The sequence below is a fragment of the Indicator indicator genome, chromosome 15 (genome assembly GCF_027791375.1).
Source record: "Indicator indicator isolate 239-I01 chromosome 15, UM_Iind_1.1, whole genome shotgun sequence".
NCBI classification, from domain to species: Eukaryota; Metazoa; Chordata; class Aves; order Piciformes; family Indicatoridae; genus Indicator; species Indicator indicator.
Genome location: NC_072024.1, coordinates 21329719 through 21401807, shown reverse-complemented (window position 1 = coordinate 21401807; position 72089 = coordinate 21329719). Strand labels below are relative to the sequence as shown.

Below are 72089 nucleotides of genomic sequence, written 5' to 3'. Positions count from 1 at the left end.
CTGTTCATGAGATAAAATCAGAAAGTGTCCTTTGGTAACTAAGATCTTAATTCTGCTCTCTTTGAAGTCAATTAGAATTTTGGCATTTATTTAAACGATGAAGGATCAGATCCCAAAGTGTTTGTGCAGCAGTTCTGGAAAAGTGCCAGTCTTAATAAAATCAATTGAAATGCATTTTAAAGACATGGCCAATCAAAATATTTATTTTCAGACTCACAGACTCATCTCAGTATCTGGCCTGTCTTTTCAGCTGAACTGCACAATGATGCTCCTTGGCAGAGACAACGCAGTGTTGCAACATGTTCTACCGGTTTCATTATACAAGATTCTTGTTAATGCAAGCATCTGAAGCAGAAGCTTGCAAAGACTTAGCACTACTGAAATACTATTCACATTTTCTTTCTCATCTTCACTAATGGAATAATGTCTTTGATAGATCTTGCACATCAAGATCTTAATCCTGCTCTTGGAAGAAGTTCATGAACTTAGCCAGGTTTTCCCCCTTAGAAAAGAATCCCTTTTAAGATAAGCTATAACATCTCTTTTTCAGAAACTAATTCTGCTACTTCAATGAAAATCAAGGAGCCAAAAAAATAAATTACTGAGGGTATTATCACTACTTTCTAAAAGTACTACGTAATAATTAAAGTGGAAAATAAGACTTTTTTCCCCCCCGTGGCTTGTTATCACTGTGTTCTTATATTTTCAGTACACAACATACTATGATAATTTGCTATTTTCCAATTATTTTGGAAGCACAGATAGAATTAAAGTTGAGGTGCAAGGATAACAAAGGCTTCCAGGAAGAAGAGAAAAGGAAAGAGTCTTTTCCAGTAAAGAAAAGAAAGAGTCATTGCTCATTGTGTATATATGTGACACATTTGCAGAATGCATAAGTGAAGAGATCACCTGAACACAGATCTTTAGTGCAACCATTTCATAGCTCTTAGAAGTCTTGGATGAAGGTGTTTGTAGAAGCCTAATGAAAGTCCAGCATTCCATGTAATCCTGTTTATGTCTTGCTGCATTATTCACAAACACAAATTCTCCAGAATGTCAATTTCTACTGTCTTTTGAAAGCTATTCTGTAAATACCCACTTCCACATCTTGCCGTCTTCATTACATGGACAAAGACCAGCACCTGTTCTCTACCCTTAATATTGAATTCATCTCCTTTCTGTTATGACAATGCTTTTTATTTGAGAATTATCCATTCCCAGTTTTTTACTTAACATGCATAATTAAAGATAAGTTCTTAGAGGTGTAAACTGCTCTGACAAAAAAAAAAACAAAACAAAAAACTAGCCTTCTGTAAAGCATTGTTTAGTAAGAAATCAATGAATAACAATATTCCAGAATCTGAAAAGCTTCAGGGATGCTCTCACATAAGGAACTGCTAACTTAAAACTACAACATTCTGTTTATCCCATCTAAAAATACTTAAGTGTGAATAGCTACTCACATAATAAGAACAACCAAAATGTTCTGTGTTGAGATATCAATAGTATATGTATGCTCAAATGAATCATAGAACTGTCAGCGTTGGAAGGGACCTCAAGGATCAGCCAGTTCTAACACCCCTGCCATGGGCAGGGACACCTCCCACTAGAGCAGGTTGCTCAGAGCCACATTCAGCCTGGCCTTAAAAACTTGCAGGGATAGGGCTTCTACCACTGCCCTGGGCAACCTGTTCCAGTGTCTCACCACCCTCATGGTGAAGAACTTCTTCCTAATATCCAATATGAACCTACCCATTTCTTGTTTTGCTCCATTCCCCCTAGTCCTATGTTTCTATCATTTCTAAACATTATTTTTGTATCAGCTTCTAACAATGCTATGTCACAATTAAATTACCTAATGTACATAAGATCTGCAAAGTCCTGGAAACAATAGTGGGTGGTGTTTCCTGGAATAGGGAGATATGTCTTAGGTCTGGGAAGGAACACACACCACCTCACTTCAATGTCAAGCCACACAGCCAGGCAAGTATTAAACACAGGAAACAGAGAGACTTCTTGTCAGGAGAGCTATTCAGAAATGGAAAAGTTAACTATTAGCCACAAGCTACTAAATTAAAAGTAACTGAATTCAATTCTATTTATCTCTACAAACCAGCATATCTATTGCTAGGTTAAGCAAGAAAACAAAAAGTTAAATAACTGATCCCAACAGTGATTTTAAAAACTGTGTGTTTCAAGAGTACACCACAAAATACATGCAATACATTCTGAAAACTGGTTCAAAGAAGAATCTTTCACCAGTTTACTAAGTGATAAAAAGAGTAAACTGATGTACGGCTGTGTAGTGGATTTTGATACCCCTACTGAGTGTTGAATACAAGCCTTCCAAACTGAAAACCATGTCATACGGAGACACAAAAAATCTAATGTGCCTTTTTTTACTACTTTGTGTATAATTTTTAAACCTACAGCTTAAACAAGTCTCGAATAGTTCACACTCAACTGTAGTTTTTAACCTTCGCTCCCACTTAATCAAGAAAAAGCAACCCACCTCACACATTCCACTTCCAGCAGGCGTAGCTAGAACTAGTTTTCAATTAGTCATGATGTGAGACTCTGAAAGGAAAACTCCAAATAATTTCTAAATTTCTTTGATTGTTCAACATCATATTCATCTTCTAGATAATGATGTGCATTAATCACTTGGAGGAAAAATGTAAATTGTGCACCAGTCAGCACTGTTAATTCAAAAGGGCACAGCCTGAAATGTGCTCTACAGGACACAGTGCATTAGAACCAGCCCCTTTCACAACAGTAAAGTCCAGAAGGGTAAACTATGAATTGCTTTTACTGTAGCTGTAGACACTAAATTATAGAATCACAGAATCATAGAATTGTTTTGGTTGGAAAAGACCTTTAAGATTATTGAGTGCAACCATCAACCTAACACCACCATGGCCAGGTCCCAAAGTGCCATGTCCATAAGGTTCTTGAACACCTCCAGGGATGGTGACTCCACTGCCTCCCTGGGCAGCCATGTCTGACCACTCTTGCAGCAAAGAAATTGTTCCTAATATCCAACCTAAACCTCCCCTGGCACAATTTCAGGCCACTTCTTCTTGTTCTATCACCTGACAGTATGTAGAAGAGAGAGACCCACACCTAACTACTACCTCCTTTCAGGTAGTTGTAGAAAGCAGTGACATCTCCCTTCAGCCTCCTCTTCTCCAAAGAAGAACTCAGAAATTTTGTTTCCCAACATAGCTTAATATTTGTTTTGAAGTATAGAACTTCTCTTGCACAGGATTTGCATGAAAAGCAGGTTATGTAGATCACAACAGAGCTTGTGAAATTATGCAACTACTGAATTCACTAAAACTAGTACCGGTCAGTCAAAATATTCTGCTCAGTATATATTAAATATCACAAGAGTTGAATCAGTTTTCAAACTGATCAAAGAAGACTTGAACCTTATTACTCTCAATAGCAAAACCTCCTTTGGCTTCTCTGTAAGACCTTCAACTAGTTAAAAACTGGGTCTGTATGTTTATTACTAAAGATGGTTTCAACATGGCTTGGACTTATTCAAGACAGTTACAAGCTACACTGTCAGGACAGAGAGCAGCAACACGTGAAAAAGCTGTCAAAACCCAACAAGAATGTGGGCTAGCATGATAACTTCAAGCAGAGTTTTGCAAATGCTAGGTAACTGCTTATTAGCTTACATAAAAAAAATGTTAACAGGCATGAATAACATGAGAGCTACGGTCAGCTGTGCTTCCAGGCATTGGGCAGTCCTACCATGCCCAAACAGATGCCTCAGCCTGATAGATAATACATTCTGTTAATGAGCAAATGCAAGAATGATAAACATTCTTGGTTTCTTCCTAGCAGTAGAAACCACTAGAATTGTGAGCATAAATTACTTCTTCAAACAATAAGAGAGATGGGAACAATGCTGTCCAGCAGGAATTTTTTATTTATTACATTTGGAACGGCAATTATTTTCCAAAACTGTTTGTCCTGACAAAAGAGAAACAGCAGCTTTGCTAGAGGGGAAAAGATTAGGTCTGTCAGACCAGAGACAGCTCTGATAATAAAGCTGAAATTTAGTAAAAAGTGAGGTTGTTTTTTTTTTTAGCATGTGCCAACACAGTTCCCAATGTTAGAAGTAGTATTCATGAATAACTGATGTGGATAACAATATTTATCTTCTAATGTCATCTGCTATATTTAAAAACAACCAAGTTAGAACCTCTCTGAATGTTTAGCCATCTGCAAAGTAGTGCATTTCTGCTGTAGCAAAACTATTCACTCTTCTACACCATCAACTTCATTCAGATCCATGAATCAAAAGAGTTTTCAACTGATTTCTATACAAATGAATTAAAAAAAAAAAAGCAATAAAATCAAGGGCAACTCTTCTTTCTGCTAACTACAGTGTCGCTGAACCCTGAAGTTTGACACGATTTCAGTCTAGTTCAAATACTGTGACTAAAACTTTGAGAAGAGTGAGCTTAGTGAAATGCAACCACTGCATGAGGTGTGTTCCTTTCTAAGAATTCATTACTATACTTTTGCTTAGAATTGTAGAAAAAATTAAGTTAAGGTCACCTAGGGGTCATTTACTGGATGCCCTGCACCAAGCTGGGTCAAGGAGACTAAGCTCAGGCCTTACACAGTTAAATTCTGGGTATCTCAGCATGAAGATCCCTCAACCTCTCTGTCCCTGGTTCAGTATTTGACAATTCTTGTGATTAAAAAAGAACCAACTAAAAAGCAAACGACCTTTTCCCTTTGATCTAATCCTAGTTTCCCATGCTACAACTGTCCTGTCACCACTTGCTTCGAGGAACAAGCTGGCTCTGTTTTACCTGAACACTCCCCTCAGGTACCTACTTGAAGAGAGCAGGAAGATCTTGAAAACTTTCTCCTCCAGGTGAGGAATACCCTGAACTGGAAGAAGACATCTCTGAAGCACTTCTGCTAGAGTAACAGAGCAGATAAATGGCTCTGCTTTAATCAGTCCTAAACAGCTCTAGGTCTCTTGAGCACTCTATTGGTGTCTGCTGGAATCAGATCCTGTCTTATGGTCTCTTTTAGTCAGGTGTCACAGAAATAGTTTGTATGCAACTGCAAAGGAAACTCACCCCATTTACACCTTCTCCTCAGCCTGGACTAATGTCACTGTCTTCACTCTCTAAAAAAAAAAAAACACTCAGAAGAAATCACTTGCAAGTTCTGCATCTTCTGGCACATCAAGAACCAGATCAAGTCTAAAAGTGTCCCCTCAATGTCAATCACACTCTCAGTAGACATGTCAAACCTTACTACACTGCAGTGAAATACTGCTGTGTAAATTAACAGTAAGAAACTAAGGAATTTGTGTCCCACTGCTTAAACTTACCCTTTTGCTTTTCTCCCTTTGTCAGCATTGCATGGTCAGAAAGACAGAAAGAATTCTATGTGTTCCAAGTGCAGTGCTTTAAGTCTGGAAGTTGATTAAAAAACTAGCTTTTCAAACAGATATGAAAAGAAAGTATGGAATGTGATCACTTCTAAACCAAACCTACTCCTTAGGATTCTATGAAGAGCTCTTTCAGAATGAAGATTAATTTAAAGTAAAAACCTGGATCCAAGGAGACCTTATAGCAGCATTCCAGCACCTAAAGGGAGCCTACAAGAAAGCTGAGGAGGAACTTTTTACAAAGGCTTGTAGTGATAGGAAGAGGGGGAATGGATTGAAGCTTGAGGAGGGAAGATTTAAACTGGGTATTGGAAGAAATTCCTTACAGTGAGGGTGGTGAGACACTGGCACAGGTTGCCCAGGGAGGTCATGGATGCCCCCTCCCTGGAGGTATTCAAGGCCAGGTTTGATAAGGCCTTGAACAACCTGGGCTGTGTGAAGAACCCCCCAGGGCAGGGCAGTTGGAACTAGAAGATCTTTAAGGTTCCTTCCAATGCAAACCATTGGTCCCTTCCAACCCTGACTGATTCTATGATTTTTCACATTCTTGTGGAACAGATGACAATCAAGACTATTGCTCTGTAAAATTACAGACGCTTAAGGAGAATGGTTTTCTCTTCACAATAACAGAATAATTTTTGTTCAGGCTCAGATAAATGCAGCCTTTATCGCTTATAATCAGAGCTGCTTTGCAAAGTGCCCCTTTTCTTTAAGTTAACTTTGATCCTATTTAGAAACCAGCTTTCAATACCTATTCAAAGCTGTGACTTCCCAATAAACAATACCATAACAAATACTATAGTGAAGGAACAATGGGCAGGTATAATCCTACTGGTTTTGACTACAAGGAACAATTCAGTCAAAACAAACAGTTGGGAGGTTGTTATATTTAGTTAAGACTAACAAGTCCAAACAGGGCAAGAGACATTCTCAATTTAAGATTATTTTCCTCCAAGCAGGAAAAAGAATATCTTTCAAGTCAAATGACATTTGGGTTTGTGTTCCAAATATTAAAATATCCAAGGCACTTAAATAGAAAGATCCCCCAAAAGACAACACACACAGAGTAAACAACTGTTCTCTGATTGCTAAATATTTTTCTATTTAAGACAACTAAGACAGCATGAAAGCATAAATGCTTCCAACATCCAGCACTTACTAAGCCTTTTCACAGAGGTTTTACCTCTTAATTTTCAAACCACCACATAGAAAGAAGGCTTAATTTTCTATGTGCAAATACACTCTAACATACTTGACACTGGTCAGCATCTTGTCTAACTTGGAGGTCTGCACTTGCATGCAGCCAGGGAAGTGTCTCTACAGCTGTCCAAGTGCAAAATGAAAACAACCTTTCCAACACAGAACTCCATCTTCCCATCACATTCACCAGTGCCATGCTACCCCAGCTGCAGTTCTGCAGCACAAGTAGTTAATCAATTAACTAAAAAGCCTAAACGAACCAGAACAAGCCTTGATCATGTCCTGGCAGTCCAGAATTGCACACCTAGGAACCACAGTGGAGAACAGAAGAGAGAAGGAAGCATTGGTTTCACGCTCACTGAGGTGCCTGTCCAACACCATGGCTTCTCTAGGAACACAAGCCAGATACAAAAACTTTTCATAGCTTAACTGCAAGGCTTGCAAGCAAGTTCACTTTCCAGTTGTGTGTCCTTACTTGGTTAATTTTTAAAAATTACTTTCTTGTGACTCTTAGGCACCCATGGCAACAAAGACAAGCAAGGGCTACTGTTTTGTTGAAGAGCTGGAAGACAGCTGTGAAGATAAGCCAAATCCCTCCTTTTTTTTTCCCTTATTCAAATATTTGATGAATAATAACATCAGTACTCAGAAAATGCTAAGTCCCTTATATCAACTAACCACTCAGAGGGCAAGATAACCTGCTTCTTTCAGGTTCAGTTTATTTGCCTGACATTTCTAAAGCCTCACAATACATTGTTTGAGTCATGATATGGCACTCTACAAACATGAAGCCCTATCAGTTTGGCTGAAGCATCAGCAACAAAAACCTCCCTTTGAATAATGGCAGCAAAAATGCCAGACACGGCCCTACAGCATGGTTTAGGAGCTAAGTGCATACAGAAGCCACTGTCCAAATTTGCACTTAGTGTCATTTTCATCCCACGGCTCAAATATCTGAAGACAAGCATTTTAATACATTGGAAAGAAATTCAACTGTTGAATGGAGAAAAATAGATTTAATCCACTTCCAGTACCACTTTAATATTTTGATCTTTTAAATCCCTTCCATGGCAACAAAACACAGCAAAGCAGAAATACATAGAATTTATTACCTACCTCCTCACTGCTTAAGTATCTTCTCTGCTAGTCAGCTAAATGTGACAGAGAATTCTCCACAAGAATCTCCCCAACAGTGAGTGGCTGTATCAGTCAGTACAGGGATCCTGTTTGCTGAAGGTAAATCTTATTTATTTCTTGCTCTGATAGTGAGAACAGTGCGAAATCAATTATACTCGAGACATGATAACTGATGATGTGCCAAGTGTAAGGCAACATAATTAGCAATCAAGCTTTGTAATTCCTGCAGACTTGTTTATTAAATTGGAACATCTCATTTTCCCAAGAGAAGCTAGTGAGGAGAGCTGGGAGAAGTCTGCTACACAAGCAAGAGCCTTCAAGAAGTGTATAGGTGAATTTCTGTCATAATTCAGTCACGCTAATTGTGAATTAATTTATAAACCAAAGATGTTGACTGGCATTGAGTAACTTCATGGAGTTTAAGATCTCAGAGAAAACCACAGCATGTGAAAATTCTGATAGATATTGAGAAATACCCCAGAGGCTTCACTGCTCAAATTAATCCATCTCCAAAAATACACAATAGCACTGTAAGCAGCATAAAAGTACTCCAGAAGTAATTCACTCTAATTCCCTTCCCATTTCAACAGAGCAAATCATACAAAGTTGCATTCTGTAAAGATACCTGAAAAAAAATATAATTATTTTGAATTATTACAAAGACAGCCCCTAAAATGGGACAATGACTGCACAATGACTGCACTGACTAATGACATAAAAGAGGAGTACCTCTAAATACTGTGGAATTCTAATTGAAGCATTTGAATGTCAATACTAATGCCTAAATGAAGCACAGCTAACGGGAACAGGGAGACCCTATCTGCACTGCAGAAAGAAATGCAGGAACAAATTAGCATTACAGTCACAGTCATGAAGACCATGCCTAAAACCTGACTTTATTATCAATGAACCACAACAGTGAAGCTTGAATGAACATTCTTCAGAGAGACACAATCCCTCAGAAATTCTGTTCAAGAAAAAAAAAAAAAAAAAAAGACTTGTGGAAGAAGGCTTTGGACTAAAGACCCCCCAAAACACAGAATATTTGCAGAGGAGTGACCTTAACATCATTTGATTAGCACCTAGATCCTGTATGTTAGCATGAAAACATTCCAGCTATTTGCTAAGACTATAGATTGAACTAAAAAAATTAAAAGAAACTAAAATGAACCAAAATATCCTCTAATTCACCATGGATATTTTGTTACGTTATTGTCAGAGTATAAGTGCCCATGTCAAATCGAGTACATATGCATTTATAATCAGTCACAGAAAACAGAGCAATGCTGAAAGAGATGGCAAATAAGCTCACTGGAAAAATACATTTCTTTTTGTTGGACTAGAAATTGTAAACCAATGCATGCCCAGCTAAAAATATGCAGTTACAGAAAGCTTTCTCTTATGCAACTAGAACTAGCAGAGAAGAAATAAAAATCAGTATTTAGTTTTGCCTTTTGGGGTTTAGGGGGGATTTGGGTTTCTTTGGTTGGTTTTGTTTGTTTAAAACTAGATTATGCTTGCTTTCTAGCCTTTCCCTTCCCCCCCTGCAATTATCTAATATTATCAGATAACTTGGTATCTACAGCAATGTGTCTTAGTTGTGCTGTGAAAGCAGTCAGGCAAACACATGATTACAATATCTTTAACTGTATCTTTAGCTGTAATCACTGGGGGGGGGGGAGGGGAGTAAAGAGTAGTTGATGTAATCTTTGCCACAGTACAGTGGTACCCTAGGAAACCACAGCACCGAATCAATGACCACTCTGCATGAGAGCAAAGCATCAGATCAACAACATGAAGAGCTGTGAGCTGTACTTTACTTCTTCACTTCAAACTGCCCTGCAATTATGTCATAACGCATCTATTAATTAGTAAGAATACAGCTTTGGTACATGCTATATTAAAATTACATGGTACAAGCTATGCTAAAATTACTTGTAATGCAAAAATCCACCCACAGACAAGGCACAGAGAACACTGCTGTAACCTTAATGAAATTGAGCCAAGAAAAGTGATGCAGCTGCACTTAAACTGATGGTAAATATCATGTTGCTGGACATATATACCAATTATACCCAGACCTCCTGTAATGTGTATCACCTGAGAATGGCTCTGGGTATCAGAAAAATAGTTTGGGGACACTTGTGATTTGATTCAGTTTATATTCAATACGATAGGAAAGCAGGAATGAATTTTCAGACAGAGGTTCAAATTCTTAGCGAGGTGCAAAGACAAAACCTCATCACACAAGTGAAGTTCACACATACAGTCATCAATCACACTAACTAGGTGAAACAAGAAAAATACGTTGGTTTTCAATTCATCATCTAGTGAAAAGCTGAGAGATATAAAAGACAGAAAACAAGAGTTCAAATGCAACCTGAACATACATATACCAAAGACACGGATCCTTATTCACTAGGAGTATAGCATCCCACTAGCAAGGCAAATGTTAACCACCCTGTAAAAAGTAAAATAAACCACCCTGTAGAAAGTGCTCTTCAAAGAAAAGCAAAGGCACTGAATTAAAACATTTGTTTGCCTTATTGCCTGTAAGTAGCGCCTACAGAATAATGTCTACAGACAGAAACAAAGAAAAAATGAAATTAACGTGAACTAATTTTTGCAGACGATTGGCCAAAATTATATAAATTAATAATTACAGAATAAATTAATAATTATAGAAAATTGTTTAAAATTATTAAATATTGTGACTGGTTAAACGTACATCAAGAAGTGGTAGTTGAGATTCAGTGCCTTTGTATTTATGAATAGCATTCAATTGTATCCCAAGCCACAAATAAAGGTCAGCAATTGATACAGCACTCACTAATAACAGCTATTTGGAGAAAAACCAGAGCTGATTAAAGAAATATTTGTTCACTTGGGTACAAGAGCTTGCATTAACAAAACATTCTGGCTGAGATCACTGGCTGGCTTGGAGAAGCATTAGAGTTTTGCATGCTAAAGAGTTTCTTTCCAAATTAATTGCTTCTGCATGAGTTTGTGAGTTCTGCAGCCAGGAGTGACTCCCTCTGCCCCACATCTGTGGCGGTGGTACCAAGCGGTAAAGTCAGGGGGTTTGCGTGCAGCTCTCAGGACACCCAGCTTTGCTACCTCCCAGTTAGGCAGAAGGGATTATGTATGACAAGAACATTGGAACAATTCAGCATAGCACTGTAAGATGGCTCAGTTGTTTCTAACAGCTTTTTCACCTCACTTTGGGAATTGCTGGTGTCCGTTCTACTCTGAGTTGCCTTGGGTATTAGTTAAAATGTAAAAACTGTGGGATTCATCAAATGAGCCATCACTGCCTATGCTTAGGCAGTCCAATTTAGTCAATACCTACCTGTTTAAAACTGTGCATGCTTCAGACAAAGCACCATCATTAAAGGAACTCCTGGTGAGAGGATATCCACAGCAATCCCCACTTTATGCAGATGTGTTTGCAGAGCTGTGCCAGCTGGTGCTCCTATCTGAACCTGGCTTCCTTCCACAACAACAGCCCTTTTAACACAGGTTGAGTAAGAGACTTCCTTGTCTCTTTCTCTTCTTAGAAGGTTTAACTCTAGGAAATATATATTGAGAAGAGTTCTGGGGGGTTGATTTTAATCAATTTGGCTGTATCACAAATCTGACTTTGGAAAGACCAGAATCCCACTCTGCCTTGGACAGAGCAATATTGATATTAGACTGAACATCTGCTCTAAAGAACTTAGGTAAGAGACATACAGACAAAAATTATGAAGACATGAGAAAGCAAAGTAATTTGCACAGCGTCATAGTACAGACTTAAGCACTGGGCCCACTGCCTACACTGTTCTCAGAAAAGATTCATTCATATGTCTTGACTGCGTGCTTTAATTACTGCCTTACACAAGGAATCTCCCTGTACTCTACCCCTAATACCAATTTAAAATAGGGCAAAGTGAAGAGGGTTAGCAAAGAGGGGAGAGGAATGCTTGCTGCTGTCACTTTGCATATGAATGGTGTGCTAATTCTCAGTCTCTAAGAGTTAAAGCAGTCCTTGCACCGGCCACAGCGAACCAAAGCCATGCCAAATATTTACTGAAACAGAAATACCTTGGGCAAGTTTTCTTCACAGTTGTAAGAGGTAATGCTCTGGTTAGTGACTCTGTAGTTGTCTAAGCAATTTTCCTTTTAAAAGTAAATCCTTTATGGGTCATACACGAGTACTCAGTCACTCTGTATGACAGCCTACTGTGAAGTTAAACTGGATATACAGCTGACAACCTTTAAACAAGAACCTTTCTGCTCTCCTCCATGAGAGGGAACTGATAAACATCTTGTCTTTGGAAATTACTTTGTGATGTTTGGATTTTGTACCAGCAAACCACACTCACACACTGTGGTGTATCATCACATGATACTGTACTTCTCCAAGAAAAACCCTAGTAAAATGAAAATACTTCATTACCACGAACCCTTGTTTCTTGAAAGTTACATAATTACTGTGCAATCTCTTATAAGATCTTATTTACTTTAGCTTTAATTATTCATTTCAATGAAAGGATTCTTTCATAAAATAAATATTTTCACTTTAAAAAAAAAAGCACAAAGCTTCTTTTCTTCACTGCATGTATTTTGTTTACCACTTGCCAAATTGTTATTTCACATATGTGAAAAGAAAACTGGACTGGATACATATGAAATAAACTATTGGCAGAGGAAGCACAACGACTTGCCATGGAGAAGATTAGTTTCACAAGAAATGCCTTTTACTTTTTCCAAGGTCAACAAATGTATGAAAAAAACCCCAACCCTCATAAAAAGGAACAGATCCCTATTAAAGGAGAAGGGATTTTTCAGGTAACTCTGAATTTCCAACTTATTTACGTTATCCTCAAAAGACTTGCACATTTCAGTTGGATGTTCACTACACCACCAGGGTTTACTACCCCAAATTCAGGCAGAAAATTACGAAGTCCCGGTTTTATTCAAGCCCATATTCCCCACTTATTTAGCAAAACTGAAAATTCCTGATTACATCATCACCAACTCCAATTAGATTTTATGGAAAGAGCACTTAAATGCTGCAGCTTTCATTAATTTGTATTCCATATTGCTCAGTCCACAGCGTACAATATATTCACAGTCCACATGCTTCAGTTCACAAGACAAGCAGCATTTCCTTAAACTGAGAGATGAAGAGAAAGAATTTAGTAAAATGTAAAAGTTATGACATACTATGTGCATGATTACTGCAGATTAAGAGTTCATTTCAAGACAGGAATTTGTTGCACACCCAGTTTTTACATCTCTAGTTCTCAGCTGTGGTAGAAAATATTTTCAGCCAGATACAGGCTTGTAAAATTTTAAATGCAATTATTTCACTGTGCAGCTCCAGTCTCACCAAAATTCCAAACATTCATGTCCCAGAAAAGTTTTCTTGGTACGGATTTGCTAGAAGGAATCTTGAAGATGGAGTATTAGCAGGTAGGGAAGGCATAAGGTTGGGTAAATAAAGTATTTCAAAGTTCCCACATAACTTCGCTCTTCTCAAGGAATAGTTTGGGAGTTTCTTACAGTTATCATGTAAATAGATTATCAGCAACGTACTGCTAAGAATGAGATTAAATTACATAAGCAGCTATTTCATGCTATTTCTTGTCTGCAACAGTTCAACCATGCAGCTAAGACAAGCTGACAGTTCTTTCAACTCCCCACCAGCAAAACTGCAAACTTAAATGACATGTACACCTATGAAATACTCATTTCTAAAACCATTTTAGAGCTAGCAATTTTTTCACATTTTTTTTCAAAACTCCACAGGTGACAAAACATTGAAAGTGATATTGAACTCCTTGAGAAAGAAACATGTAAGAGCAGAAACAAAACTTGGACAGGATTCAATTGCTGCTTTTCTGCTAGAAATCTGCTAGAAATGTACCTTTCTAGCCCCCAAACAACAATAAAGGCTGTGACAAGATTTATGACAGATGAAACTGTCCTTTAATTCCTGTCACAACCACAAATTTTGGTTCAAACGTAATTATTATTCAGAAAGTCACACTTCCACAACATCATACCAAGTACTGTCAGATTAGAATGCTTAAATGTCTTATTAGCAGAAATTGTTGCCTTTCAACTCTGTTTTCCCCTCCCCCTTAGCAGCTCTCAGAAGACTGTAGCAGGTATAAGCGTGCTCTCTTTTAATTACAGAACTGGATTACTGCTGTAACTGATTCCCTGTTTCAGCAAATTATAATCAAGTGCCCATTGTGCATAACAATCATTTAATGGCCAAAAAAAAAAAAACCCAACATCATAAAGCAAGCTTTAATGAAGAAAGCTGGAAACTCGCCAGGACTTTATGGCAGTGCACTCCAAAAGAAAGACTTACAATCTGTATTTAAGATTAAGAGAACCTTTTAATCCAGATGGCCAGAATTAAATGAGGCAGCACAGGGAAATTTTGATCAAAAGCTGGTGCAACATGAAAGTACTAAAATTCCCCCAGCAAACCACTGCTAATTATTTCAGAGGCTGCATGTTCATCCTCTGCTGTGAAGAAGTTTGAGGAAAACATATTGTGAATGCTTTCTCTGTGGTAATGCACCTACCCCCTAACTTTTCTGACAAAACAGTTTAGCAACAAGAAATCTATTTGCTGGCATTTGTTTGGGGAAATATTTGGACAGTTACATAATAAAGTTTTAAGAGAGTTTGCAACATTAATTACAAATTATTTCAAGTTAGTATACTACCTGGAGTTTTAAGATGCAGCTGAATAAGCTACAGCTGCTGCACCAGAATCTTAAAAAGGTCCTTAGTTTCAGTATTGTATTATTAATCTAGATGACATCCAAGTTTCAATTTGCTTTCCTCTCCATTAATTCACTTGGTACTGCTGACACAGTCTTTACTAATGTTAGCTTTCCCCAATTCACCTCCCAGTCAGCAGAGAGGATGTGAGATGTCCTATTTAGCATAAGCCCCACTATAAAGAACTGCTCATCATTACAAACCTCTTCCTGGATGTGTGTGAACAGGATCCTGACAGTATCACACTTGATGAGTTGGAACAGAATCACCTGGTATCAAGGACATTTATAGAGTCACAGAATTGTTTTGGTTTTAAAAGCCCTCTTAAGATCATCAAGTCCAAGCTTCAACCTAATATCACCATGGTCATTAAACCATGCCCCAAAGCACCATGTCCACAGGTTTCTTGAATGCCTCCAGGGACGGTGACTCCACCACCTCCCTGGGCAGCCTGTTCCAATGCCTGACCACTCTGGAAATAGATGATCTCTAAGGTCCCTTCCAACCTAAACCTTTCTATAATTCTATGATTTGTCAGCTCCTCCAAAACCAAAACTATTGCAAAAGGTAAGAAATTTTATGTTGATTAAATAAAACCTCTGTAAAACGTGTTAATGAGTCAGAAATCACAAAGCACAGTCAAGTCTGAACTTACACAAAACTTGAAACATTTCACCCTCCCATGACACCTAACTAGAACCCATTCTCTACACCTGCTTACTCTCATTGTGAGGCCTACAACATTTCTTTGATCTTTTTACTGAGGCTAAGCCAGTGCTGAACCATGATGTAAATCACTGTCACAGGGATGAGTTACGAATACTGATTCAGACAAAGCAGGGAGGATCCTTGTAACAGAGACAGTAGGTGAATCCCAGTGTTTAGAGAGTTCTGTTGATTCACAGCACAGAATCAGAGAATGGTTTGGGTTGGAAAGGACCTTTAAAGGTCATCTAGTTCAGCTGACCTGCAGTCAGAAGGGCCATCTTCAACCAGAGCAGGTTGCTCAGAGTTCCAAACAACCTGACCTGAAACGTTTCCAAGGGATGGGGCAACTACCACCAATATGGGCAACCTGGGCCAGCATGTCACCACCCTCAGGGTAAAAAAATTTCTTTTTTATGCCTAATCTGTATCTACCTAATTTGAATATCTTGCTCCCTTCTTCAGCCCTGTGAACATCAGAGCATAACCTGTCATTTCTGAATCTTGATGCTATTCCTGTGCTGTTCTGAAGCACCAAGAAGTGTTCCAAGATTGGACAGAGTGACTTTTTGCTCCTGCTTAAGACAGTCTTAGTTGGAAGGAGATCACTGTATGTTTGATTTGCATTTTTCCATTTTTTAAAATTTTCTGACAGTAACCTTTGAAAGTCTGCCAGACTCCCTTAAATGAAAAAGGACCTGCAAGATCTGATCTGTGTCTCTGTAGTGATGTCCATATTTGTGTGTAATACTTCTGTTATTCATGTGCAGATACAGAAGGTGGCTTTAGCTATCTCTCTTAAACCATCTCTGGCTCCCAGCCACAGAGCAAGATTTGATTGTGTGCCCAGGGCAGCACAGTACTACAAACAGGATCACAGGCAAAACATTTCTGTAGTTTTCAGTTCCACCTAACAGACTGAAGGTGTTGAGATAAACTTGCTGAGAACATAAGCAACACACAGAGGGGTTTGACAAAGAAAGAGAACTGCAGCTGAAACATTTGTCTGAAACCCCAGGCAACAGGTTCATACTGGCTGCATCACATTTTTTCATTTCTGGTATTAGCATTTTCTCTGTGGGCTCAACTTGGGGGTAAAGAAATATTACTGACATGAATCAAAAATCAGAAAAACCGTTGCAGCAACTGATCATGATCTGAATGAAAAGTTGTACTTCAGGTGAAAACAGGATCTCCTGGATTATCTTCAGATTGAGCACTGAGAAAGTACATCTTGTCCAAATGCAACAGTGGGAGATCTCATGGGCATACAATTGCTAACCCCTCAGGCAATTCAGTGATGTTAATTCCCCTTTACCCCTACTTTTCTCAACAAAACTCTTCTGCAATATTGACAACACCAGGCTTTCTGCTGTTCCAAGAGCAGCTGCTGTCACATTAATGGTGCACTGTTTTGTTGTGACAGCAAAATATGAAGGGTCACTTGCAATAGTTTACATACACAGCAGGGAAAGCCAATACCAATGTAACTAGTATTATGGGAACTGTTCATCAGAACTAGTCCTAAAAGAAACAAGAAAACCAAAACAAAGCAAAATGTGAAAGTTAATAATGAAAAATACAGAAGAAAAAAAAAAGTTGAGGAAAAACAGACCAAATTGCCAACATAATTGCAAAATGCAAGAAGAGGAAAACCTGCAGCTGGCCTAAGTAACTGACTTCTGCTGGCTCTTTTGTCAGGACCTATGGAAATCAATGAAATAATGTCATACTTGGTGCTCGATGCACTTGCTAATAGGAACAGCACTGACTGGTCCTCCAAAGCTCTCCTCTCTCTGCTGCTACAAGAGAATTCTTCGTGTTCAGTTAAAAAAATCTCAAAATACCATACTGAAATAAACACCGGAGAACAAACTGTTATAAAATCCTCATTAAAACATCCCGTGCGTCCCCCCCCAATTGACGTGTTGTTTATTTGTGGAATGCTCGCAATTGTGTTTTAAGGGAGTCATAAAAATTCCTCACTCGCCAGGAGCCCATTCATGAGGGCAATGCATTTCCAGAGGGTCTGAGTTTTTAATATAACTCAAGAGAAATATTTTTGGATACACATTAAGGAAAAAAAAATTAAAAAATTAAAAAAATGTTTTCTAAAGTAATAGTTTCATTCCTTAGCATGAGCAAAAGATGTAAACAATGAAAATTAAAAAAAAAAAAACCAACAAAGAAAGAACACAAGTCTTGTAACCTAAACACAATACCCATTGTCTGGACTTCCCAACTTCCATGAAGAACATCTGATTTTCATTTTGGGTTAGAACACTCTTCTAAAATTACTAATATGCTAAGACTTAATTTCATTTACTCGCAAAACTTCAAGATGAACAACTTCAGCTATGATCTGCTCAGTGTTCCATAACATTCTCACTCTGGAAACAGCAGTTCTGATCTAATGCGGAATCCTAGTCGAAGCTGTGATGATCTCAGTGAACAGTAGTTCTCATCAGAAAAAAACAGCACATAAAATTCAGACCAACTGGCAGCTTCTCTCACTGTTCAGCCAGGGAAAATTTGGCTCGAGACTCTATATCTTTGTAATTCCAAGAACTTCCAGTATTTTTCTGTGAAGAGATACTTCATTGCCAGAGATAAAAACTAGACTTAAAACATGCTTAAGTCAACAGTGAGAACAATAATGACAAGCTTCTCTCTGCTATTTCCCTTCCTTGGCTATTCTGTTCAGTGTATAAAGATGCAGAGATCTGCCACAATTCTAAGCACATGAACAGTCAGTAATGGAAAGGGCTCCTTTTCCTTTGTGTGCGGGGGAGTGAAAATCTATATGGGAATTGTTTTTAATGTCAGCATGCTCTGACTTGTAACAAAAGAACAAAACATGTGACCCAAGAGGCCGACAACCACTTCAACACAAAAGACTCCATAACTGCAACACAACAGATTTAGTCCAGCTTTTTCATGGGCTCCACTCTTCTCATGGAAGTCCAGTGAAATAACAGCATTATTAAAAATAATATAAAATAGTAGATTAAAAAAAAACAAGTTAAATGAAAAATACAGAAAACCCAAATACAAAAATGACAGAAGATGTATGGGCCAGAAACAGATGGACTACCTCTTGTCTGAGCTCACTACTAGTGAAGGCAGATATCTATTTTGGATGATGCTTACAGAGCTTTACAAAGTCAGAGGTTGCTGCAGACCTAAGGCAGCAAGCATCATCATGGGGATAGCCTTAATTTTCCTTAGAAAGCCGTGAAATGACATTAGATCAAATACTAGTCTATTTGATCTAAACCTATTTTGGGGCAGGAAGAAGTAAGATAAGAGAAAAAAAAAAACCCAAAACATTTCTATGTAAGTGCAGGTGTTCAAAACATATCTTTTGATGTTTAATTGTCAAATCCAGAAAGAAGCAGGACTTGGCAACAGATGTACTTTAAAATAACACTCAAATAATACCTGTGGGACAGCACATGCTGAGAGGAGGGCTGCTGACAAGGAGCAATGGACTGGAAGAATATTGCTCCAAAGCAACTTGTAAATTACACTTGATACTTAACAGTCAAGAAAAACAGGTACTGGCAATATCTTGCTGCTCAATGGGAATACAGCTATTGGAAGATGCATGTTGGTACAAGAAGAATGGGAAATCAACCAGAGTGCTAAATTGATTTTATAGGTAACAAAGGATCAATGCTGAGGCAAAGCAATTGCTTTGAGTGCTCAGAAAGCAGCACACATGCCATCTCACGCAGAGTGACTAAAGAAAGCAGCCAATATGCCAATTCAAGACTTGATCCTAAATCCTAAGTCTTTGGAAAGGGCAAATTTAAATATTTAAATACAAACCAAAATAAATTTAAATGGAAACTAGTTAACAGCTTCACTGTAACTACTCATGTGATTCATTTAAGTTGTCAAGCAGCTGTTGAAAATGAAAGCACTTGCCAAGCACAAACAGAATTAATGCCACAACACACACTCACCCAGATTATTGTGAAAGAAAAAGAAGACAGAAGAAAAAGTTCGACTTTGTTGTTTCTTTGGTTTTTTTGTGGTTGTTTTTGGTTTTTTTCTTTTTTTTCTAAACATGACAATCTGCTCAGTGAAAGTGCATGAAAACCATTTTAAACAGCACTTTTGTAAGGCATTCTGATAGAAAGCCAAATCCATTATCGAACAGGAAATTGTATAGAATCACAGAAATGTTCAGGCTGGAAAAGACCCTCAGGATCACCACGTCCAAGCCACAACCCTACTCTACTAGGTTCACCCCTAAACCATATCCCCAAGCACGACATCCAAACCACCTTTAAACACATCGAGGGTTGGTGACTCCACCACCTCCCTGGGCAGCACATTCCAATGCCTGACCACTCTTGCTGTGAAAAAGAGAGTTTCCTAATGTCCAGTCTAAACCTATCCAGTCGCAGCTTAAGGTCATTCCCTCTTGTTCTATCACTAATGACCTGGGAGAAGAGACCAGCACCAGCTTCTCCACAGCATGCTTTCAGGTAGTTTTAGACAGCAATGAGGTCTCCCCTCGGCCTCTTCAACTAAACAGCCCCAGCTCCTTCAGTTGCTTTTCATAAGATTTATTCTCCAGGCCCTTCGCAAGCTTCGTTGCCTTCCTCTGCACTCACTCCAACACCTCAACATTTCTCCCCAATACAGGGGTGCCCAAAACTGGACACAACACTTGAGTTGTGGACTCACCAGCGCCAAGTACAAGAGACAACCACCACCCTACTCCTGCTGGACACAGCATTTCTAATACAAGCCAGGATGCCATTGGCTTTCTTGGCCATCAGTGCACACTGCTTGCTCATATTCAGCTGCTTATTGATTAGACCCCTCAAGTCCCTTTCTGCTAGACAGCTTTCCAGTCACACTTCCCCAAGCAAACATTCTTATGCCAATTTACTACTATGATAATAATTTAATCCAAATATAACAGGAATCTAGAACTGTTTGTTCCATAAGTTTACCATTAAGTAACATGAAGTAAGCTTGTAAATCTGGAAGTTTAAAAGGTGAACATTTGTATTTCAAATCAGGCAGATGCAATCTCAAAGTAAGACAAACTGACACAAAGTAGACATTCAAGGCTAAGCCAATCAGGTGAGAAACAAATAGGGAAATGATGACACAGGACACGAAAGGAAGTGTTAGGATACATTAAAGTAAACTACAAATAGAAGTAAATAAAAGAATTTCATCATTAAAATTACAATGATGAGTTCTTAGACAACTAAAGAAATACTGAGAAAATGCTAAAAATAACAGGAAGGGGAGGTTTAAAAAAAAAAAAACTACATTGGAACAGGACTGGGGCATTTTATAGTAAGCTGGAAAAGCACAATAGGAGGATGAGAGGTTTTGAATACTTAAAAGAAAACATTTGTGGCCCATCGATGAAACAGCTCCATCTCCCAACAACAATGAAAAAAATCCTCACAGCAGAAGGGAGATCAGCAAAGTATTTAAGGGAGAAAAAAATACAACTAGTGGTTTGCACAGTAGCAATGTCTGTGACTATGTCAATATAAGCACAAGGGACAGAACAAGAGCTGCCTCCATCCAGTTTTAAGCATACCTTTGGGTAGGATAGAGTGCAGAAAATTAGCTGAGAGCTTGCAAGACAAGATAATTGCAGCTGTGATTTCTTGTGCACTAACAGATTTTTCCTAATTGCCATTAAGATACAATATTGGTATCGGATCATTTCCATTCTTCCCTCCTGGCCTGCATCTCTAAAGACACACAGAACAAAGGGACCACAGGCAGTTTAAGGTCTGGGTTCTGTGTGGAACAAGAAATGAGAAGTTAAGGTGCAGTTTGAAACATAGGTTTGGCAAGTGGACATGGAATGCTTCAGACCAGAAAACACTTTACACACGGTTGGCTCTGCAACCCCCCTTTCTTTACTCTCCCACTGGCAAGGCACAAGCATTTGGGGAAATCTATGTTGGACATTAGAAAAAAAGTCTCTTTCAGTAGAGCGGGGAGGTGTTGGAACAGGCTGCCCAGGGAGGTGGTGCAGTCACTGTCCTTAGAAGTGTTCAAGAAGCATGTAGGTATGGTGCTTCAGAATACAGTTTAGTGGTCATGGTAGTTGGGTTATGGTTGGCCTTGATAATCCTAAAGGTCTTTTTCAGCCTTAATAATTTTATGATTCTTATTGCTCTCTAAAGGAGGTTGTAGTGAAGTAGGGGTAGGTCTCTTCTTCAAGGTTCTATCAGGTGACAGAACAAAAGGAAATGGCCTCAAGTTGCCCCAGGGGAGATTTAGGTTGGACATTAGGAAAAATTTCTTTGCTGCGGGAGTGGTCAGGCATTGGAACAGGCTGCCCAGGGAGGTGGTGGAGTCACTATCCCTGGAGGTGTTCAAGAAACCTGTGGCCATGGCACGTTGGGACCTGGTTTAACAGCCATGGTGGTGTTAGGTTGATGCTTGGACTCTACCTTATAGGGCCTTTCCAACTGAAATAATTCCATAATTCTATGATTTCCAACACAAAGTGCTGGGGCAAGCCAGGTGAGTTGGTTTGGTTTTCAAACAGGGCTCATGCAGTTGTGAATGATCCTCCTCCGTACTCCCCTATCTACTGACATTAATGTGAGCATAAATACACCTGCTGGGTCTCAAAGGCATTACACCACAGGGTCTGTTAGGCTGCTGAAAATCCCAGTCTTTGGGGCAGGCTGTGACAGAAACCACACTTGACTTCTCATTAGGTATAAAAATAACCCAAATAGCAAACTGTTAACAGGAGTTAATAGATCACTTTCAAACACTCTGGCCCATGTTAAGCGTGTCACCCTACACTCCACAGTGTACACCTGGATTCTTTTTCACTCTTGCTCTCTGCTGTATCTACCCAGGGATTCACTCAACAGCCATAAGAGCTATAATTCAAAAGATACAAAAGACAACATATATGAAAAATGATAGGTTCTGCTTTTCAGAGGAATGATTTATTAATGCTGAGAGCCTAATTTAACAATCAGACACTATCTGAAGAGGAAAAAAAACCTATCTGATCACAGAATAGTTAGATGAAGAATCTATTCTTGCTTTTTGATGTCATTTCATCCCAAATTCAAAGTTAAAAATACAGGGAAAGAACTTTTCTAATTTACTGAAATTCAATCTTATGCTGGATTTTACCCAGGTCTATACCTCAGAGGCAAAATGGACTTAGTCATTTTAACACAACTAAATTCCTGAGTCACATTACAGGGAGAGAGTCAAATGAAATTCCAGAACCATTTCTGCTATTACATATTTTCTTTTTATGGTATTGCTCATAAGAAATGAATGTTGTAAGACTATGTCAAAGGCTGAAAGTCTTTCATCATTGGTTATTGCTCCTTTCTCAGTCAGATTTACTAAGGCATTAACACACATCATACTGATTCTGGTAACAAGAGCAAACCACGGCTGCTCAGCTAACTCAAACAACCCAATAAATAATTTGCAATTAACCAGCTGTTAAAATAATAATCGTTCTGAAATATCTCTGCAGTACTCCAGACCTCACAGAATGGAATGGAATGCAGCTGTCTACCAAAGTGACTGGATGTCACACTAGACTCTGTGCTGGGTTAATGAAGCAATGTTAAAATGCAGCCAGTTTCATACAGCTGAGATTAATGGACTGATCAAACTGACGTGATATGCATTCACTGAGCTCTTGATTCATGCACAGAAAAGAGCCCTTGCATCAGCCCAGCAGGCCACACTGCTGTTATGAATTTATATGCCATCGTCCCTTCTAATTACACTAACCATAACTAAATTTTGGAGATGCTGCAGAAAAAAAAAGCCAAATTTAAATACTTTGTTCCTAAAGCCACATTTTCCCACTTCCTCTTTGCTTGAGGCTTGCAATTTCTCCTCCCCTAAATTCCTCTATGCCTCTTAAACTCCGAACACTGGAAACGAACTCACTCAGCCTGCTTGGCGTTTTCACAAGCTACAGACCTCTTTCAATCTACAACAGGTACCAACCCCTTTGTCCCCAGGACAGCACATACTGGATTTTAGACAGTACTCAACTCTTGCCTTGCTAACAGGCTGCCCAGGCAGGTGGCGGAGTCACCATCCCTGGACGTGTTCAAGAAGCATTTAGATGTGGCACTTTAGAATACAGTTGACTGGTCATGGCTAGTTGGGTTATGGTTGAACTCAGTGATCTTAAAGCTCTTTTTTCAGTCTCAGTGATTCTATGATCAGTGCTCTGGCATTGCTGTCACTCATCCTTGTGCTTCCTCCTTAGACCTTTGCTGGTGTTGACTACCCTCACCATCTATTGCCTCAAAGATCCAAGCCACAGAAACCTCCTCGACAAACACAATGGACCATTTCCTCTCTCACATGCATACAGGCAATAACTGATTTATGAAAGATATTTAAACTGATGTTTTTGAGCGTGTAAATTCTCACACACATCACTCCAGTTATAAAGAATACTAGTGTCATTCCTCTGTGCAAATGCTCAATTTATCACTTTCTCTAAATCATCTAGCAATTTGGGGACTTAGAGAACACTACACAAAATTCATCATTCACTCAGCATCAGTTGAAGGCTGATTCATTTCATCATTATTGTGCCTCATTACTTCTAGATCTGAATGTTTTCAACAAAATAATGAAGTTATATATAACTCAAAAAGGCAGCACCTATAAATCCCTCAAGCCTTTGGCAACTTTAATCCAAAATAATCATGTTTCCTTGTATAACACGCCTTGTGATGTCTGTAATAGTATTTCACTATAGAAACAAGAATCTTGCTGAAGTCAGAGCTCTTTTGCATGCCTGAAGTGTTCATCAGATCCCATATTTAAATATGGAATTAGACTACTCTTGATACTCGTCTTGAAACAGATTTGCTAATCAGAGCCCACCCTGTCATGTTTCTAACAAGCACAAAACAGACTGTGACATTTGATACTGGAGTCAAATACTGCAGCTTACTGATTATGGCTTTATTACCTCATCCTTCACATGAAAATATCCTTTCTAAATACACAGTCTATTCTACAGCCAATTTTTCCTGCCACGAGTTCTTTCTTTTCCTTCTAATCAAAGAAAGTAAAGAAAAATCCCACTTCACAATCAGAATGAAGGACAGCAGAAGAATGCTAGAGCTGGGAACATCACTATCCTTTGAAAGCAAGAGGCTCAATAATCACAGTGTTCATTCTTCAATTTAGAAATGTCTTTGAAAACAAAATTTTTCTTTCCCAAGAAAGTTTACATTCTAAAGGTTTTCAAACTGCACTGACCTTTTTCTAACTGTCCTGAAAACTCCTGTAGCATCCTCCACCAGCTGTTACTTCTGAAATAAGGACATGACTAATACTACATTATAAAAGATGACCTTTTTTTTTTTTAAATCAACTTTGCTTGACTTTAACCCCACTTGGCCAAAAAATCATGTTTGGGACCTTCATGCCTCAATTTAACTAAAAATATATTTAACAGCAATTATAACTTGTCCCCAAACCTCTCATAACCATCTCTAATTTCCACCATATGGAAAAAAATAATTTGCTCAGCTCCCTTGAATTTTATCAACATGTTTCAGCTGCAATCAAGATTTTGCTTTGTGAAGGAATCCAAATATAAACTGCAAGTATAAACCTGCAGATTAAACAATATTGAATTACATATTCAATGCATTAAATAATTAGATCCAAATTCTCAACTCAAGCAGAAATACAAAAAAAAAAAAAAAAAGTAGCACCAGCCAACAAAAAACCTTTAACTCTAAGAAAGGCAGAGTTTAAAGTATTTCATTACCCATCAAAAGCATGAGCTCGGGTTTTACAGTTTGGACTCAATCCAAAAGCTGTCCTCCGTTAATCCACCCCTCTCCTTGGGGAGCCAAAGACAGCTGGGGAGGATGATGACCATATCAACATCCATGCATGCTGCTGTCATGAATGTGTGCTAGCACAGTTGGACAAACTCCGAGTATATAGATCATTCACAGCAGAGACTTCTCTCCTAGGAGCTTGCCTGTTTCACTCTGCCATTAGAGAAAACGTGAGGCACTGTGGAAGCAGCAAGGAAGTCTACAACTGTGCTGCCATCAATGCCTATCAAGGGAAAGCTAAACCAGGCTGCCCAGCAGTCATTGATGTATGAAGCCTACAACAGATGCTCTCATTCTTTATTTGAATGAGCCTCAGTCATCTAACTTCCTCAGCTCTTTTTAGTATTTCTTACAGCGAGCCAAACTCATGCAAAGAGGTTGGAAAGAGGCTTTTGGAGGCTGGAAATAACATCTTATTTTGCATTCTCCTCTTCTTTGTTATCTTTTTAAATTCTATTAAGTATCAAAATCAAGTCTCAATTTCATGACTGACTGTCCCTAAAAACAGGTACAAGATATCAGAATTAATTATATATAATCTCTTTCTCCACAGGCAATACTAGCCTGTGGAGGAAAACTAGCTTCAGAGATTGATACACTCTACTAGCCAACTCCATCCTTGCAAAAACATGAGTGCAGTAATTATCAGTAGGGCAGCACAGGGCAATATTACCACTAGTTTGGTATGTGCCATGTGTGGCAGAGGCAGATCCACAGATTAGGACATAAATGTCCTAGGAAGAAGAAAAGTCTCCACAATTGCCAGCTAAGACAACTAATATGAAATGCATGTTTTCACAAGGGCTATTCAAAGAAATAGCATTTGTGGGAAAAATGAGTCATAGGAGAGTGAACTTCATATACTACAGTTACTCAAAGTGAGAAGACAAAGGGAATGAGAACTTAGATGATTATTTTAAATAACCAAGAAACATTAGCAAAACCAGCTGTTGCACTGTAAGGACTCTGAATAGCTTTGTTACGCCTTCGTATTCCCTTCCAGTAGTAGTTTTGTCTTTTTCACTTGCATTTTGGGTTTGCTGTTGTTGGCACATGGTCTCAGTAGACACTAAATAAACAAACTTTTCAGCAACATAAACCCTTTTAGAATTGTATCTCTTAACCTCTATCCCCTTGAGAGGTTGGAAACTAATGGTATAATTCTTTACAGGTTTACTTCTGCATCTCTTCTCTAGTTCAGTGACTTTTCTTTCTACTTAGTTACAACAAAATAAACAAGCAACTTCATACTGTTATCTACAGCTAAGTCACAGTTTGTACCTTTTCCTTAACCATGTACTTTTTGTATTTATTGATTAACCTACATAATTTCACACAACTCATGGGGGATCCAACTCATTGTCAGTGCTTCAAAATTGAAGTACAGTAAGTACTTAAACAGAATCCATACTTCAAAATGACAAAGCACTAATGTGTTTCCACACATAGACTAGTTTTTCCAGGATTATTCTTATAACCTCACTGCTTTAAGTTCATTGCACATAGACTAGTTTTAGCATGTTTAAATGTTGTGTTTTACCTGGGATAAAGTCAATTGACACTAGAAAGAAATTCTTCCCCTTGGGGGTGGTGAGACACTGGAGCAGGTTGTCAAGAGAAGTCGTGGAGGCTCCAAGCCTGGAAGTGTTCAAGGGCAGGACGGATGGGGCCTTGAGCAAGCTGGTCTAGTAGGAGGTGTCCCTGACCATGGCAAGAGGGCTGGAAATGAGTGACCTTTAAGGTTCCTCCCAACCCAAATAGTTCTTTGATTCTATGATTTCAAGACATAATGTTTTCCTCTCATCAAAGCCACTCATATTTATCCAGTAAAACTACATTATTTTAAGGTTGCTGTGTAACAATTAAATTACTTTAAAACCTTTCATCACACCTGTGGAAGGACAAACGTTTTCTTGTAGATGAAAACAACAGAAAAAACTCAGTAACTCACAAGCTGCTCTTGCTTCATGACATCTTACCTGTGAAGCATAGTTTCAGTGTCCTGGACTCAATATCTACAGAATGCAGCAACTGAACACTAATTTGATGCAGGTTAATTAATACATTAATAATTAAATAAGGATTTTAAAGGTTGAAAGACCAAGAAAACAGAAAATTATTTTTTCTGGGCAAAATTTTTCTTGTATGCATAACAACACAGATTTTTTTGATGTCTCTTCAGGAGGTCAGACAACTTTCATTTACAAGGAGATGACTTTCCATCTGTTTGCCCTTAAGTCAACTAAGAGAAGCCACTGCTAAGGAAAAAATATTGTTGAAGTGATAAGATAGGCAATCCTTATCTTCTTAGGCACAAACAGGCTAATCTTGGAATCACATCTGGGTTTTAACTATGGAATTGGTCATTAATTTTTATCACTCCTAAGCTATCAGGTGGTCTTCTCCAGGACTGCAGCCAATTCCATAAAAACAACTATGCTGCAGAGTAGATTTCAGCTGAAAGCCAAGTTATAATGTGCTCAAGAAAAAGATGATGTAAAAACAGAAACTTCAGGAGAACCTGAAACAGAGTAAGGCAAAAGAAACAGCAACACTTTGTAGGGATGTTTGTTGCAGTGTAAACACCAGGAAAATATTCAGAATTGGAGAAAGAAAACTCAGGCTAATAAAAGCTAAGTTAGTACTGATTTGAAAGGCTATTCAAATTTGCCTGCTTTGTAAATCTCTCCAAAATTTGTGTTAGCTTTAGCCAACCACATTTACGCTGTAGTAGCAATATGAATGGAATTTTTTTTTTTTTTTTTTACAATGGTTACAATCATTCCACACTTCATAAAGAAAAAGCCCTGAGACATTGTGACAGCAGAGAAATCGTTTATCAAATGGTTTTCCATCAGATTTACACATAGGAGTAGGTCTTCATGTTTTGTTATTAAAATTTGCAATGCTTAATTTCCTCTGACTGTCACATGAATGTCAATTAGCAACCACTGGTATTAAAGAGAAGTTGTGGTGAATCTGCATGGTTTCTTTTTGCATCTCTATCAACTGTACAATTGACAGGCTGAGAGAGTTGGGGTTGTTCAGCCTGGAAAAGAGAAGGCTCCATGGACACCTTAGGGCATCCTTCCAGAATTTGAAAAAGGTTACAAGAAAGCTGGAGAAAAATTTTGTACAAAAGCATAGAGCAAGGGGATAAGGTGTAATGGCTTCAAACTGGAAGAAGCTAAACTCAGAATAATCATTAGGAAGAAATTCTTCCCTATGAGGGTGGTGAGGCACTGGAAAAGGTTGCTCAGAAAAGTTGTGGAGACTCCAATCCTGGAGGTGTTCAAAGGCAGGCTGGATGGGGCCTTGAGCAAGCTGGTCTAGTAGGAGGTGTCCCCATCCATGGCAGGGGGGTAGAAATCGATGATCCCTTCCAATGCACACCATTGAACGATTCTATGATTTACCACCACTTACTAGTTTCACCTCTATTTACAAGAAAATCAGTAGTTTATAAGGTTGGAAAAAAGCTACTGCTGTTTGTAGAGAAAGGTCTTGCATTGCCAAACTTAGAAGTCTGCAATAACAAAATACCAACGCAGTTGGCACATGTGATAATTGACAGCACAAACTCTCTGCACAACGCTTCCGTGAATGCCTGAGGAGAATTTTGTGAGACATTTCCAGAGGAAACAGAGACTGGCAGAAGAATGCAACATGGTTAACAATGAAATACTCTGGCAGACATTTAATGGGCTACAAGCTGAAGAGAGTACATTAAGAACTGGGGGGATGGAGCGTGCTCATACATAATACAGTAACTCAATTAACAGTCAAACATTCAGCAGTTCAGTGCCTGCAGAGGCAGACTTGCCTCAAGAAATTCATAGCACCTTTGGGTAAGGCTACAACAGTATGTGTTTATTGAAATCTGCATCTGGTAGTAATTTGTCCAGCAGCAAACTTCCCCCCCCCCCCCCCCCCCCACTTCTTTCACTGGAATGATCTACAGGGGCCCATATACACTGCAACTGGTCACTTGTGCTAAGATGTACACTGTATAATTCATGTTCTTAATTACAAACCAAAGTTTATCAGCATGTTTGTCTGCCTTGTGTAATTTCTTATTCTTCACAAGAGAATAATAGAATGCATCTTGAACAGCCTATTCATTCTTCATGGTTAAGAAAAATATATTGGAATGGAAGAGATTTAATCCCTAAATTATTTTAGTTCTCCCTTTTGCACTGGAGATTTTTCCTTCAGAGAAAAAGGAGTCAACACAGTTTAAACATCTTTCTAGAAGAGAATTACCCTTGGAAAATGCAACTCTTGTTCTCACCACCTATCTAATCCCAAATTCCACAGGAAGGAAAACTGATTAGAGGAAGGGCGAGGAGAAAGTTAGTATCCTAGGAAGGGAAAGAAAGGAGGCTGAAATCTCTACTCTAGGAGAACCACAGTTTCATCTCCAGATGTGTGCTTGCTCCCTCTCCATATTTTAAGCATTAATGAATTAATGAATTTTAGTTTCTTGCTTACTGACTATCTTGGTTTTGCTAGAATTCCAGTACAGGGACTGTGTTCTCAAGACAGTTTTCTGAAGTTACTTCAGGAGCTATGAACATTGTTTCTCCTGTTATTACTCAAAATTATACAGTTCTGGATTTCCTTACAGCAAGGCATCAAAAAGTTGGCAGGCAGAAACAAAGAGTTCAAATACACAGTAAGTTTTCAGAACTCTTATCATTGTAAGGTGTGACACATCCAACTGTATCATTTGGCTGGGTCTCAAATGTAACAGAGACCTGGGAACCTTCTAGCAGGCCTTGTGCTAAAAGAGACAGGGAGAGCTGACTGTCTCATCATCTCTGTTTCCACAAAGGCTAAGTGCAAGAAGATTCAGGAGAATCTAATATTGGGCACAAAGAGGTTCATCATTGAGCTGCCTTAACTTCCCCTACATTCCCCTTTACACAACCTGAATTTTTAGAAGCATCTGTCTCATTACTTTTTCATTTGAGATCATAAAAATGCCCTGTTTCAGTAACACCAGCATGTGGAAGAGCAAAGAAGCTGAGAGCAGAGGGACACATTGAGACATTCTTTCTACAGAAACAAGATCATAATCACTTGATACTTCTCCTGTTTATCACATACCAATAGTCAGTGCTGTAGTTACAGAGAAGATCAAATCCTAATTACAGTTAAACAATTACTGTTCTTTCATGGCAGAACCACAAAATGACCTCTGATCAGTGCAAATTGCTAACATGTTAGAAAGTTATTCCCCAAAACTTTAATCCAGGGGTTTTTTAACCTAATTGCCATGAGACAGTATTTTGACAAGGTTTTATTTTTTATCTACAGGTCATTGTTACTCTCTTTACTAAACTACATGGTATCAGTGGCACCTAATTATGTTACATTTTATCAGGCTTACAGTCAGGTCTTGCTTATCCACCTTGCAAAGCAGGCATTGACAAGAATCAGGGACTACCAGAATCCATGGGAGCAGAACACAAAAGGACTAGGTACAGTGAGTCCTGTGCACTTCTAGCAGCTTTCTGCTGCCTAAACCCCTGGAGCCAGGGCAATCTCAAATCTATCAAAAATACCAATTATTATGGTATTCAAAAGAGAAATACACGATCTCTTGATTTACTGTAACAGGGATGTGAGGATTTGACAGCAGCACTACTGAAAGGCTGTTTGAACCAGCTAAAATATTCTCTTTTAAATGCAGAGATAATAAGGGCAGGGGATGAGAAAAGAAGTTTGAGCGAACATTTAAATACAACAAAACCAAACCCAAAATCTGCAAATAATGACTGAAGATATCAGGGGAATGACAAAGAGATCATGTTTTGGTACAAGCTAGACAAAATACTTCACAGATGTTTCTGGATTCTTTAAAGAGAAGCACAAGGTATCAGCATAAAGATCACTCTTGGGATTGCTCAAGATGCAAAACCCAGTTTGAACTTTGTTGATATAACAATTACCTCTCCCTGGCAAAATTCCAGCAGCAGAAATACCAAGGATTCAGCAGAGCACTGTGTGGAGGACAGACTGACTAACTATTTTAGGCATGGAACAGCAAAACACAATAACCAGAATGCACTGGAAGTTTACACGTTTTCAAAACTACCATATCCAAGACTCACTTCTCATCTGGACTGTGGTCAACAGGCATTTTGGGGTAGGAAAAAGTCACCATTATTTGACAATCTTGGAAATACTGCTCAATGAATAAAGAAAAATGAGGACACTAATTCACATCAAGAAAACTCAAAAAGAAAAAAACAATCCACCTCCCAAAAGGAAACAGATTAATCTCAAACTCTTAAGGAAGAGATTCCAGGGCAGGCCTGTCAAAGTGAATTTATCCTGAAATACACCAGATTCAAAACACAAAGAAAAAAGAGCCCACAGAAGAGACTCTAATATTAATTTTTGATCTACACATCAGTAGCTGTTTTTGCAGGAAATATTTATAACACCAAGTAAATCTGAAGTAAAATAACAGACATCATGACCTGCTAGCACCAATACCTGACCTTTATAATCACATTCAGTAATATTAACTCTGGCCTAGATTTGATTTTCCCCCAAATTCTTTCATGATCCTTTAAGACTACAGGAGTTCCACCACTTCTTGTGCTTGATTCAGTCATAAAATAAAGGGGAAAAAATATTTTGTTTCATGCATTTTATGATTTTCTTTCATCCTGATAAAAGAAGAAAGTACAGTAAAGCTTCCTAAAGATTCCCAGCTATTTAGGAATTGAAATCCAAAGGAAGAAGGTATGCTTACACTTGGGCTTTGTTAGGGACACACAGAAATTAAGTATCTATATTCCTGGAAATAGCTGAAAAACCTTGTACAGAAACTCAGCTATACATACTAGAGTGAATTCATGCAGAAACTTCACTTGACCACTAGTTTTGCTCCTTCTATCAATGCCTTTCAATAGCTGCTCCTCTCCCAGTGGATTCAAGAGCACTTACACACGTTCAAGTAAGGCTAAGACTTAATCAGGCCCTGAAGAAGAGTGGCAGTTGTTTCTGCAGAGGAAGGGCAACAAGAAAGCAAGTAGCCTTAAAGAAGTTTCTTAGAAAAAAATCTTACAAATGGAAATGGTTCTTCCACAACTGCTGAATAACCTTGTCTAGGGGTTTCATTAATGTGTCACTTTTCAGTCCCAGAAGTGTGCCACACCAGTAAAAACTGATCTTTAACACACAGTAGTGAAATGCGGATCAGGAAAGCTGGGATTTTTAGATGAGATTAAACACTCTAGCAAAACCTGAGACAGTTTGCAGGGTTAGATCTGTTTGTGTGGCAAGCAAACCAGCTGCTTGTAGAGATGGATGGTGATCTGCAACCAGCAGTCACAGCCCAGCCCAGTTCTGAACAGGGAGTCATTCAGTTGGTTGTTCTGCCTCCAAATCAACACCTCCAGCTTCTGATGAATAATTCAGGAGATGTAGAGGCTCTCTTTATTTTAAGCCTAGCTACTGACTACACATTGAATGAGTGTCAAATTAAAAAGTTTAGGTAAGGGGTAAGGAGGCAAAATGATCTGGAAAATAGAAGTGCAGATTTGACAGGAGCCTAGGCAGCTCCCAAAGTGATCTGTATCCAGTGAGAACAAGGTCTAAGTACTGATGTGGGAGTTTCCCACAGCTTCTATTGGCCTTCAAAGCCATGCATGTCATCAGAGTTTCTCACTGATGCTGTACATAAATATCTTACCAGTATTAAAAACAAAAAATATTCCACAGAACCCAAATTGAAGCCAGATGTGGGGAAAGCAGATGCCTGAACTCTACTGTCAGTTCAAGACAAAATACAAACACTTGCTAATTTTATTATTTACTGAGTAAATTGTCATGCTAAGGGAGTAATGGGGCACATTTCTCATAGAAGACAATTTGGGTTAGACACTAGGAAGAAATTCCTCCCCAGGAGAGTACTGAAGCACTGGAAAAGGTTGTCCAGAGAAGATGTGGAGACTCCAAGCTTGGCAGTGTCCAAAACCAGGTTGGATGGGGCCTTGAGCAACCCAGTCTAGAGGAAGGTGCCCTCACCCATGGCAGGGGGGATTTGAATTAGATGATCTTTAAGGTCCCTTCCAAGCCAAACCATTTTATGACTATGATTTTCCTGACACATCTCATGTTAAATAAATAGGCGCTATATTGACTAAAAATCTGGCAATTAGTAACAAATTTGAACCACCAGCTACATCTGTGTGATGATTCTTATATTGAATTATGATTATATTCTTACCAATCATTTAAAAAGTATGTCAAGATGGCATTAATACTTAGGTCAACAGCACAGCCGTAGATACTTTACAGGTATTTTCTTTAGAGTGGAGCAATAGCACTGGTCAAATTTTACTAAACAGGAGAAAAGGAAACTCTTTGAGGAGTTTGACTGTAGAACAGCTAGAAACTTCTCAACAGAATCACCAAATATTCTAATTACCTAAGTAGGCCACAGACATCTTATGAAACTTCTCTCAACACTTTAGCTGCAGTTTTTAGAATGCCACGTTGCAGGAATATCTTAAATCAACCTAAAGAGCACCAATCTTAACAAATCTAATGCCTCCATTTTAGAGAACACATTCTGCCAACAAGAGCTCAAAAGTAGCCAGAAACCCAAGAAACCATTTTGCACTCTTCAAACTCAGCAATATAAATTGCACCAGCTGCACTGCACGTGAAAAAATGACCTGAACATAAAACATCTCAGCAGAAAATATATTAAAAGCACACTCTCATTCACCTACAAACTGCCCCAGATTATACACTGAGGGGGTAGTGGAGGACAACAGAACCACCTCTAATTTTCAGTCAACAGTGGCCAAACATAACAAAAAGAAGAGTTGATTTTTTTTGTTTGAAGAAAGCAAGCATGCTCCCAAATCTGCAAATTACAAGCCTGTTAGATCTTGCCATTCATAAACACAAACTTTATTGCTAACCCTGATGAAACAGATGAGTTTCTACAAAAATACAGCAATGCTACAGGATGCAATCAAGAAGTCACCGGATTTATGACAGCTGGGCTAAACTGAAGGCATTAGCTTTGCAAATCTTTTCTATGTCAGTTTTTGCACCTATGAGCAAGGATTTCACTGCAGAAACCTCTGAGTGGAACCAAAAGAGGTTTGAAAGCACAGTCATCCCATTTGTTATATTGAACTTGGAGTTTACATGGCAGTGAACTCCCACCAGACTCTACATTTTGTAAAGGGTATCTAAGACTTTATGAACAAACACTCCTGCATGTCCTGAAGCTGCAAGAGAAATCTCTTAATTCATATCTGTAAAATATTACCTCACTAACTAGGACAATTGTAATTAGATTTAGTGCTACCGTTAGAAGCCCAGACGCTTCTTACCAGGCTGTAAGTAAGGTATGGCAAAGAGAGCACAGAAACTCCTCCTTAATGACTAGCACCTTTTAAAAGTTGTTTTCCTTTCTTGTATCCCTCTCATACATTTTTTTCCCTTGGTATCACAAAAGTGATTTAAGAACGCATCAGGTATTTTATGGCTTCATGTCTCTAGCATCTGCTCCAATGATTTTAAAAGGTTAAAACATGAAACTGAGAGCCAAATCATCATCATCCCCCCTAAACCTTATTAAGCAACGCTGCTGAGCCACTTCCAGCTGCAAAAACAGCTCTACCATTTACACAGGCTACAGTAACTGAATAATCACTTCTCAAAGCCAACTTAAGAGACATCCATCTGACACAACTGCAAAAAAATTGAATTACAGATGTGGAACAGTTGTAGACATCTGCAGAGGGAGTAAGGAATGCCAACCATTATTAAAATACAACAAGACACCTGTTTCATTTTTTACAAGATGAACTCAGTATCACAATTCTTAAGCAGTTACCACCCATGAAAATAAAACATACCCAATTTCATTCTACATTACAACTTTTGTCTCTAGACAAATAACGAGCATTGTTTTGCCTGTATTATAATCCAGCAAGCAGCATAGTAATTATACTTTAGATTGACCTAAAATGAGAATGGATTCCCTTACACAACACAAGTCACTTGTTTTCTTTCAAGGCAATACTTGAAAACTGAGATATACAAAGCCATGATTAATTAAAGGGGAACCACCTAGGAAGCTGTATAATCCCTCTGGTTCTTAGTGCATACTGGGCTCTGTGCAACCCTGGCTACCTATTATCAGTGCCTGTAGAGAGTACTTGAGATGCCTGCATACACTGCAGCTCACTCTGCCAGCAAAACACCCTCAAGACAGACAGGAACCCCCCCAAACTGTCAAGCGGCAACTGCTATATAAAACACATCTGTAATTTCACAAAAGGTGACAACAGTAAAATGAATAATAGTGCTACACATTTCTGTCACCATGCATCATCTAGCCTTAAAAAAGACTGATCTTTCACATCCAACAATATTTCTTACTCTATAACATTAAGAGGACACATCTTATCTCACTGGGTGGAATGTGCACGTGGCTTGTCTAAATCCCCCTGTAAATCAAAGAGCACTGCTCGATTCTGTCAGCGATTCATTTGGCATACAGCTGAATATGACACCAAGCTGCCTTTACTGCCAGCCTGCTTATTATTCTTAACATCCAAACTCTATTTGCTTACCTCAGCAGCCTGTGTCTCCTGGTGTAATAACGTGAGGCCTGTCAAGTCTTCTAAGAAGGAATGTGAAGAATTAAAAACTTTAGCTAGGAAATTAAACCCCTCTCGTTCATACTGGTCAAGCACCTGTCAAATAAACAAAGAGAAAAGGATTTAAAATTAAATACACATAGTGTGATTCAACACCATCATATTTTGCTCACAAAAGAAAAGTGCAATCTTTCTGAGCACTCCGAAAATGATTATGTATTGTAAACAGGTAAAAATTCTAGAGACAACAACGATTATTTCTTGCAGCTCAGTTTCTAAAGTGAGAAAGGTGGTGGAGAGAGAAGAACAGCAAGGTTTAAGATTTTATAGCCTTAAAAATGTTGAAACCTGGAAAAGAGAGATGATATGGCAAGGAGAAAAAAAAAAAAAAAAACAAACAACTTAGTAGCAAGTCACAAAAGGAGCACTTGAGTTACACAACACACAGTAAAGGACTGTTCCAGTGTATCAGTTAATGGAAAGAAACACACTGAGAATGACTGAAAAATTCTCCAACCCAGTGTCCAAATGCAACATCCTTCCAATCTCCAGAGAGTCACAGCTCTGAGACTCCTGTATCTTAAAGCACTATTTATCTACTCTAATTATCCCAGTTTATCTTTTATTTTGAGAAACTTCTAGACTCCTATGAGGATTGAGGAAGGTTTTTAGCCTATACTCCTCACAAACCCCTGACCATAAAGAATTTTATTTCATGCAGTTTTAGCTTAAATCACTATTTGGCAGGCTGATTTCCACAAGGTATGGTGGAGACTGAGGAAAGAGAAGATAAATGTCAAAGATAAACATGATCCTACAAGTTTTGTGAAAGCAGGTGGCAAAAAAAAAAAAAAAAAAAGAACAGTGTCCACTGTTTTCCTATTCTTGTTCTGAGTTCTACCACTGATCATTTAATGGGTCAATCACAAAGCTGGGGACAGAGTCTTTAGCAGGGTCTGTTGTGACAAGGGTCGTGGTTTTAAACTCAACCAGGCAGAAGACAATTTCTACACTGAGGGTGGTGAGACCCTATTCTCCATATAGGGAGATGCCCCATATCTCTGGAGCCATTCCAGATCAGGTTGTCCAGATCTGAGCAGCCTGCTCTAGTTGCAGATGTCCCTGCTGACTACTGGAAGGGTGGACCAGATGAGCTTTAAAGGTCCCTTCCTACCCAAATCAGTCTCATCTTATGACTGTAGGTGGTTCTGTTGTGAAATAGGCAACTCAACCAAACCAGTCTCATTCTAAGGTTTAAAAACAAAGAGAAGACCCTTGCTACCCTACCCTTAAAAAAGCCACTCGCTCCCCCACAACAGGGGGCAGAAAAAAGGTGGAGGTGGAAATAGTTTCATTGTGAATTCATCTAGCTTAACCAAAATCATACCTTACTCTCAACAACCTTATTCTTTTCTAGTTTAACAGGTCCTAAAGATCTCAAAAAAAAAAAAAAAAAACTTACTTTGTGGGAACTTGCACAGCCCAGAACATATCCAGTGACTTTTACAGCAAGTCCTCCAGGCATTCAAGCTCATTTAAAAAGACTTTCATAATTAGCTGACAGAACTGTAAGTTTACCAATAAAAGCAAAGCAAAATGTCCATTTAAGCAGCAAAATTACAGAATCACAGAATCAACCAGGTTGGAAAAGACATCAGAGATCATCAAGTGCAACCCAGTACCCAAATATCTAACACCTCCTGACAACTAAACCATGGCTCCAAGTGCCACATCCACTCTTTTTTTGAACACCTCCAGGTATGGTGACTCCACCACCTCCATGGGCAGCACATTCCATGGCAATTACTCTGTGAAGAACTTTCTTCTCACCTCGAGCCTAAACTTCCCCTGGTGCAGCTCGAGACGGTGTCCTTTCATTCTGTCACTGGTTGCCTGGGAGGAGAGACCAACCCCCACCTGTCTACAACCTCCTTTCAGGTAGTTGTAGAGAGCAATAAGGTCTCCCCTTATACTTTGGTTAAAAACAAAGCAAAACCAACTCCCTCATATTTTGGTTAAAAAAAAAAAAAAAATCAAAGAGCTAAAACACAACTTTAAAGAGGAAGACAACTATGAGAAGCATTTGCCACCTTCTTGACCAAGCCTTACACCTCTAAAATAAATAAATGAAAACTGCACTTTGTGTTTTCTTACTAAATCTGCTGAGCGTTCTTCATAATTCAAAGACTTATTCTGCCACACATGGGTTTATGTATTAGCACTACAATCTATAAAAATAATCAGATATTGTACAAGAAAATGGAAAGAAAGAAAAAAAGGGGAGATTTTTAAAAAGGCTTAAGAGCATTTCTGTAGTGTTTTGTTGTTATTTTTTATTCCTGGAATAAACAAACCAAGACAAACTCATCTGACTGTTGACAATACAGTCCAGAGAAGTGGAAACTCCAGCATTCTCTCTCACTCACTCCTCAGCCCCAGTAAGTCCTCATCTGTGTCCAGTTCTGGGCTCCCCAGTTTAAGAGAGACAGGGAACTACTAGAGTCCAACAGCAGCTATGAGGATAATAAAGGGAAGAGAATATCTCTCTTGTGAGGAAAGGCTGAGAGACCTGGGGCCTGTTTAGCCTGGAGAGGAAACAGCTGAGAGGGGATCTGATCAATATTTAGAAATACCTTAAGGGTGGGTGTCAAGAAGATGGGGCAATCTCTTTTCATTGGTGAACAATGATAGGATAAGAGGCAATGGACAGAAACTGGAACACAGGAAATTCTGCCTCAACACAAGGAAAAACTTTTTTTTTTTCCTGTGAGGGTAACAGAGCACTGGAACAGGCTGCCCAGAAAGGTTGTGGAGTCTCCTTCTCTGGAGACTTGCCAAACCCACCTGGACATGTTCCCGTGAAACCTGCCCTAGGGTTGGACACAATGATGTCCAGAGATCCTTCCCAACCATCCTGCGATTCCATTTGAGATGTAACCTCTTAACATTACCCAATATATGGGGTGCCCTCCCTCTGTGAATACACACCTACACTTAACAACGACTCTGCATTTCAAAATTCTAATAAACCCCCAGATGTGCAGCAGCCCCTGGCACCTGGCTCTCTGAAACACTGCACACAGGCACCAGCTTAAAACTTGGACTGTGTTTGCAGCCATGTTGGTGCACACTCCTCAAAACTATCAGCCTTTTCAAGTGTTTTGCTGTTGCTATAATTGGTTGGAACCACAATAGACAGCTTAGGAGATGCCTTGTTAATGATATAGGGCAGATGATAGTTTGTAGCATGCTGGAACAATACCCAGCGTATACTCACCAAGATGTAGCCTTCCTCTCAAATATTACAGCATAGCAAAGATATGCAAGGACAACAACAACAAGGTATTTTGGTCTCTTCCCAGAGCTGAAGATAGCTAAAAGATGTATAATACCTTGGGATATGCAGCAGGGAAGCAAGGGCAACCTTACTATAGAAGTCTATCAAATAGCCTTTAAATTTGGATGCTTTGCTGCTCAGCTAAGTATGACTTGATCCTCAGTGCCTAAAGAGCTGTGACTCAAGCCTGAAGTGAAAATTTCCAGTGAAAATTACCTCAGTAAGCACATTCATAGAATCACAGAATTATTTTGGTTGGAAAAGACCTTTAAAAAAATCATTGAGTCCAACCATTCTCTAACTCTACCAAGTCTACTGCTAAACCATGTCCCTCAGCACCACATCTTTTAAACACCTCCAGGAATGGGAATTCAACCACCTTTCCCGGGAGCCTGTGCCAGTGTTAGGTCAGTATGCCCAAGAGCTCTGTATAGACTGCCCTGGTTTTCCTCAGGGAGATACTAAACCTTACTGTATGTCCTGCAATGGCTATGAGTTCCTATGTGCTCACACAAAGCAGGCAGCATTAGTTTGGGATGAGTCACCTAGAAGAGGTTTATTTGAGTCCAAGTGCCCTTTGCCAATTACCAGAGAAGAGACTTGACCATCACCCGTTTAGTACCTTTTAAACTATTAGTAAAACATTAGTGGTAATGAAATAAGATAACACAACCACGACTTGGAGAAATAATATTTTTTGAGCTAGTGAACTGTAGCTTTTTTGTTTTATAAAGTTGCGTGGAAAAATCAATTCAATTGAAAAAGACCTTTAAGATCATCAAGTCCAGCCATTAGTTGACCAAATAAATTGACTACTAGTTGGTCATTAATATGACCAAATCTGCTATTGTTATGGAAGGATTTCAAAGTTTATTTTCCCCCTGCAGAAACTCCATCATGTCACACTGTGAAAGTTTCCATGACACTACACTAGCCAGTTCAGACTAGGACAAGAAATCTGACAATAGGCGCAGGGTCTTCAAACATAAATTACAACAATACAGAACATTTTTCTTCTACTAGCACCTGCAGAAGCCTGGAAAACTTTATCTGAAAGTCTACTTGCTGGTGGTAATCTGAAACCACCAGTTACAGAATGGGAATCAACTGCCTGAACAGAAGCTGTTTACTAGTTTTAGAACAGAAATTCCAGCAACACAGCCCAGGAAACAACATATAAGGGAAAACAATCAGTTTGCTATCTGAGCTGTGGTCATACCATCAAAGGCAGCATATACTGCAAAGAAACTTTTAAAATAAGCAGCAATTTAATCACAGAATTATAGAATTGTTTCAGATGGAAAAGACTTCTAAGACTATTGAGTCCAACCATCAACCTAACACCACCACGGCCATTAAACCAGGTCCCCAAGTGCCATGTCCACACATTTCTTGACTGCCTCCAGGGATGGTGACTCCACCACCTCCTCCCTGGGCAGCCTGTTCAAATGCCTGACCACTCTTGCAGCAAAGAAATTGTTCCTAATATCCAACCTAAACCACCCTTGGCATCATTTCAGGCCATTTCTTCTTATTCTGTCACTTGATACTAGGGAAAAGAGACCAACACCCAACTCACTGCAATCTCCTTTCAGGTAGTTTTCGTCACTTTCAGGGACTTGGATTTCCCAATTGAGCTAATTAAAGCTTTGCAATAAGCACTACAAAAGGGATAAACACCATTAATTTCCCACATCTAACCTTTACACACAGGTTAAATAATATCTGTCCTCTGATGAATGTAACATGACATGCATTTGTTCAGTAGCCAGTGAACTGACCTCTAAAAGAAGAATAATGCAAAATAAAACTCATCTCAAGCTCCTCTGCCAGGAGACCACACAAGACTGCTCTGTAGGTGATCAGGAATACAGCCAGGCCAGACATCAGATAGGCGCAAAATTATTCTAAAAAAGAAGTTTCCAGATTCAAGAAGTTCTCAATTTGTTGCTGCATGGAAAGGAAATTTTCTCCTATTTAATCATGTCCAGCAGAGTCTAAAGGTCCCATGGCTGGCATGAGTTTGCTTTCTGAGTTCTCAACAATTCTCTTTGCTGCCAACACATTGGTGCTTGGTACCAATGTGATCGCTCCAGATAATGGCTTTACAGGGGAGAAATACTTGAGGGATGTTACAATTTTTGGTACTATTGATCTTAAATTAGTTACCATCTGATTGCAGATGTAAAAAATCCCTCATGATTTTTTCTTGGGAATAAATGTGTCACTATCTAGACTCTCAATGACATGTGACTACACAGTAATTAATTTTCTCAAGCAGAGCATTACACAAAGCAGCCGCATAAAGAATTAGAAGGATGTCATTCTTCTGCCTGGCAAGGCAAGCTGGAGCAATGCAGATTTATTAAGGAATTATTCTCTTTTTTTCACCTGCAGCTCACTTTTCAGAGCTGAGGAGGAGAATTAGGAAGCAGCATGCCTCTGTTAGCAGTTCTGTCAGGAAAATCCACATGTTAAAGCCACACTTTCCTGCCACATGTAAATCTCCTCTCAGGTTGATGCTCTAACCTCAGCTCCAGTCTCCATTTTACAGAGCCAGAGGCACAATTGGCTTTTCACATGGTGGCATTTCAACTGAAAAAAATGAATCTGTGGCTGCACATTATCACAACAGGGACACATTAATATGCTGCTAAAGCCTTTAGTGTAAATGATACACAGTAACCCCTTTTATTAGCAATTTTTTATTCTTGTCTGTTTACTGAAAGAAAAACATCTCAAATCTCCTGGTAGGAGGGGAAAAAATAGAGGCTTAGAGTAAAATAACTTGTTTTGAAATGAGAAACAGATGTGCAGCCTTGGTGTTATATTCTACTTAATAGCATTTCTCACAAAGAAGTCTCAATTGCTGGGTAGGAAGACATTCAGAAAGAGAATCTGGTTCCAAAATTGCATAAAAGTTAATATCGGGTACAGTAAAAATACAACCCCCAAACTCCTAATCCCAAGAACCTGGCCACTGATGTAAAATTGGCTCACATTTTATGACTCATTTCTGTCACCTATTTTTAAAACTTTCTAGCAGCGTTTACATTGGGTTGGTTTATTTTTGTTGTTGTTGTTGTCAAAGTAGTTAGCATCTGCAGAGCTTGTTTACTTTCCAAGGGAAATAAAATAGGAAATTAATGCTACCAGATTTTCTGCTCACCCTAAAGAAGATATATGAGTAATCTAGCTCCAAAACAATGAGGGTGCTGTGTTTTACACTCCTCCTGGCTTTCAACACTTTCCACTCAAAAAACCCTGCACACTTCCCCACCCTGCTCTGCTTTCCCCCAAAGGAGACAGATATTTCACTAAATATTTCAGAGTCGGGGGGGGGGGGGGGAAGGTAATTAAAAAAAAACCAACAAAACAAGCAAAAAACCCCCAACTAACCACAAAACTCAATATTCTGCTTAGAAATTATGCATGTCTAGATATATTTTTGCACACTGCTGAGTGTCCAGTTGTCTCAGGCAATGCAGAGTGAATAGAAAAACACTAGGAGTATTAGTGTGTTGAAAAGAGGCATTTCATTTTCAACAGCTGCTTGTAAAGTAAAGAAGACATGTAAAAGTTTTGCCAGTTGAACTCTTCCTATCCACTAGTAGAACAGGAATCATAAAATCATAGAATTGTTTCTGAACAAGACCGCTAAGATCACTGAGTTCAACCATCAACTAACACCACTATAGCCATTAAACCAGGCCCCAAAGCACCATATCTACAGGTTTCTTGAACACCTCCAGGGATGGTGACTCCACTTCCCTGGGCAGCCTGTTCCAACGCCTGACCACTCCTGCAGCAAAGACATTTTTCCTAATCTCCCTGGCACAATTTCAGGCCACTTCTTGTTCTATCAGCTGATACTAGGAAGAAGAGACCAACCTCCACCTCACTGCAACCTCCTTCCAGGAAGGTTAGTGAAAGGCTGCAATGCTATGAAGTATCCTCCTAGGTGATAAAAGAATGAAGCACATTGGGATCTTGGCTCTCAGCAGTTGCACAGGCAGCACTAACGTTCAGATTTTTAGCATAAGAACCATAATCACAGAATTGCCTAGATGGGGAAAACCTCAGAGATCATGGAGGGACATCATGAATAATAATTCTGGCTTGCTTAAGAACTCCTCAGCCCATAGACTCATCTCTTAATTAAGTTCTCTATTTTTGTTACAAATTGGTCCTAAAAGGTTGTAAAGAAAACAAAGTGATCTTCTAATACACCTGTGAAGAAGAATGCTACAAACCTAGACAGAAAAGTCCAGCTCACATGTTCAGTGACTCAATTTACAGCATTGGAACAGAAAAGTCTGACAACAATCCATGAGCAAAAAAATGACTCATAAGACATTCCAGCTTTAAATGATACCTCAAGTCTTATCTCTGATGCCTGTATGATTGGTCATACACACACTTCTGTGTTCACACATGACTTAAAAACATCAGTTCTTAATCTTTAAGAACTAGACCATGAAACAAAGTGCTGTGTTCTAGGTGCACAATGAAGAAGGCTATTCTGAAATCACTGGAAGGTTATAAAGCACAAGGTAAAACTGGCATCATTTTTGGCTCATCTCCAAACAACTAAAACACCCTCTGCATACATATTTTCCCCTCACCTTCCTGTAACAGATTAAAATTGAAAGCAAATCAATATAAAACCTTAACGAATCAAGGTACAACATGCTGAAAATTAATTTAAGAGAGAATCTTGGTTTGATTTAGAGGAGGAACGTAGTGACACAAGCGTGTTTTGTCTGTTGTTATGACTTGTGCTGATATTTTACTGCAATGGGTAGAAAATGAAGCATTAGCTTACCGAAGAACAGGCCTTGCAAGGGCTCAACAAGCTTTTTTAGCTTACATTCCTTCCTTTACTCAAAAAAATGAAAAGAAAGAAGTAGGGGTCTTAGCAATTTAAGAGATGTCAGTTAAGTATAACCTTGCCAACATTAAGTTCTCAAGACCTGGAGACCTTCTGAACTTGTAAATACATCAAGGTTGTTTCAGACAAGTAATAATTTCCCCTGAATTGATCCAAACTCCAAAACCTATCTGACCTGATGGACAACAATACAGACAAATCTGGGAGCTTTAGCTGCTCTTGCCTCTCTCAAATATTTCCCAGAAATTATTTTAAACATAATGGGATCTCCAGATCACAAGCTTTCTAAGGACTTTCTACTGGACAGCAGGTGTGTGAAAGCCATTCCCTGAAAGCATTAGTATATAGAAGTAAGAAGAAAGGAAAAAAGAGAAGGAGGAGGAGAAGAAAATAAACATCTCCATTTTAGAGATTGAGAGTAAAGGAGTTTTCAAGTAGACAACATCATTATATCATCTGTCCTGACCTCTTAATACATGGTATGTCTTTCAGTCACCTAGCAGCCATCTCTTGCTCACTCCACATTTTACACTGGACAGATATTTACAACTTTATTTATCCCTGTTCTGCTTCCTGTCCAAAATTTATGCTGATTAGCTCATCAGCACTTACAACATTTTTGGCTCCAGTTCATACTGGCATTAGTCACTACCTACTGTACAGCAGCTGCAGAAAGCCCTTCTTTCTCCCAGTCACATCTGAGGTTACTGACAATTTCTGGCTGGATAATCTGTTTGTTACCCATATATTAGGGCAGCCACCTACAGCACACATCTTGCTTTTCCCTTGAAGAAACAGTCCAGAAGCAGCATCTGTTTTCCACAGACAATCCCTAATGCTGAGAGTGAAGCAAGGTCACGTCCCCAGACATCCATGCAAACCTTTCTTCTCACAGAAAAGTGACTGTCTTAACCTAAATACTGTTTTGGCTGTCTATAAATTCGGTTCTATAAAGACTGGAGTGGCTCTTCTTTGATGGATTGGTTTAAGCAAGCATACAAAGTCACTTATTCTATCTGTACTGCATATGAGGTCATTTACTCAATCTAGCTTTGCCCTGCCATCAGCAGTTCAACACTAAAGCATGATCTGTCAAACACCATGCACCCCAAAATATTGCTTCCTTAAGCAGAAATTGCAGCTGCTCAGTAGTTGCTAAATCCAGATCTCTAGTTTAAAAGTATTTTGTATGCTGTTTCATAGAAGAGGATGTACAACAATACCTATGCAAAACAGCACTGGAGGAACACCAGCACTTTCACCATGTTTATTTATTGGATTTTATCAATTTCAGTTACTTGATCATCTTTAAAAATTCAATTCCATTTTTTTCCAGTTTCAAAGAAAAGAAAAGCAGTTCTTCAAAGACACAGATTAATGCGACCCTGTGAAAATGTGGAAATAATTAATAAAGGTTAGACTGTTCAAAAGTGCCTACAGGGTTACGTGCAAGCCGAAGAACAGTTGCCCAGTATAGTGAGGCTGACAATTTAGTAGAACCAAAGAACCGTTACGACTGGAAAAGGTCTCCAAGATCATCAAGTCCAACCATTAACCCAGCACATCCAAGTCTATCACTAAATCATGTCACTCAGCACCACATCTATACATTTTTTGAACACTTTCATGGAAGGCTGCCCTGGGCAGCCTGTTGCAAGGCTTAACCACGTTTTCAGTGAAGAAATTTTTCCCAGTGTCCAACCCAAACCTCCCCTGGCACAACTTCAGGGTGTTTCCTCTTGTCCTATAACTTGTTACTTGGAAGAAGTGATTGACTCTACCTGGATCCAACCTTCAAGCAGCTATAGAGAGAGAGGTCTCCCATCAGCCTCTTTTTCTCCAGGCTGAACAACCCCAGCTCCTTGAGCTGCTCCTCTCAAGACCTGTTCTCTAGACCCTTTACCTGCTTCACTGCACTTCTTTGGACACTCCGGCACCTCAATGTCCTTCTTGCAGTGAGGGGCTCAAAACTGGTGCAGAGAGGACTACAGGGACACAATCACTGCCCTTAGTCCTGCTGGCCACACTATTGCTGACACAGGCCAGGATACGATTTCAGATTGAACATAAACATGTTCCATCGTTCCCCATGGCCCTTCCATTTACAAGCTCCACTGTGGAGCTGTTACGTGCAAGGCAGTTTATTTAGCACTGCTGCCTTCACAGAGGATTAGATATGAGCTTTCCAGTCATCGTGATGCACTAAACAAGGCATAACAAGACAACTTCTCCACTAAACTACACATACTTCATTAACAGTTTTGAGGGTTTTTTTGGTGTGGTTTATTCTGTTTGGGTTTTTTGCGTGTTTTGGTTGGTTGGGTTTTTTTTCTTTTTTTCTTTCTTTTTTTTTTCAGATATAGGACAGAGATAACAAGCTCTCTCACACCTTCCTAGATTTCAGTGTTATTGGTTTTAAGTTCCATTTTTCAATTATTATCCCTCCTGTCTGTACAGACACCTCCCAATGCTCTCCAGTGCACAGAACTGAACACACCACTGCTTCCACATCTTTTTTCTCTGTTTACAATCCTGGACAACACCTAAAGTTAATGTTGCTTTTAGAATTTCTGTGGGTTTGATCACATCTGCACTCCTCCAAGAGAGCAAAATTCCATCATAATGATCACATCACCATAGCCATCATTTCTTAGCCTGTGATGTGGCATTCTTAGCACACAATACAGCTTCCTCCTGTCAGTACCCTTTCATTTGGGATAATCTACATTGTCTTTTATTGACTTCATTGTAAAAATTCAGTATTTTTGGAATAGAAAGACCAATTGGACCTCTATCAGGCAACCTGCAGTAAAACCATCCTTGCTGTGACTAATGTTGAAAATATATTTCAATTATCTCACTCAGTTTAAAATTCATATCCAGAGGGATAAAGACTACCTGAGATTTCAAGAGTTATGGGGCAAGACAATCCTGCTCCAGATCTCTCAAGTTAAAATATCATTTTTTTTCAAAGAAGAAAACCAAAAGTGACATTTCTGTAAGTCAGTTATCATAAAGCAAATTTTGATACCGCCTTAAGAGCAAAATATAACATTTAACTCAGCATGCTAAAAATATGCCTAGTATGTTAATGATGCTCTCCTTAAGTCTGAATGAAATCTGTCCAATATTAACACAGAGACTGCACTATATATAGAAGTGTCAAATGTTAACATATGTAAATTCAGGAAATAAGGAATGTTATAAATGGACTCAGTTACATGGACTTAATGTTACAGCCCAGCTACAGAAATAACCCTTTTTAAACATTCTTTTCAATTTTTGCAATGTTCATTCTTGCAGGACAAACATTTCTCCCCATTTCCTCCCTCATTTCTGGAAGCTACGCAAGAATTAGCTTTTCTTCAGTACAAGAAAGACCAAGGCCTTCTTTCCTCCATGATTTCTACATCTCTATTTACCATCATCACAATACTTGAACTGAGAAATGTGTAACAAAAAGACATTAAAAGTGGTTTCACTGGCAGATTGTACAATATGCTGTTACTGGGAAAAAGCAAATGTGCAAGTCTTGTCTCAATGCAGCTAGGATAAGCACAAAGGGTCTTGCTGGAATCAAAATTATCTCAACTGAAAATAATCAGGAAGTTACTGAATAGTGCAGGTTACTGTCAGAACTGATCAGAACCATTTAAAGTCAAAATGCACCCAAAGCAGGAAGCAGATGAGAACAATAAAACCATTGTTATACATGATGATAGATTTCCAAACTGAAATACTCATAACTTACACAAGGCAGGCACTTAGTAAATGTCACAGCAAAAGTGTTTAATGTATTCCTGGGATGTTAAAAAGAGAAAACATCTGCATGGGTAGGGAAATACCTTGACCCAAACCAGAAATTGTAACTGAGCACCTAGAATCTCACATCTGACCCTAGTGTCTACCTCTTCATGAAATGCCATGAAATTGAAAACCACTTAAAAAGTAAGTCAGTAAAATTACTCAGTGGATAAAAACCAGTGACTTAGAGCAGATCAGTTTTTCAGCATAATGAATAGAAAGTTGAGAGAGAACTTGAAATATGCCTTTTTTGGGTTTTCATTACTTGATAGTGGATAATCATAGAATCATTTAGGCTGGAAAAGGCCTTTAAGATCATCAGGTCCAAAATACCAGCTACACATCATAACAATTTTAGTAGGGGAAGGCAAGAAATATCTTTAAAGAAAATAAGCTAACATTGTAGCACATGGATGACACACCTGATCTCTGGAAGAGGTAAGATCTATGAGCTATACATAAAAACAGAGGGGTCATCTGTATAGCCAAAGTTGGTTAGCGGTTTTGCTCCCTACAGAGTAAACAGGGAGCTTAATTCACACATCAAATATTAGATGTAACATTCTTGCTCCTTAAGTAAAGCAGTCACTATGAGTAAGTACCTATACTTTGGACTCTCCAGGTTTGACATGGAAGAGGAAGTGCATCAAAGGAGCTTCCACTGCTCCTCAGAGCTGATACTCAGCTCTGAGAGAGGATACTTTCCATTCCAGCACACGCTTGTGCAGTACCAGAATAAGACAGAGGGGAAAAATCAAAGAAGGAAAATTTGGCCCAAAATAAAAATAGATTGGTTTCCTTCTGTGACCATCCCAAAATTCCTGAACAATTGCCTGCGGGAAGCTTTGCTGGCATGCAGCCTGTTTGGGACAATTCTGGGTAAGGAATTGCTGGCTGCTTGGACGTCTGGGCTCTTCGGCTTCACCAACAGAGAAATGGAGTCATGACGGAGTCAAAATGAAATGGAATCTAATCTTTAAGCATGCAGATCATTAGCAGCTTCTCCAAAGTCATCCAGCTGTAGTGGATGATGGTTTCAAAACGTACTGGAATTTTTTACAAATTCATAATTCATCAGCTTTATGTTTTAGGAGTGACAGAGTGACAAAAGCTGAATAAAGAGAATGATGACAAAAGAAAAAAGAAAATTAATGAAGGTACCAATAAATTCAGTTGTAATGGAGAAGCCACTTTTCTCCTGTGCTAAAAGTTTGAATCTACAGTAAATCTGACAGAGATCAGGATAAAATTATGCTAAATTGCTGCACAAAAACCCCCAACGCTCCAAGAAGCGACATACATATTACAATTAAATTGTAATTGGATTTGTCATTTCAAAGTATTAGCATCAGATTTCCAGATAACACAGGGTGACAGACTCTTATGCTAATAAACAGAAAGTTAGCAAAGTAAACAAAGGCTGTGTTTCTACTGTAAGGAAATATGATGTGTGCCAATGAAGCAACCTTTTCAGCACAGAAGGAATTTAATACCCAAACCACAAGAAAAGTGATCTCGCTGGGAATAGCACAGCTGCTGAAATCCAAGTCAGTTTTTATAAAATCATCAAGCCTGTTTATGTAAACCAGGGCTCTCTTAAAATGACCTCCAAGAGGAAATGATGTACTAACAAAAAATTGATACCTGCACTGCATTTATCTACACTGATGTATGTATATTGTTTTTATGTATCAGTATGCCCTGAATGGGGAATCAAAAAAAGAAAAAGCAAAAGGCTTAGTCTAACAGCTGAACTTCTCAGGGTCCATCATCAAAAGTTTTTAGCTACTGCTGAGCTTTCAGCTACTCAAGAGGGTAGATAAATGTTTCTAAAAATAACAGCAGTGTTAAGCTTAGTGTCTCAACTTTTGAGGAGAAAATGGACATTAATAGTCCTTCAAAATTTGTCAAATGTACCCAGACAGCCTAGAAAAACAAAAGGAATACTGAAGAAGAAATTGTGCAAGTCCTCAATAACATGAGGGTGCCTCAAGAGTTTTTGATAGATCTTTGAAAGATGGACAAGTGCAGTAATAAGAATGGAAAGAACTTCTTGCAGTAAGTATCAAGAAAGTGAACTAAGCTAATGGCATTCCCAAGCAGTCGAAATCATGAGTCAAAGCCTCAGAATCTTCGCATTGAGATATCTCAAGTCTAAAGTATTTGAGCTACGTGGCCATAGAAAACTTGCCATAAAAGAAACCCAAACTTTTCAAGGCCACAGCACAGGAAAACAATCCAAGCCCAAAGAGGAAGCTTCACACAGACACATTAGTGGGCTGCCCCAGTGTTCTGGTAAGACACAGCTCAGATGCAAGCAACAGCTGTAAATCTATTAGGTGACTCAGGACTGTCAATGCCAGAACCAAAATGAAGCAGTCTTTTCAATAAAGAAGTTTTATGGAAGTAATATTTTTTTCTTTATGTTCCTTTATGTGTTCTAATTTAGTATCGTGAACCAGAATGTAGACAACTTGGCATATTTGTAATGATACTAAATTCAAGAAAGCTGAAAAGATCTATTTATTCATCAGAAATTATGACAACTAGAAACGATACCAATTTTATTCATTCCTACAAAGCTAAAAGATACTGACAGTATCTGTCAATAAACTCTTCAGAAATGTGTTGGTTCTAATCTCTATTTGGTTGCTTTAGCTGACTAGGATGTTTATATAAAGATAACAGGTGATGCCAAGGAAATTTGGAGAGCAGCTAAAAAAGAAGGGTACAAGGACAAAAGAGCTTCAGCTGAACTGCAAACACAGATTCCAAGCCCCAAAGAAGAAAAAAGGTCAAATACAAAGCAGTCCTCAGCAGCCCAACATATGCCCAGAGCAAAACCATTCAGCATATAAAAATGATGTCCAGACAAACTCAGACTCACTTTGGTTGAGCAGGCTGTGCACTTATCAAATGCCAGGCTGACTGGAAGAACATTATCAAATCTTGATAAAAATCCACGGATCTAGAAGATGAAAAACCAGATTATTTTATAGTTACGAAAGCCATTTCCATGAACTGGGCATGTACATTCAATGAAAAGACAAAAGACAGCTTTAACTAGGGTAATACTGTTCAAACAACACCCATAGTAAATTTATGCTCAGTATATACTACTAGTATTCTGCATACAAATAGTGGCCCAGCTATCTTAATGCAACACTATTTAAACATGAATAGAGGCACAGCACCACCTGGAGTTTAAGCTTTCTGGCTGCAAAGTTCAGTCAAAAATAAAAAGTCATGGTATAACCAGCTAAACACTTCTCTTTCCTCCTCTACCCCCCTAGTCAATAACATAGAATCTGGAAAACTTCACTGCTGTGCATTCCTAAACAAAGTTTCTAACATGATAGTACTGGTAGGTAATTTTAACATTCCAGACTGTTGTTTCTGCTAATAGAGACAGTACTGACACTACTCTGCAGCAGGAGGGGTTTGATCATTTAGACTATAAACTATGCCTTATTCACATGTTGTCTGCTCCAAACAAAATCCTTTTAAGTAGATAGCAGGAATCACATCTCTACAAGTAGAATAGACAGCACCAGGAACACATCTACCTTGGGCTGGAGAGTCAGGGAATGGAATCAGTTTAGAATATGTTTTTGTTATGTCTGTGATGTTTGCCTTCTATCAGTTCCCAGCTCTTAAACAAAAGCATTTACTCACAAGTTATTTACCTGATGAGGAACGAGTCCAAGAGAAGTAGGGGGCTCATTCATTCTATCATCACTACTGCTGGCCACAGCATAACCACTGATAGAAATCCAAGAAGGAAAATCAAAACAAGACAATATAAGTCAACAGTCAAAATTTCCAGTAAGCTTCTCAGAGTTTAGGTTCCTTTCCAGATTCTATCTGGAAAGTCTGTTTCAGAGTAACCAAGATTCTGCATGGGAGTGTAAAAAGTCTTTATCAAAGCCTTGCAACATATTCATGTCCAACTCCTAACTCACTCTCTTTCAGAGATTTAAAGACAGAAAATGAGACTAAATTTCAGGCTGCAGAATTTCAGAGTAATTTCTGTATCAAACACAGTACTTGGCTTATCTTGAAGCCCTTCATGTGAAACAAAATTATGATAGCTTCTCATTACATTCACTCTCTCGAGCAGAGAATTACCAAGATCCACTAACAGGAACACTTTCTTCTTTTGAAATATTCTCACTGCTTTTCTACTGTTAAACTGAAGAGAGAAAACTGCCACTTTCAAAGATAAAAGTTTAAAGATGTGATTAGTCAATTCTCCTTTAAATTACACTAATAGAGTGGATATGAGCTACAAGTTACAGTACAGGCAATATTACACCTTACAGAATCGTCCTATTGAATATGCACCACCTTCTCCTTCTCCCAGAAGATCATATTAAATAAATCTTACTTCTTAGAGAGCAACTTTGGAACATCAATCCAGAAATGACTCACCCTTCTGGATGCTGTAAGACAGAAACCATTAATTCCACTGCAAGTGCTCCAGCTACCATTGCTAATCCAGGCCGACTGACAGTGCACTGCTGGTCCAGTGTCCGATCCCTAGTGGACTACAGAAACAGACAGTTCTAAAGGAAAGAAAAAAGTAACTCAAAAGCAACTAGCTCCCCTGCTACAGAAACCATCTTGAGTTCTCTACAGTTAATTGCTTTGATTTTCTAAATAAAAGATAAGCTATTTCTTAATCCTGTGGACGTCCACAGAAAACAAAACCCTTTAGGAAACACCACTTAAAGAAAACAAAAATCCAAATCACAACACAAGAGTTCTATAATCACCACTTGCATAAGGTTCTACTCACATCCCCTGGTGCCACAACATCATTGCAGAAGTAGCAGCCCAGCTTATAGCCAGGGATATTTGAAAAGAGTGAAGATCCCAAAAGATCAGAGGGACCTGAGGCATTGCTGACACATGAATCACCAGATTCTTGCTGTTTTGGTTTCTTTAGTCCATGTCTCATAACAACAAACGTGTCAAATCCCAACGCCGCATTGATGACCAACTGTGAACAACAAAGGGAGAACAACAGATTATCAGTGAGCCAAAGGAGGAGGGGAAAGAGGCAAAAAACAAAACAAAACAAACAACCCTGAAGACTTCATTCCCTGTAAATGTCAAAAACACCCTCATGCTGTAGATGAGCAACCTGTTAAGTAGACATGCATCACCCTAGCCACAAACAACAGACAGGTGCAGAATTCCAGTCCTCAAGCATTTACAAAAGACAAAACCAAACCAAAAGTCTGTTTCAGAAATTCACAAGCCATTACTTTTTTCTGTGTCTTTCAGCAAAGCAAGTGCCAATTAACAGCTCCCTCTGTTACACAAATATATGCAGCACACTTGCTGACAACAAAACAAAAACCCCAGGAACTCCATAAATGTGTCGTGCCAGTTTACATCTGAAACCAGGTTTGCAGCATTTAACATTCAATATCTCACTGAAGCTACCTGAAGCTGCTGTGCACTGATAGGAATTAACGTTCCTATCAAGGGGCAAGCTTCAATATCTATACAGGCTGGGGGATGAAGAAAAGGACTTTGGGGTACCGGTTAATAAGAAGCTGGGCATGAGCCAACAATGGGCACTTGCAGCCCAGAAGGCAAATTGCATGCTGGACTGCACTGAAAAAAGCATGGCCAGCAGGTCAAGAGGTGATTCTGCCTCTCTGTTCTGGTGAGACCTCAACTGCAGTACTGTGTTCAGCCATGGTACCTCAATACAGAATTGACATGGACCTGATGGAGTGGGTCCAGTGGAGCACCACAAAGGTAATCAGAGGACTGGAGCACCTCTCCTATGAACACAGGCTGAGAGAACTAGGGCTGTTCAGCCTGGAGAAGAGAAGGCTCTGGGGAGACCTTATAGCTGCATTTCAATATCTGAAGGGGACCTACAGGAAGGTCAGGGAAGAACTGTTTAAAAGGGCTTATAGAGTTAGCACAAGGGGCCATGGTTTGAAACTGCAGCGGGGCAGATTTAGGTTGGACAGAAGGAGGATGTTCTTCATAAAGAGAGTGGTAAAATATTGGGAAAGGTTTCCCAGAGATGTGGCTGAAGCCCTATCCCTGAAGACATTCAAGATCAAGCTTGATGTAGCCCTGGGCAACCTGCTGCAGTTGGAGGTGTACCTGCTCACTGCAGGGAGGGTTGGGCAAGATGACCTTTGAGTGTCCCTTCCAACCCAACACAATCTGTGAACATCCATTTATGCAAATATTGCCCAATATTCATACAATGATCAGTATTGGTACTGGAAAAACCTTCTATTGGTCCAGCTCAGAATTTATTTTTGAGTTTGTGGTATATTCGCATTTAAGTACAACTGTCTGTAAGCGACAAGTTCTCATGTAATTTTAAATTCTGTATGTAATCTGTTCAGTTCACTGTGGTCTGAATCACGACTCATTAAACACTCCCAAATCTGTCGCTCCAAAAAATTGCTGCTCAGTGCGGAAAGTAATTAATGATTACTTATGGTGTTCACATGCATCTGTTTAGTCACATGGGAAACACAAGCAGCTGTGGTTCACAATTACACTGTCATCATCTTCCCCTTTCTCTTTGGTTTGTACTAAGTATGAGCCAGCAGTGTGCTCAGGTGGCCAAGAAGGCCAACAGCACCTTGGTTTGTATCAGCAACAGTGTGACCAGCAGGACCAGGAGAGCGACAGGACCCTGTACTCAGCACTGGTGAAGTCACACCTTGGAGACTCAGTTCAGTTTTAGGGCCCTCACTCCAGCAACGACACTGAGGTGCTGGAGTATGTCCAGAGAAGGGCAACGAAGCTGGTGAAGGGTCTGGAGAACAGGTCTGGGTGAGGAGCCGCTAAGGGAACTGGAAGTTGTTTAGTCTGGAGAAAAGAATGCTCAGCTCAGGGGAGATTTCATTGCTCTCTACATCTCCCTGAAAGGAGGTTGAAGCCAGGTGGGGGGTGATTTCTTCTCCCAAGGAAGAAGTGATAGGACAAGAGGAAATGGCCTCAAGCTGCAGCAGGGAACGTTTAGGTTGGGTATTATGCAAAACTTCTTCCCTGACAGGGTTCTCAACCACTGGAATAGGCTCCTCAGGGAGGTGGTTAAATCCCCATCCCTGGAAGTGTTTAAAAGACAGTGGTGTTAAGGGACATAGCTTAGCCCCTGGCTTGGTAGCATTAGAGAATTGTTAGACTTGATAATCTTAAAGGTCTTATAACTTATGGTTCTATGTTTCTACAATTCATATACTCTATCAGCCAATCATTAGTGTAATGTCTTCAGTTCTCCTTATTACGAAGCTATTTCTCTTTGTATTACTATGAAATATCTGCTCTTGGAGATGCTCAAAAGATACTGACTAGACAAGTCCTTGGGCAACATGCTGTAAGTTTGCCCTATTTTGAACAGGGAATTGGACAAGATCCCTTCAAAAGTCTCTTTCACCCTTCATCATTCTGTCATGTAAGTTTCTATTTCCTCTTTTCAACACTCAGATTTTGTTCTATACAGAACCATTGAGGCTACAAAAAACAAGAAAAAATTTTCTGCACAATCAAAAAAGATTGGTTAAATATTTCCATTTCCCAGGAAGCTCCTTTGGTATACATAGCTGGTTTACATACAAAAGCTGAAATACAGTGACAAGGAGATTAGCAAGGTATGGTACAATACCTTCCTCTTGCTGGCTGCAATGACAGCAGGAAGCCATCGACTCTCTCTAGTGTCCATTAGTAGGAAAACAACATCATGAGCATCAATAAGCTCCTCGAGTTTAGCCACATCCTTCTGAGCCTGTGCCATTGTTACTTCAGAAAAATTCACTGGATGACCTGGCATAGGGATGCTCATGTTATAGCCTTCTGAGCTCTGGATGGAGGCAGGCAGAAAACAACAGGTTAGAAAGATAACATTGACACTGCACAAAATCATGATAAAGTTCACCATCAAATTCAAGTTCTGTTTAGCAGAATGGCAACTTTATTATTTATATCTCCCTGTACATCATTGCTGGGCACTGAAGCACAAGATCCTGTGGGTATGGCAGTTTCAGCTGCTGTATCTCCCCAGAACAGAGCAGCTGAATGCAAACACAGTGCTCCGGGTCCTGAGAGCAGAAGAACCACGTTCGGGTTGCTCGGTGCCTCCAAGCAACAAGCCCTGTCTTTCAGAAGGTCTTATCAGGTCTGGGAAACCACTACATGAAGATAGCTGAACTGTTCTTAATCCCAGATGTTACAGACACCACTCCACAAACAAGCACACAGATCTTGCACAGGATTATGATCACACTGTCAAACCTACATAGAACAGTAAGGCAGATGCAAAGCATCACACATTCTCCCCTTTAAATTCTTTGTGAGAAAAACAATAGTCTTAAATTATTTTCATGTAATTCAATCAACCAGCCATATGTGAACTTGATATAGAAGAAAATCAGAGTCTTGTTACTCCAGCACTTGGATGCCTGGAGGCTTACACTATGTGGGTGCTGAAAGAGCTTGCTCCTATCCCAGAAACATATGCCTCTTCCAACTCCCTATTTGGGCAAGGCAGAGTGAGCAGAAAATGGCTATAGAGCCAAAAAGCATATACACAATGCATGTACAATGCAAACAATTAACTCATTCATTTGGAAATCTGTTAACACAAGCTGTCAGCCATCTGCTAGAAGGGAATAATGGATTCTTCATATATGTTACAGAAGCATAAGCCTTGCCAAAGGCTCTTTGCTTGTCACTGTGCTGTAAGCAGCCAACAATTTAAAAGCAAAAATGTAAAAGCTAGATGAACCACATATAAATCACACAGGAAGAGCAGACAGGAAAGGTTGGTGGGACTTGCATTTGTATTGACCAATTACATGAGGAACTCATAAATCCAGGTGAGGCAAATAATTAGAAGAGTGAAGTACACATTCTAAACATCATAAATATACATGAAAATAAACAAAAACAACCACAGAGTGGCTTGGGGAAGTGAATTTGGGTAACATCTGCAAAAACCATGCCAAAGATATGCCTTTTTTTTCCCCCCCTGCTTCTCCCCCTGTCCCCCATCTCCAAGGGTAAAAAGAAAAATCAGGCTGAGTCCACAGTGGTCTATTCTGCTGTCAACAGGGCAGCTCCACTGCTTCCCAGTGAGGATGGCTCTGCACCACCAGCACACACATTGGGTAATTACTGGAGGAGATTTTACCTTCACTGCCATTATGTCCTCCAAAAACCTGTGGCAGGAACACAAAATTTAATCCACATTGTATATGCATAACTTATGGATAATGCCAAGCCTTTGTACTCCAAAACAAGTGCTGATTTATTAGATAAGGAAACCTGGCACTGTTGGGCACTTAGGAGGTAATTTTTTGTTCAAAAACCCCAAACCAAACAAGTAAACTAATATGGTGGAACACTAGTTGCGTAAAAATAGGTAAAGAGGTTTGTAAAACACCAAAATCTTACCAGAATTCAGAAAAAAATCTCTATCCAGTCAAGGTAGCTGTAGGAATAGATACAAGTCTAGCAGCTTCAAAAGCTTCAGTTTTATTTGCATAACTGTCCCTTAAAAAAAAGATATCAGTCACTAGCAAAAACAGCAGCCAAATGCTGGCAAAAAGAGCTAAAAGGGTACCTTCTGATGGCATAAGCATATTATTATAAGGAGAATTAAGTGTGCATACATCTCCAAAGACAGATCTCGTTCCACAGAATTCCACAGTCTCAGGAATTCTCTTCACCACAACAAGAATTTTGCTTGGCCGCTCACAAAAAGGGCTAAGATTTTAAAATCAGAACTTTTACACCAACAAATTATTTAAAATACCTCCAAATTAGCTAAAACAAAATAATATTTAGCTACCAATCCATGAAGTATTAGAATCACATACTTATTAATAAAAAATAGACTGCATCTGACGTGTAATATCATAACAGATAATGCACTTTTCAAGATTTTCATTAACAGGTGACCAAAACTTGAGACTCCAGTGCATTTTGATTGGTTGGGTTTTTGTTAAAAAAAGAGACTTAAAAATATTGCAATTTGTAGTGCTACCATAACATCTTCCATCTCAACAATTCTCTGACTTTGTGGGTTTCCAAAGAGCGAGGGACAGTTTTGGCTATTCCTTCAGTATGAGAGGAAAGAGCAGACTCGGGACAACCAATCTTTTTGTTCAAAGGCATTTATTCTGACAAATATGGGATTTGGTAATAAGCAACAATGAAGTCTGCAGGAACAGATGCAACTCCATTAATGAGTAGTCTAGCAAAGGCAGTTAGATTATAAAAATCTCCAGCTATAGTAGCTTCACTGCCCAAACTGTCCCAAAGCACCAGGACTTCATTCAAACTGATTAAAGACTTACTGTTAGTCCAGGTTCTTTGCCTGCTGCTCAAACCCCAGCATTCTCACACACTGTCAGCACAACATTAACTGTTTGAATCATTGACTGCTTTAGGTTGGAAGGGACCTTTAAAAGCCACCTAGTCCAATCTCCCTGCAGTCAGCAGGGACATCTGCAACTAGAGCAGGTTGCTCAAAGCCCCATCCAATTTGACCTGGAATGTTCCTAGGGATGGGGCATCAACTACTTCCCTGGGAAACCTGAACCACTCTCAGTACAAAAATAATTGTTTCTTCTAACTAGTCTAAAACCAAAGTCCTTACTGTTGACTTCTGTTAATTCTTGTTAATGCTAGCATGCTGTTTCTCTGTGGATTTACTGATGGCCAAACATGATACTTCTCCACAAATTCTATTGCAGAAATTAGTTTGATCAAAAAAAGTATACTAGATACATTTGATCACAAGGGCACACAGAATCTGTAAACTTTCTCCTCATCTGTGCCATGAGACTAAGTTTGAGCTCCACTGAAGACTGATCAGATATGACCCATCCACAGTGCAAAGTAACAACAGACAATGTGTAACTCTGATGGGGATAATGTGCTACGACGACAGTGGCAGATGCAGAACATCTGAGGTGTATGGTAGAGGTAAAACTCCTTTCCTATAGCACTGGTTGGACATTGTATATGCTAATACTGAAAATCATTTGCCTCCTATGTATAACAAATGTCCAAACACTTGTTGATATACACTCCCTAAAGCACTGTTATTGGTTCCCTCTTATCACTGAAAGCTCTTCTCCAAATTTTATTAAGTTCAGCCTCATCAATCTCAAGATTCCATAGTACAGGAGGGTTTTTTGCTTTCTTGGGTGACTTCTAACAGGAAACCTTCTAACTAATGCCTAACTAACTTTTGATCTTTATCTCTGCATGCAAACGTGTCATTCAGGACGCCACAAGAAGTTTTTATTTCTTCTAATTGAACTACTCGTTCATTTTTAAGATTCCTGTTTTCATTTTCTCAAGTTTAAAAGGCAAGAAATCTTGTGACAAAACCAAGTTAGATTCATATTGGTGGTTTCCTTTCTGCACTTGCTCTATTAGTTAATTGTTCTATATGTAAAAGAGTATCACCAAGTAGCAATAGCACTACAGCACTGCAAGGCTCAATTAAAGTCTCAGAAATTCCAGAGTCTTTTCTGATTAACTTACCAAAAGTGCTGAAAGTCAAATGCTTAGCATTTTTTGTGTACTTGGGGGTCATTGTTTGATATTTGAATATTCATTGAATTACTCCTTAGTACCAATACTGATTTCAAAAGTCATGACAATAAATGAGATCAACACAGATAAAACCAGAACAAAATCACAGAGTAATCCTTGGGTCAAACCAGATGAACCTAAAAATGTTTAGAAACGATCTTCTCTAAAGATTGTTCACAACTCTGATCACAGACAACACAGTAATCTATATTCTACTGTTTATAACTTGTAATAATATTATGACTAGGAACATAATCAGTGGCATGTTCCATACAGAATCCTATAGTAAGTATACATAACTCATTTATATCACACTGTTTGCCAGCTGAGCCCTGGTAACTATAGCTACTGATTCTGAGACAATCTCATTTCCAAAACAAAACTACAAACAGTTGAGTGACTTCTATCACATGACAAATGAATATAAAAAACCTCAACTATGTTCATGATAGAGCAAGCTGAGAGCATGTCTATTCTGACATTACAGGCCACAATGACTCTTCCCCAAATGAAGACTGAAACTAAAAGAACTCCAAATATTTCTTAGAGTTGGGATTTTTTATATTTACTAACTTTCAGCATTGAAAATTAGGTGTTTGAACATGGAACACTGAACAATGTTCATATGATACACATCCCTGAAGTCAAAGAGCATAAAGACTGCCATTGGTGGGTCTTTGCTCATAAAGCTTCTAAAACAACATAAAATACATTCTTGCCTTTTGTTCCCTTGACTTCATTTTTATATTAAGTTACTACCACCAGGCTCTCCAAAAGACGAGTACTTTGGCCAACACTGCTATCTTCTCTAGGCTGTGGCTTCCCTTTTCTGGAATTAAATTATTTGCTTCTAATGCAGAAAATAATTTAAGATTTCAAATTTTGGGTGTAAAACATAATAGGAAGTCTCAGCAATACATTTATTACTGCCCTCAAGATCTTCTGCTCCCACAATAGACAACTAATGTGTCTAAACTCATATTTAAGAGCAGAGTAGGAAAATACAGTATTAAAAACAGCCATTACTGAAAGTTCCATAGCACGGAGTAGAAAGGAATTTTTTTCCTTTACCATCAATGAGCTACAAGAAGATTCAGATGATCCTTAGTTATATTTCAATTATTACGAAGATTTACGGTCTCAAAGCCTAACTGGAACAGAGCTTATAGATGTCTCAGGACCCAATAAAACCAATTTGTGTAATGTTTTTCCCGCTCACAAGAATGCTGAATTACTAGAACATGGAATAGTTTAAATTAGTTTAAATACTTGTAGTAGTTTAAAGTCACTGGTTGCCCTCCAAGGGATGTATTAACACATTTTAAATACTGATCTTACCACTCCTGGGAAGATTTTTTGTAGCCTGTCTGCTGCTGCAAGTGCCTTCGGCTTCCCCCCACTAAGACAGTCTTCAAACTCATAAAGTGGTTGTCGCACTGGGTTGGAGTAGGAGATCTTTGCGTTGTCCACAAATGTAATCTTCCTGACTCCCCAGCCCTGAAAAAGAAAGCAATTTAAATAACGACAAGCACAATGAGCTTAGCCAAATACTTTTGAGTAATACCAGGAACTCAAGAGGGGTTTTGTTCAATTTTTTTAGAAAGGTCAAGCTACAAAAGCTTTTGAAGCTATTGGCAGCAACAACCTTTTATTTGCACTGAAATAAGGGAACAGAAAACATGGTCTGTCTGAATGTATCACTTAATGGTAATGCCTCAAAAACACTGATTAATTCAGTGGGATATGGCAAACTGCCCTGAAAAAAATATCAGCAGAGTTACTTCAAATTCACAGTGAAGCACTTGATCTTACTATCTCATTAATTAGTTCCAGATTCAAATTCAAAATGAATTACTATTCTAAAGCTTTCTTACTATCTATTCGGAGAACTTGAAGTTATTTCCATGGGCTACAGATCTTACCTCTTCCCTCCAATTTATATCATCCACTACTATGTTTTATGTGTGTATTTTAAGGAACAACTTTTCTTTAACACGCCAATAGCAGGCGCTCAAAAAAAGCTCCAAACAATCTCAAATTTACAAGAAAGAGCAGATCATTTTTTGACTCAGTACTTACCATCAAGGTCCTTGCAACACTACAGCCCAGCGTACCAGCTCCTAGCAGCAGACACTTGGCAGACACAATTTTTTCCAGATCAAGAGTAGGCACCAGTCGCCAGCACATCAACTTCAAATTCAGATCCACTGATGATTCTGCTAACCTATACCGGGAAATAAAGAGCAACACACCTCTGAACATCCTGGTGTTTCCCCAACACAGCAATCGCATTTATTTCAGCTGAAGAAGTTCAAATCATTATTTCTTTCAAGAAAAAGAATTTAAAAATTCAACACAGATGTACTATGAAAAACAAAGTCCCACAAGCATACTTCCACCTTATAATAAAGTGCATGGTAAGGGGATCAGGAAAACAGTTGTGGTGGGGGTTTTTTTTGGTTTTCTTGGTTTATGGGGGTTTTTTTGGTTGGTTGGTTTGTTTGCTTTCCCCTCTGCAGTTTGTGATACATGCAGTATGTTCTTGAGGATCCTAACCATAAATTTTTAACCATTCTGCAGGTCCCAAGAAGAGCAATGAAGCTCATGAAGGGTCTGGAGAACTGGTCTGGTCAGGAGCAGCTGAGGAAACTGGGGTTGTTTATCCCAGAGAAAAGGAGGTTCAGGGGAAACCTCACTCTCTACAACTTCCTGAAAGCGGGTTGGAGCCAGGCTGGGAATTGGTCTCTTCTCCATAGTAACAAGTGACAGGATGAGAGGAAATGGCCTCAAGTTGCACCAGGGGAAGTTTAGGGTTAGGTATTAGGAGAAACTTTTTCCCTGGAAGGGTTCTCAAACACTGGAACAGGTTCTGCAGGGAGGTGATTGAACCCCCATCCCTGGAAGTGGTTTAAAAGAAACATGGATGTGGTGCTGAGGGACATGGTTTAGCACCAGACTTTACCAAGTTAGAGTCAGAGAATGGTTGGACTTGATGACCTAGAAGGTCCTTTCCATACAAAATGGTTCTGTAATCTATGTTTCTTTAGTTCTCTCTTGTCACACTTCACAAACCCCAAAAGGCTGAACTTTCCTCCATTATTATTTCATTATATTTAGCAACCTGCAGGTTACAGAATTCAATGCAAACCACAGGCCTATAACACTCTGACCTACATTCCATTCAGTTTTAAATACAGCACATTTGACATGTTAAGATATAGTCCAAAACTGCAAACACTCCTGCTGCACACAGTGCACTCTGCTCTCTTAAAGTCCTTATTTCCCACAAGACTGTCCTAACAAGGTACAGTATAGGTGTTACTGTATATTCTTACCTAAAGGAGACAGCGAGTCCTTGCATGTCATCATTTCAACTTGTTATGGCTTAAGGACAAGTAAAGAAAACTACAGAAAATTCCAAGGTAATAAACAAACCTTTTTGGATCCATGCATTCACTGAGATTCACCATCCTTGGTCCCATGCCTCCCTTTTGGTTTTTCTCCCATCCAACAGCTTTTGGACAATCTGTTTGACATATTAAGAAAGAAAGAAAAAAGGAAAGAAAGCTTTAATATCACAGGATAGAAAACAAGAATTGTTGCTGGATTTAACCTTGTTGGACAACAAAGCAAAACACCAAACCAAAACCAAATTCTCAACCTGCAAGTATATCATCTGTATCACAAGAAGCTAGGATACATTGCTACACAACTTCTGCTAGCTCACATCAATGGGAAGCACTGCTTCTTGGACAAGTGCCTTGCTCTCAGGTATCCAATGTGCTGCTTCTGCTTCCTTCAAACCTAGGACAGAGACAGCATCGTGTCTCATCAAGCCTCCAGATCTTTAATGTCAAACAGCTCTCTACATTCAGAACTCAGTAAACTCATAATGCAGAACTTGGGAAAGTTTGGAGAGGTCAATCATCTCTTCATGTTCCCTAGACCCCACCTGTAGATTCAGTAGAGAATTATATATCCTAAGTATATAATAAAGAAATAATTCACAATGGTGATATGTAAAGCATTCAGAACTTCCTGGATGAGGTAGAGAAATGTTGTGATGCTGTCTTGTACACAGCAATTACATCTGAGCTTATGTTCTATCATTTCCAGTTTATTGTTTTAAAATATGCCTGCCTGCCTCACTATAGGATTGAAGAAACAATTCCACTCTGTAGTAGGCTTCCACCATTTTAGAAATACACAGCAAGTTTGCATCACATGAATTCACCACCCACCCTGAATTCACCACCACATGCATTTTTTAGTACCTGAGGGCCTGTGCACAAAACAAACAAGAGAACAGATTAATTGCTAATTGCCTGACTTCTGTATTTCATATGATACCAGGAAGATTTTTGTTCTCTTTTAAATTAGGATTACAATTTGAGGAGGAAAAAACTGAATTAGTATATGCTCTCTCCTTTCTTTTTTGAAGATGTAACCATTTCCTTTATAGATGTTTAACAGAAATCCCAACAATTTAAAATTCATTTGGAATAACTTGGCATAAGCAATGATTTAGTGGCATTAACTTATTTTTTCCATCCTCACAGTGACTGATGAGTGATAAAACAGAAAAAAACGAAAATAATGTGTTTTCTAAAATAGATTACCTGGGCCAAGAGGTCTCTCTGGAAGTTTTATTTCAAAGATAATGCTGTGTGTGATGTCTCTCACCCCTTGCATAGTCCTGTCTCTGAAGCACAGCACTTCAACTGATTGGAGAATGCTGCCCCTGCCATTTAAAGAAGGTAGACAGACATGCAACTTACTTACTAGGGAAAGGACATCTTGTAAACACTATTTTATGCAGGTTTAGTCTCTTGCAGGTTCATGAATAAGGCTTTTTCTGTCAGTACTGGAACACTATTGTTATAATCAATTGCTTAGTATGTGCAAATGACTAGTTTGTTGTCAAAGAGCTCTGCAGGAACAAGGAATAGCCTCTCACTTCTACAGAGTCAAACTACATATTGAGAGGCAAAAGAAGGAAGCAGCAGAGCGCATATCAGGTGACATGATGCACTTTGTCATAGCACAAGCAAGATTCTCTTCACCCTTGATACAGTATCAGTTTTCCTCCTTATTCAATCATCAAATCGATTAGAACTTCAGTGCCTAAAAACCTATGAATCTCAGAATGTGTAAAGCTCCCTGAGCACTTACAAATCCTTCTATCCTACAGTTCAATTAGCAGAAACAGTTCAGCCCAGAAAACACTATAACTGAGTATTTCTTCTCCCTGCTGTGTGCTCTGAAAAACAATCTAAAAGTCAAAACTATGAAGCCAAATCTTCATTATCTTTGTCTTGCTGTAACCCAAGTTTATTTGATACTTGAATTATACTTTTTTTTTTTAAATTTTTCCCAGTACCAAAGTGTGAAACTCCATCCTGTCTTCCCAACTTGTGCCCAAGAAAAAATTCAAGGGAGTACACTACAGGAAAACTTAAGAGTATCTCATAGTCTTAATTTAGGTCTACTACTACTTGGGACTAATTAATTATAAAACCCACAAAATCCTTTAAACAAGAGACTAGAGAGTATTGACAGGGTCTGAAGCATCTGTTTCCAGGTGCATGCATGTGAGGATTAGGAATGCTAAGAACTCATGACAGAGAAGAATACACAAAAATCAGAATCACTGAAGGCTGAGTCAGGTCAAGTTTAAAAGTTAAATCTCAGGTGGGTGATATGAACAAACTGCCAAAGGAAAAGGCCAATAAATAATCGTTCTGGAAAGAATAAAATAGATACCATTTGTGGGCTGCCAGGATCAGGAAATTTCTCAGTGGCCATCCTGGGTAGTGGGATAAATTACACGGATCATAAACTCCAACAGTCACCTGCAAATAAAAGCACTCTACATGAGAAGTCATTGCCCACGCTGACAATTCACAGCAAAAGTTTTCTGGCATTTTTAGTGTACAAAGGATGGACAGAGAAGGCTTGCATGCACATTTAACTATGTACAAAGTTTAATACATGGTCACACTGTGCTCAGCCCAGTATTATAGACACTTTTCAAATCATTTATAAATTAAACATTTGTAGGTTATAAGATGACAAAATTCTCATTACCTTTTGGTCCTGGAAGAAATCATCCCACTTTTTCAGCAGAGATATCACAACAGAATTGTCATGATACTTGATCAAAAAATAAGGCAAAGCTGTAACCCCCTCTTTCTGGCAGAGTTCATCATATGCTTTCTGAAGTGCTTGAATCTAAAAGGAGTAAGACGACTGTAACTAACAATTTTAATCTTACACAGAAGCACAGAGAAGTGTTTTACCATCCAGAAAGGCTGGCTCACTCAAATCATCTTACAATATACTGCATTCAGATGTTTTAAAACAGACCATGACCACAACTACTGAGATCAAAAACCCAGTTGCTAAACCAGCATTTGTCTATGCAAATTTAAATAGGAGCATTGTTATCATTGCTGAAAATTGATCTACCAATACAAATTAAAGCCAAGTGTATCTTGCTTAGTCACAGAACAAGAAAGTTACTGTCCCACTATTATAAACAAAAGCAGAGAGTCTATCCATTATTTTGTTATGTGGATTTTCAGCGCTTAGGTGAAACTGTGTTTAGATCATGGCAGGCATTTTTACACTATTTATTACTGCAGAACTAATGAGAGTCTCCAGAGAAGAAGCATTTTTCATTGAAAAAACCTACACTGTTTTTTCTTGATTATTATGCCTTTAAAAAAGCCGTTCCCGTCAATGCTTATTAATTCCTGTCAAAGCAAAAAAGACACATGGGCAGGTTGCTTTTTTTCATGCTTTTGAAGTGTAATATGAAACAAACTACCAAAAATTGCAAATTTTTCTCCTAATAAACCAAAATCTTCACTATCCAATTCATTTTCTAGTTCAATCATGTATCTTATTAACAATTTCGTAATTGCTAATGACTTAGCTCTCTACGGGGATGCTCCTTCAAAATGGTTTCTTAGAAACACAACATTCAATACCAGAGCTGTATTTCCACTAAACTATATATAAAAATTAAAATGAACATAGCCACCTCTTCAAGAATTGTTTGCCACACCTGTATCCAAAAGGATACATTTGAAGTGATGGCAAGGTAAGAAATTTTATACAGTAACAAGAAAAGAGATAAATAAAACACCCACATGGGAATATTAAAAGCAAGTTTTTTTTTTTAAATCTTAATTACCTTTTAAAAGAAATTCAAATAGATTAATTCTCAAATTAATTCAGCATGTGCTAACAAAAAATATTAACTTTTACTGCCCGCAAAACTACTCAGTGCTACAGACTTCATAGTATTTAGTATTTTGAATACCTGATTTAATGAGAATCTGTCTGCAAGACACACTGGTTTCTGAATTATGCATATTCCATCAGGGAAGCAGAGAGCAGGGTAGCAAAACCAATAATAGAAATGATACTTTTTTAAATCCTAGAGAAAAAAAATTAGTCAAATTAATAAGTAAACATAAACATATGTCAATCATGGTTTGGAATGCCAAACATAATTGCTGGTTGGTGATACTAACCATAGCAACCACAGTTCTCTTTACTTAAGTCACTATGTCATGATTTTAGAACATCATTAATAGTAGTAGAAGACTTCCCTTCTCTTTACACGGTTTATTTACAATCTAAACACACAATGTCTGTACAACACTTCAGGTTTTCTTAGCCAGAGCATTACTTGTGAAAACGTTCCATTTGTTAAATGTGAAACAGTTGCTCTGCTTTACTAATACCTATAAGGTTGTCAGATAATCTTATACTTTTGTAGAAAATAATATGAATTGGCACCAGCATTCTTAAAGAATACATCCTAAAATACATCTGCACATGACAATGGCTTATTAAGTTTCTTTAAAATCTTTTCAGACATTTTAAGATGTCTGACAATGATTCTGATAACTTTAATGTGCTAAACCTAATAAAGCATTTATCCTAAAGAGAAATGAATTCATTTCCATGGCAGCACTCTGAAGTATGAGACATATGATCGTTACTCACTGCAAATGTCAGCAGCAGGAACCTGTTCAAGAGCATGGGGTTTTCAAGAGCAGCTCCAGACTTTATTGATTGCCATATCTGTCATTGATTGTGAGGACAAGATAAAGAAAAAGGGCAGAGAAATAAAACACCAAGCTAGCATGAGAACAGCAGCACAAATCTTTATTTCTTCCAACTACCTTTAAAAAACTGAAATTAACACTTCTAGTAGTCATAATATACTGTGATCTTCTCCTAACCTCATCCACACTTATCTATGCTAAAAGGATTCTAAAGGTGAGAAATAGACATGGACTCTCTAATACAAAACACTATAGAAGCTGGGGAACAAGAGGAACATGGAGCATCAAATGAAAGAAAAATTTCATCAGGAACAGACTCTGATGTATATGAACTATTAACACCAAAACAATACAGACCATACTGTCATATGAACACAGCCTTTTATTGTACTCTCATCCTTTTCATTCATGGAAACTATAGACACCAGGTATGTGAATTACAATTTGACTGAAAAAAGGAAACTTGGAAGAAGGCAGCACACTGCATGGCAGTAAGTCAAAAAGCTGTAATATCTGTATGAGCCAAACCTGTTTGATCTTTAAAAAAAATAAATACAAGAGTGAATAAAGCATTCTGACCTTCCTAGTTTCCCTAAAGAGATACTACATCATGCCTACCATTGACAGGGAAGTACTAGGCTGTAGGAACTAAAAAAAAATCCATATGCTTCAGTGAAGATATACACGAAAACTTTGCTACTCAAAGCTAGTGGGAATTAAAATCATTGAGAACTGCTCCAAGTGAAGTGCCTTCAAAAGAAAATGGTTGCCTTAGTTTGATTTTTTTCCTTCTCACAAAGACATGGCATTCCATTCAGTCATAGTGGAAGCAGAATAGACCCTTCCTTTGATAGCTACATTCTTGCTGTATCTCAGTCTTCTGGCACTTCTGGAGCTTCTCCCCAACTTTGTCACACATCTGTATTGCAGTAATCTATAGTTCAAACCAAGCACTTGCTGGTTTCTGGCTGCCAACACAAGTTTTAAAAAAGTACTCTATAAAGACACTGGCAGCTCTAACACCAGCTGGTAAGCTCTAAAGGTGGCCTGGCAGAACACTGAAGTCCTCCAGATGTAATCAACTACTTTCTACTCTCATGTAAAGAACAGCAAAAAGCAAACATCAAACTCTTCCTTCCACAATAAGTCAAATCCTATGGCTACTAAGATGGATGAGTACAGTATTTCCTGTATTTGGGGCACAGACTGTGAAGCACTTTGCTGGTTATTTTCAATCCCTACCAGTTGATTTATTTTCCATCTTACCTCATTTGCTTCTTTTTCCAGAAGTGATTTCTTATCACAGGACTTGAATGTCTCAAAAGTGTTGGTATTGTACAGCGTGCCAAAAGCAGGACAGCAGCGTGCTGGTATCGAAGCGTTCCTGAATAAAAGAAAGAAAGTACTGGGAATCGGATGCCAATGCTCTTATCAGGATGAGCAGGAGCAGCAGTACCTATCTTATGGTGTAAGGTTGCCCTGAAATTGGTAAATGAGACAGTAACAAAAATTAAGGACAGTTCTAGTGAAAACATTTTATGATCACATGGTATTGGTATAAAAACTTGTGCAAATACACATCTACATTATGACTTCAAAAATATACCCAACATCTCTATTATCTCTAAGCAAGGTGGCAACAAATCACAGATTGAAGATTTGAAAACTCTGTTCAGATATCAACTACCCATGAGAAACATGATTTTCATTACCGTGATTGAACTTTAGAGGTCAGTATTTTATTCACATGAAGAGTTAAAATTTTATGTTATAAAAACATCCCAGAACCTAAACAGATTGAGTAGCTGTTACACTTTTTAACATCATCAGCTGGAGAAACTGCTGCTTGCCAACACAGCACAGGTTAAAACCCTTCAAATATTCCCTTTAATTTATAGATCTGATTGATTTAATGGACTCATTTAACATTGTTCTCCCAAGCCAATATGCTTCTGATCACTGTTAGAACTCAAATACAGCAAATTTTTAAGTTACTAAACACACATGAAGTAGTTTCTGAAAATTGTTAAAACTGAAATGGAACTCTTTGTGATCACCTAAACTGACTACCTGAAGCATAGAAAGAGAAGGACATAAAATTACTACAGTAAAAGGAATAATTGAACTCTACATAAATGAACTTTTGTTAATTTACTTTTGTCACAACGTTTTAGAGTTCAGACACCGTGACCCCATCAATTTATTCCTCATCTGAAATTCCTGTTCCAAATACCACAGCTTTCTTCCAGTTACACTTTGTTGCATATGCTGTCTGTATTGTACCTAAAGGTAAGAACTAATGAAATAATATATCCTAAGAACTTCTCTTAAAAAGCCTCATCAGGCTGCTAACATGCTGGGTTAACATCCTAAAGTTGTTTCTACAATTCACAACTTTAGAATTCACTAATTTCAAACAAATAAGATGATACCTAGGCAGATACCTGTTCATATGTTAGTGCATATGTGGGCACTTGCTGGAAATGAAAACCATGTGGAAATAATACTTCCCTCCCATCTCATCTTAGCTGTGTAGACTGAGCAGCTTTGGTGTCCCTTTTACTTTGAGTGTAATGACAAAAGTACAAGTCCAACTGAGAACCCTACATGTATTTAAAGGTCATTTGGATGTGGTGCTTGGGGATATAGCTTAGGGGTGAACTTTGTAGAGTAGGGTTCTCAGTTGGACTTTGTGATCCTGAGGGTCTTCTCCACTTGAATGTTTCTGTGATTCTGTGAAGATACTAAAAAGCAACCACTAGGATTCACAGATTGCAAGGGACCCTCAAAGGTTATCTTGCCCAAATTCCCTGCAAGGACAGGGACACCTCCAACTAGACAGTTGTACTTAAATAGCACTTGGAATATTTTCTCATTTGGAGAATGTGAATGTACCACCAACTTGTAAATAAATTCTGAGCTGGAACCAATAGAAGGTTTCCCAGTACCCACACATTGTATGAATATTGGGACACATTTGGATAAATGGATGTTCACAGATTGCATTGGGTTGGAAGGGACCCTCAAAGGTCATCTTGTCCAACCCCCCTGCAGCGAGCAGACCCATCTCCAACTAGTGCAGGGCCATGTCAAGTCTTGATCTTGAATGGGGATGAGGCCTCAACCACAGCCCTGGGCAACCTGTTCCAGTATTTTACCACTCATTTTGAAGAGCTTCCTCTATGTCCAACCTAAGTCTACCCTGCCCCAGTTTCAAACCACTGTCCCTCATCCTATCACTGCAAGACCTTCTAGACAGTCTTTCCCATCTTTTCTGTAGGTCCCCTTCAGGATCTCATAATAGTTTTTACAAGCCCTAGTTGTAACAATGAATTGCAATGATGAATCCTCAGTAAATAGGGATCTAGGGAAAAAAAACTACCAGAAATTAGATGACTGAAATATTTCCCCTTATGCAGAAGAGCTAAAGAACTGGAAAGAAAAGGTATTTTATATAAACATTTATACAAACAGTGAGTGAATTTGAGACTTACCAGCATACTTTAACCTTGGCCCTTTAGAGAAATATACAACTTCAGACAGGGAGTTAATGCTTGTGACTCAAAGCAGTTTCTCCATTATTACAAAGTTCATGAACAGGTATTTAATTTCATGTCAAACTTGTCCAAATAATACTAGAAATCCAAGTGTTAATGTTATGCAAAGAAAGTGTCTTCATATAAGAATTAAAGTAAACCACAGTACGTACTTACATATCAAAGGCACTAAACTCCAATGTCAAGCGAGCTGGCAAACCCAAAGGATCACCTGGACAAAAAGCAGCGACATGCTTCTTTTTAACTGAAATACAGCCATTAATTTCCTTCTTTTTGTTAATGTAAATTATAAATTACCCACAGACATACCAGAATTCACAGCTCACCCAGCTGTGTTCTCTAATGTTTCAGCAAAACACCTAAAATATGTTATACAAAGACTCAGAAGAATGACAGGAGAAACCCAAACTACTAAGCAAGACATTCAGTTTCTACTTACCATTGTAGTAGTATCCTTTGATAACTTTGGGGGTCTCATCCAATCGATACTCATTGAGTTTCTTCTGGGTTAGTTCATGCCAGAATCCTGCATCCAAGGCGCTACTGAAAGGAGCAAACTGCAGCTTGGAGATTCCAGGATCCACAGGATGCTGCACCTCACTACTGGCAGCTGCCATGGCTTTAGTTAACGATCACTGTTAAACACAGTTCTGTAAAAGGAGATATGTCTGTTAAGTATGTTAACTGACCAGATTACAACTGCTCAGAGCTTCTTTTTCATACTTTTTATTGGGTTAAAGTATAGAAATCCTTACTCCTCTGCATGCCTAAGTAACTCCAATTGTTAAGATCATTGATCAGAGGTCCTTCCAGCAAAGGAACTTCAATTCAAGAACAATTATTTCAATTTCTTGCATGTAAAACTACAACGGGCAAGTTATATATTCTCTTTCTGGCCAAGCTGCTTAGGAGGATCTGATTTCTTGACTGACATTCCATGATTTCTCCTAGTGCTCAGGATACTGCCTCTAAACTACATACTTCTATTTTGCTGCCATAGATAAAAATAACAAAATGCTAAACGCTATTTGCATTCTTTGTTACATAGATACCTATCTAAAG

General features: G+C 38.7%; 1 protein-coding gene across 1 annotated transcript; it reads right to left on the bottom strand.

Moving 5' to 3' along the window:
- Positions 1 to 32109: 32109 nt before the first annotated feature.
- ATG7 (autophagy related 7) lies at positions 32110 to 71644 on the bottom strand. The gene is made up of 18 exons (XM_054387229.1): positions 71467 to 71644; positions 71184 to 71238; positions 68737 to 68854; positions 67409 to 67486; positions 66717 to 66833; positions 65477 to 65620; positions 65153 to 65241; positions 64009 to 64130; positions 62825 to 62915; positions 61469 to 61613; positions 60728 to 60886; positions 55449 to 55643; positions 52596 to 52799; positions 52229 to 52344; positions 51484 to 51559; positions 50685 to 50765; positions 35739 to 35861; positions 32110 to 32139 (listed from the first exon to the last, which is right to left on the bottom strand). Exons 1-18 carry the CDS (start codon positions 71642 to 71644, stop codon positions 32110 to 32112), a joined length of 2121 nt encoding a protein of 706 aa, XP_054243204.1.
- Positions 71645 to 72089: the final 445 nt, after the last annotated feature.

Bases quoted from the DNA above. Each gene is read 5' to 3' on its own strand.
- ATG7 (XM_054387229.1), bottom strand. From the start codon at position 71,644: ATGGCAGCTGCCAGTAGTGAGGTGCAGCATCCTGTGGATCCTGGAATC. The intron at 62,916-64,008 runs GTAATCTATTTT...TATGTCAAACAG, and splicing joins AGAGAGACCTCTTGGCCCAG to ATTGTCCAAAAGCTGTTGGA. The intron at 35,862-50,684 runs GTGAGTCTGAGT...TTTATTTGACAG, and splicing joins GCACAGCCTGCTCAACCAAA to GTGCTTGACCAGTATGAACG.